Here is a 72,089-nt window from a genome sequence, read left to right on the forward strand (position 1 = left end):
AGAGATGCCACGGAACCTAGTGGCACCAAGGGACCTCCTATCCTCACCATACTTGGAGGACCGGGCAAGAGTCCACGAGGAAAAGCAAAAGCTCATGCCAGGTTCGTGGGAGTGGCGAGAAGCCCCAACAAGATAGCCAAGCGAGGCGGTGATCTCCTTCTCGGATGAAGACTTGGAAGGACTAAACTTCCCGCATGAAGATGCCCTGGTAGTACAGTGGAGGTAGCCAATCGCATACACAGTGTCTGATAGACACGGGCGTCCGTTGACGTACTCTCCTTGGACGCCTATCGACATCGGGTTCGGGGACGACCAGCTCAAACCGAGCCCACTTATCTCCATGGATTCTCGGGTGCCACCGCCTCCATCAGTACCATAGAGCTACCCGTCACCTTCGGGTACACCCTCAACAAGTAACCATCATGGTAAATTTCATGGTAGTCAAGTCCGTGGTGTCCTTCAACGGCCTCTTAGGGCGACCATCAATGACGCCCTTAGAGGAGTCATATCACCACTTCACCGAAGATGAAGTTCCCCACCGAGAACGGGGTAGGCGAAGTCCGAGGAGATCGAGAAGAAGGCAAGGGAGTGCTACGCCACCTTCATGAAAAAGAATAATGGCAACACCCGTGGAGTGGCACTCGCCTAGAGAGCATGATCGGTGACCGGAGAGATGAGTGACGAGAGAGAAGGGGAAGGCCGGTGGAAGACCTCATCCCATGGCCACTCGGCCCAGGATGACCCCTCCAAGGTCGTTCGAGGTCGGCTCACCGCTAAGCAAGGAAGAAAGAAGAACTTGGACACCTCCTCCAAGCAAACATAGATGTCTTCGCATGGTCAACCTCCGACATGCCAGAATACCACGTTCCATAGCGGAACACCGACTACATGTCGACCCAACCAGAAGCCCGTTCAACGAAGCGGCGTAACTTCGCCCTCGACCGACAAGCGCAATCAAGGAGGAGGTCGAGAAGCTAAGCCGATCGGGGTTCATCGAGAAAGGAGAAGTTCCCAACCTGGCTCGCCAACGTGGTCATGGTACCAAAGCCAAATAGGAAGTGGAGGATGTGTGTCGACTACACCGACCTAAACAAGGCACGCCCAAAAGATGAGTATCCACTTGCCCGGATCGACCCTCGATCGACGCCACCGCCGGCCATGAGATCTTCGAGTTTCATGGACGCCTACTCCGGATACAACCAGATCCTCATGTATGAGGATGACGAGTCTTACACCGCATTCCGGACGGACAAAGAGAACTACCGCTACAACGTCATGCCGTTCGGGTTAAAGAATGCAAGGGCCACCTATCGGAGAATGGTCAACAAGATGTTCGAGGAGCAGATCGGGCGCAACATGGAAGTATATGTGGATGACATGCTCGTGAAAAGCGCCCACACCAACCAGCCCGACCGACCTAGAGGAAGCATTCACAAGCGAGGAGGAACCGGATGAAGCTAAACCGCAAAGTGCGCCTTCGGTGTAACGTCGGGAAAATTCCTGGGGTTCATGGTCTCGGTCCGTGGAATAGAAGCCAACCCATCCAAGATCAAGGCCATCCAAGAGATGGCACCTCCTCGAACGATCGGGAGGTGCGAGAGGTTGAATGGAAGGGTTGCCGCCCTTTCCAGGTTCGTGTCATCGACGGTGATAAGTGCTTACCATTCTTCAAAACATTGAAGAACCTCCGAAGTCCTAAGAACTTCACATGGACGGAAGAGTGCCAAAAGGCGTTCGGAGAATTGAAGGAGTACCTAGAGAGCCCACCCTTGCTTGGGCGACCGGAACCTAACGAAGAGTTGCGGCTCTACCTGGCCGCCACCCCTGTCGCGGTCAGCGCAAGATCTCTGAAGGAAGAAGACAAAGTCCAGAGGCCGATCTACTACGTCGGCCATGTCCGATCGATGCGAGACCAGGTACACAAGGATCGAGAAGGTAGCCTATGCATTGGTAATGGCGGCCAAGAAGCGACGACCATACTTCCAAGCCCATACCATCACGATCCTCACGACCTACCCTTGAAGAAGATATTGCACAAGCGGATGTCTCCGACGATTGATAGCATGGGCGGTGGAGTTAAGTGAGCATGACATCGAGTTCCAACCCAGGACTGCCATCAAAGGCCAAGCCTTGGCGGACTTTGTCGTTGAATGCACCTTACCGAGACGAGAACCGAGAAAAAAATAAAATTTCATGAATGGATGCCTTAGTCACAAAGGCTGCTGCCCAAAAGCAAAGAAGAAAAGAGAGAAGAAAGAAAAATAAAAAGGGGGTCTTTGGCCATGGCCAAGGACCACAATCGACAAACCATGGTAGAAGTTCAAGGTTCGAGGTTCGAGGTTCGAGGTTCGAGGTCAAGAAGTTCGAGATGGTTCGAGTTCTAAGGATCGAGAATGCAAGCGTTGATGCACTTGTCGGGCTAGCCAATGATGAACTCGAAACCTGGCCAATGCGAGTATGCGTGGAAATATTACATGAGCTAACATGCGGAGAAGAAAGTTAATGAAATTGAGGAGGGGCCTAGCTAGATGGACCCTATACTCAACTACCTACAGGAAGACGTCTTACCAGAAGACAAGGCCGAGGCAAGGAAGATCGGGATGAGAGCTGCAAAGTACACCGTCCTAGACGGCAGTCGCCCATAAGGGGCAACAACACCACTACTCCGGTGCCTAGGACCCAAGGGGCGAGTATGCCCTAGCCAAGTCCATGAAGGGATATGTGGAAGCCACATGGGGGACGAGCCCTAGCCTACAAAATCCTCCGCCAAGGGCTATACGCCACGAATGCAAGAGGAGGCCATCCAATATGCCAAGAAGTGCGAGCAATGTCGGTTGTTCGCCCCAGTACCCCATCTACCCGCCACCAAGCCGACATCAATCCTCAACCCCATACCTTTTGCCATGTGGGGACTCGACATCTTAGGCAACTTCACCGCAGACAGAAAGAGAAAGTACGGTCGTCGCGATCGACTACTTCACCAAGTGGGTTGAAGCTAAACCCTTGGCCAAGATAACGAAGCAGAGATGGAGAAGTTCGTCGCTGACGGCGTCATCTACGAGTTCGGGTACCACGAATCCTCGTCTCGGACAATGGAAGACAATTCAACAACCCCAAATTCCAAGCATTCATCACACTACAACATCGACTATCGGCCCGTGTCGGTAGCATACCCCTGAGCCAATGGTCGAGGTGGAGGTCACCAATGTAACGCTCACCGGAAGGAGTCAAGAAAAGGCCGGAAGGAGCCAAAGGCAAGTGGGTAGAAGAGCTACCCACGTCCCGTGGGCATACCGAACTACGAGACGGACGCCCACAGGAGAGAGCCCATTCCGCCTAGCATATGGCACTGAAGCCATGGTGCAACGTACTGTCAGGTTCTATAATGCCAGGGTCAAGGAAAGGCTATTCCACCAGGGAGATTTAGTACTACGGAGGGCAAGTGCATCACATCCACGAAGCGGGAAGTGTCACCCCGGGAAGGACCCTACATAGTCTCCAGCGGATACGCCCGGGACCTACCGCTTGAAGACTCCGGGGGCAAGAAGGTAGACCGTACTGAACTCACTATACTTGAAGAAGTACTATCGCAGAAATAACAACGGCGGAGTTTGACACCACCAACGATAGAGAGAGATGGCATTACGTTCAAGGATGAATTGAAAAAAAAATTCGGGAATGCTCGGCTTCTTCTACTACTCAAGCGAGGCTTCGTGCCTAAGGCGGTATGCCAACACCGAGGCTTCGTGCTTAAGGCGGTATGCCAACACTAAGGCTTCGTGCCTAAGGCGGTATGCCAACATCGAGGCCTCGTGCCTAAGGCGGTATGCCAACACCGAGGCTTCGTGCCTAAGGCGATATGCCAACATCGAGGCTTCGTGCCTAAGGCGGTATGCCAACATCGAGGCTTCGTGCCTAAGGCGGTATGCCAACACCGAGGCTTCGTGCCTAAGGCGGTATGCCAACATCGAGGCTTCGTGCCTAAGGCGGTATGCCAACATCGAGGCTTCGTGCCTAAGGCGATATGCCAACATTGAGGCCTCGTGCCTAAGGCGGTATGCCAACACCGAGGCTTCGTGCCTAAGGCGATATGCCAACACCGAGGCTTCGTGCCTAAGGCGACATGCCAATATTGAGGCTTTATGCCTAAGGCGTTATGCCACCCCCGAGGCTTCATGCCACTCTCGAGGCTTTATGCCTAAGGCAACATGCCACCGCGAGGCTCTATGCCTAAGGCGTCATGCCAACACCGAGGCTTCGAGGCCTAAGGCGTCATGCCACCACCGAGGCGTATGCCTAAGGCGTCATGCCAACACGAGGCTCTACGCCTAAGGCGTTAACCCACCAAGGTCCAAGGATCACCAAGGCACGACGCCACTACCAAAATCCCATGACTATCAAGGGTCGAGAGCATCAACGTGCAAGCGATCACCAGGAGACAATGCAATCAATATCAAAGCGACAGGATCAAATCATATCAACATCTACGAGAAAGAGTCAAGTACATACAAAAGTAAGCATCACAATCCAAAAGTTATCATCCAAAAAGTCAACATCTAGAAAGAACATCTATAAAAATCGGGGGCATCTAGTGGAGGAGCGACCTCCGATCCGAGAAGGAGACATCATATCACCTCAGTAGGATGAGCAACACTCTCCTCGGTAAGACCGCACCCCCTCCTCTGTCACCACAACATCATCCTCGGGAGAGACACGAGCCACTATAGCGGTCTCGGGTAGCGGCGTAGTGACCTCGAGAGAACCTTGAGAAGTCATAATCACGGGTCTTCTCCGGGATGCGAACCGCCAAGTCCGAAGAAGTCAAGACGCTAGGAATGAAAGCCAACTTACTCCTAAGGTCACCAATGAAATAGAAGCTCGGAGGCCCTACGACCCCTACTAAGGGGGAATCTCCAGAAACCTCCTCCTCCCCTTCACTAGCAATGAGGGGAAGGCAAAGAAGAAAAAGTATCGGCGGGGAAGAAGACTCCTCAAGGGATCCAACCACGACGATCGGACCAGGGTCATTAGGGGATGACATGGATAAATAATGAAGCGGACTAGCTACTTGGTCGAGCAACGATCTCCCAGACAAGAAGCCAACAAGAAAAATGAAATGAAGACCACCGCAAAGTATAAAAAGCAAATCCATCATAGACAAGAAGGAGAGTGGACAAACATGAGGGTCCATCACACCCACGCCGTGGCCACCATAGGCGCGGCCTCACACCCACAGGCACAGCCATCCCAGGCTCAGCCTCACACCCGCAGGCGGCGGCCACCCAGACGCTGCCTCACGCGCGCGCCTCAAGCCCCATAAGCGCGGCCACATCCACAGCGCGGCCACACCGCGCAGCGTGGCCACACAGCAGCGGCCTCACCGAGGCACGGCTTCACCACGGCCTCACCGAGGCGTAGCCACACCGCGGCGCGGCCTCACCTAGGCACCGCCCTATTTAAAAAAAAAAAAAAAAAAAAAAAAAGAGAGAGCAAAAGAAAGAAAGGGGACCGATTTACCTCGAGACAAAAAGGTGACCGCGCGGAAAGACAGAGCACACGGCGCAGCGTAGCCACACCACGAGGCACAATCAAGGGATAGAGGTCACAAGAGGCAAGGCACTCAAGCCAAGCACCACTCCAGCCTTCCAAGCAAACCAAGGCACCAAGATAACACAACCCAAACACAAGGACCCAAAATCAATCAAAGTAGACACTAGCGGAGGTGACCCAAAAACAAGCACATGGTGGGCACCAAAGAGAGGACAAAAGACAAAAGGGGAATTAAAGGAGAGCAAAAGGGAGACAAAAAGTAAGAAAGAGAAATGAGAAGTGAAAGAAGAAGGAGAGGAAAGAACATATACCTACAAAAAACAAAAAGAAAAAGTGTAGGAGGTAAGGTTTGAACCCCCAACCTCTCCTACCTCATTAGTGGATTTCTGAGGCAAACCCCACGGGGAAAGTCTATTCGCACGGACCCCTCACTATGCAAAGACACCTACTCTCTTGGACATCCTATCCCAAGAGAGGGGGCAAATGATACATCCAATATTCAGGGCCAATCAACGACCGCCACGTGTCACTGACGACCCGCCCCATAGCCAAGGGGAACGAACCGGAGTCCCAACACCACTCGGGCGGCCACTACTCGGCGCGGCCGCACATCCGGCGTGGCCTCACCCGGCGCGGCCTCCTCACCCGAGCGCGGCCTCCTCCCGACCTCACCCGAGCGCGGCCTCACCTAGCGCGGCCTCACCTGGGCCTGCCGGCCTCCTCACCCGCGGCCTCCTCACCACTGCGGCCTCCTCACAGACCTCACCCGAGCGCGGGCCTCACCAGCGCGGCCTCCTCACCCAGCGGCCTCCTCACCCCGCGGCCTCCTCACCAGTGCTTGGCCTCCTCACCTAGGCGCGGCCTCACCCAGTAGCCCGGCCTCCTCACCCCGCGGCCTCCTCACCACGCGGCCTCCTCACCAGCCTCACCCGAGCGCAGCCTCCTCACCCGCAGCCTCCCCTCACCCTTGCGGCCTCCTCACCCGCGCAGCCTCCTCACCCGCGGCCTCACCCGAGCAGCCTCCTCACCCGAGGCGCGGCCTCCTCACCCGAGCGGCCTCACCGAGCGCGGCCTCCTCACGAGCGCGGCCTCACCCGAGGCGGCCTCCTCACCCATGACCTCACCAGGCGCGGCTTCCTCACCCGGGCGCGGCCTCCTCACCGGCGCGCCGGCCTCCTCAGGCGCAGCCTCACCGGCGCGCCTCCTCTCGAGAGACGCGGCCTCACCCGAGGGCGCGGCCACCACCTGGGCGCGGCTTGCACCCAGGCACCAGGCAGACATCGTGGGCACCTGAGGTGGGGGCCACCCATCTACGACCCCGATCGTATCGCTAAGACTCATGTCACTACCAGGATTCTAGACCCTTAGAGGTCACGTCATCCAGGTAGTTCAAGCACCAAGGCGTTATCACCACACGGCGGATATCTATCCACCAAGGATCTGATGCCACCAGGACACTCCCTCCGCGGGAGATGGCCAATCGAGGATAGAACCCAGTTACCCAGGGCCTCTATCCACTCAACGGCTGTCGTCAATCAACGAGGACTCTCCACACCGCCATATGCTACTATAAAAGGCAAAGGTACACAACCCCATAGGGGACGCTAAACTCATCTTGAATAATCACTTTTCATCTGTTTTGCGTCGGAGATCTAACTTTGGCATCGGAGAGCCCTAGGCCACGGACCACCGGTTCTCTCGATCGACCCCGATTTCACTTGCGGTGCGCACTCGCGGACCGCTCGACGATTTCTTAGCAGCAGGGTGAAGCAGTCATTTCATATGCCCTTGAGTCTAGGTGCAAAGGCAGCTTGCCCTATGCGCCCAGATAACATTCTTTTTCTTAAAATAAAATTAAAAGGAGAATGTCTTTTATGTCGCAGCATGGTACATGGACCTGCCACTTAAGGGTAGAGTGGTCATTACGTCTACCCCCATTGCCTAAACGTAGCCTGCGCAACGAAGCAAAAAATATTTTCTCAAAATTAAGATAAGGGAGAAAGTTTCCTACAAGTTGAATACAAGAGTCCACAAAAAAAGGTATAATAGAGATCATTTTAAGTGACGAGGGAAGGCAGACACAGACAGAAGTGACAGAAGTGCTTCCGTACCCTACCCTATTTGACAACTTTTTCCCAATAAAATACTGAAAGTAAGGGCTAATGAGTAATGACTGAGGACCAAAATTAGATCTTTGCTGGGGTCAGACTTGAAATGTTGTCAGAGGGTTTTAGTTTCATCCAAATTCTGTGAAAGTCTCTGCTTCAATTATCTGAATTCTGAAACGGTGATGACGTCCTTACATTCATGGATTGCAACAACAATGATAACAAATTCTGTTCTCACTTTCTCCTCCTCAGCGTCATCTTCTTCTTCTTCCAATCGTTCAAAATACCATTCGAATCCTTCATCATCTTCTCCCACTCGTCTCATCTGTCGATGCGAAAACCTCAACAGTGACCTCAAATTTTTCCTCCATGATGCCCTCGATGATTCCGGAATCGATACCAAACATGCCAGGGTGAGCTTTTTTTTTTTTTTTTTTTTTTTTCCTATTCTCTCACTCTCTGTTTCTCTGTGTGAGAATTGTTTGATTGATGATTTGGTGGGTTTGATTAGCAGAAGGCGAGAGAGGGCTTCTGCTCTCAGATTCAGAGGTTATCGAATGTGGAGAGGGAGACAAGCATTTGCATCAATAGAAGGGTTGATTTGGCGAAAACAGCTCTACTCATTGCTGCCGAAGATGATTCCATCGTATCCCACTCTTCGGTGCCTCTGCCAGTTGATTCCTTTATTGAAAGATTGGACAATCTTTCAATGGGTTATTGCTCGCTTAACGGCTCGTCCTTTCGATTGCCGCAGGAGGAATTCCTTGCCTGTCTTGAGAGATATTTGTATGTTCAGAAGGTATTACTGGGCTTTTACAATGATCTCCTTTCTTTTGTTCTAATAATAAATTATGCATGTTGCCCCTTATGCTATGATTGTGATTTATGTACTCAGTTCTGCTTGAAACAAATTGAGAACAGGCCCTTATGCTATGATAGTGATTTATGTACTCAGTTCTGCTTGAAACAAAACATATTTGAGAACAGGAATTATCAATGACATTGTATCTGTATCAGCTTAGTGGCATAGTTTGAGATATAACTATTACTTATGAATAGTAATATAATTGATTTTGTGGAACTGTGAAACTGTAGAAGTTTTTAACTAACTGATTTACAGAAGAACAGGGCAATTGAGGTTCTGTTTGTGTGTGAATGCAATGATGTAAAATTAGCTGTTAGTAACAGCTGCATAGACTGTATCACTTGTCTGGATTAGATGATATTCAGGAGTGAAAATTTTTGTTGAGACAGAATACTAATATCTTCAACATAGACGTGAGCAGCTGAAAGCTAGGTGTTTATTCAATCCTATGGACTTCAAGATATAAGAGAGGCTTCCAAACATTGAACCACATGATGCAGGAATAATATATTCTGACACCATACACCATGTGAGAACCCATAAGTAAGTTACCACAGTAATTTCTAACAGGTAGGTGCTACATAAGAAATCTCCTCTCTTGTGTCCAAAATGAATCGCCTTATTTCATACCTGAAGTCAGCCATAGTACATGCCACTGACATACATTGATAATAAACATATATAGTAAGAGAGAGGAGAGGAAAAAGTGAGGGGGGGGGGTTACATTTGTGCTTTAACTAAAAAGTTTCTCTTTACTTTCCTTTCATTGAACATCTCTTGGATAATGGTCTGCTAAAGCATCATTGAAAAATCCTGGTGTAAGTGCCTCAAAAGTGTGAATGTGCAGGACTTCTGTTAAATTTAGTTTTTCTTCGGGTTTCTCCCCCCCCCCCTCCCCCTCCCCCTCCCCCTCCTTTCCCCTCTTTGACCCAGAGAATCATTCATGAAGCCATCTGCATATCTTTTTCTTTTCTTCCTAGCAATTTATAGTTTTCTAATTCATTTAAGGTCTCTACCGTGTACTTTTTTGCTGACAAATTTAAGAATGATGAGGAGGAAATTTCTTTAACCAAGTTTGTAAACAAAGACAGATTACTTGACAAGGAAGAAATGTCACAGAATTTAGTGTACTTATCAAAACAACATTGGTTTTTATTGTTTGAGTTGCATTTTCAAGGAACCTTAAGACTTTTTTCCTTCTCTCTACTAGTACTTAACTTTCCTTGTACTGGTTGGGCATGTATTTTAGTCAATAGGTGGTAAGTATGAAGGCTTAAGCTATTACTTGATTTACTTTACGAAGGCCTTAAGATTTGATTATTTTTATTTGCTTTTTAATTGACAATTTGAGAAGATAATTTAGGGAGTTCAAAAACCATATAAACTTTAACTTACCATCTGTGTGTCAACTTTGGCTTTCAAATCCTATCTGCCATAATTGCGAACTACTTTACTTATTTTAATGTGGTTCAATTTTTCAGGAATTTCGAAGAACAAATATCAAAAACCAGGCAGAGCCACGGGCTTTATATCTCCACTCAGTGTAGTTTTCCACCTGTTCTTTTGTGTTAACCTTTTATTGTGGAAATATCAGCATTACAGTGTGGTGTGGTCTTCACTTAGTCTTAATTTTTTGAACAGGTTTTGACCCATCGTTCAGGTTCAGCTGTTATGCTTTCACTTATTTATTCAGAACTGATAAAAATGCTACGGTTGTGGGGATTTCTGAATTTTGATGTAGAGATTTTCTTCCCTCATGATGTTGTCAGTCTTCCCAAAGGTTACTGTAAACAGAAAAGCAAAGCATCTGATCAGCCACATATAATGACAACACAGTCCCTCTTGGTGGCGGTAAGTATGGATCATTTTTATGTTCTTTTTTGTTGTAAGGCTCGGTTATCTTGATTGCTCCATCTTCCTCATTGTGCATAGGTGTAAGTGCTAGGTGATACTAAATGCCCTAATGAATCTTTCTGGTTCTATGTTCTTATATAGTTTATTATATACCAGAAAAAGACTGGTATTGCTCTCTGCAGAATGGTTTGCCTCATTTTTCTGAACAGTCTAGTGGAATTCTTTCCCAGTTATTGTATTTTCTAGTGGTTGATTAATGTAGTCCTAGATTGGTAGATAATCCAACTAGGAGCCAATAACCAGGATGTGCTATGAACTGGTAATCGGGAAGGCCAAAATTGGGATTTTTGGTCAAATTAGGGTTAGGCTTTAATGGAACCTAGGGTTTGATGGTGGTAGGGTTAGGCTAAGTTGCTGTAGGGGAGTCTATCAGTGAGATTACGTTAAGTTTTAATGGTGGAAAGTGTGTTGGAATGAATTGGCAGCAGGTTAGGTTTAGGGTTTTGGGTTTTTTTTTTAAAAAAAAGAAGAAGATGAGGGAATCTAGGGCTTGGGTGTATGGAGGATTAGAAGAAGAATGGCTAAAGCTAGCGATGATTCAAACTTACTGTTGTTGAAGAGTTTCCTTGGCAGCAGCTTGTTTGAATGTAGATCCTTGAATAGAAATTAAAACTTGAAGTAGAACTTGAATGAGAGCTTCAAGAAATCGAATAGGGGAGAACTGGGGTTGTTGAAGAATTCGATAGAAAGGGGATGGAGAAGAGAGATGTTGCAATCTTCTTGGGAGGAAGAAGAGAGAAGGGGACAAAAGAGAAGAGAAGAAATCAGGTTTGGGATACCAATCCCGTATGCATTGCTCAACAGCACTAAAACTCTTAGAAAAAACTCATATTCTTTATTCAAATCATCTCTAATTGATGGGGGATGTATTACATATATATATAGACCTTCTAAAATTCCTAATTTGACTCATAAAAGGACTCCTAATCACTCTAATACACTCAATAAAGTAAATAAACTCAACAAAATTCTATCTAGCTATTAAGTATCCTAATCAAATTCAAACACTCAATTTAACTCCTAATCCCGTGTACTAACACTATCCCCACTTTATAGGCTTATAAATTAGGCCCATTACATCAATAATCCCAAAAATAAGAAGCCTAAGGTCTATAGAACCCAACCATGGGCCAAAATAAAGTCTTCTGAGGCCCAATTGACCCAATTGGACAATCTTAACTGCATCAGTGATTGTTATTATAAAGTTGTAGCTTATGTGATTTTGCCCTCTAATAGGCCTCTCTTGGATCATTAGTCAGGAGTCTAGATTTGGAAACTTATAGGGGGAAAAGAAAACTAGTGCATGATCTTTGGTTTTACATTGAATTCCTTGCCATTTAACCTTAATAACCCAGGCATACCATCTGATATGGTTAAATCCAGCCTGTAATCAAACAAAAGACTGTGTCAAGTTCCAAATGGGAAATTAAGGATATAGCCTCCATTGCTGCAAAGAAAGTAGTGAACCAAAAATAATTTCCCCCGACCTTGTCATATGTTACACAGTAGTGGAGTTAACCAACAAGAAAAGAAAAATTTTCTGAACTTCAGGAGTACTTCAAATGCTACGTGTTTAAGCAGTTTGAGGTGAATTTTCAACTGTATGAAACTCTCTATTCGATCCAGTCCATCACAGGAGCCATGCCGAGCGGAAGTTTCATAGCATCAATTGCAACAGACCATATGGAAAGGAAACATGCATTGAAAATATTTCAAGATGTAGAAATTTCTTGCAATATTTTTAAGAACTTAGGATTTAGGAAGTAATTGAACTTAAACCCATCTCTCAAAGTACCTCCAATGCCTGAAGGTCTGGGATTTACCCAGGAAAAGAGGACGAACGTGGGCCAATCACCTGAAAATGGGAATATGTTTTAGTAATGTTGTGATGTGGCTGTGATGACTGTTGTGTATAGTGTGTACAGTTGAACTGCACATCCAAATTACTCACTGGACAATTGAATAAGATTTGGCAAACTGTTCCAGTGTTCCCCTCTTTTAGGATATTAAAAAGCTGGCAATAAATAAAAAAAAAGGTTGATGCGAAACCCGGTCACAAAGTTGGAAATGGTGTAAGGATATCGAATCAAGAGAGGAGAGGAGAAAGTAGGAGGTGAGAAGAGAAGATGTGCAACCGAATGTTGGGGAGAGAAGATTCCTCTCTCCTATTTGATTTACTGACATGAAGTGAGAATTACATACACCTCCCTAGGGAGATAAAAGGTAAAAACGTAAAATTACAACATAAGACAATAAGATACTAAACTAGTACCCAAACTACCCTTATTACATAAACTCTAACACACCCCCTCAAGCTGGAGAATAAATGTCATACATTCCCAGCTTTTGCATAAAAGGGCATTAAACAGATTAGGGATGAGCCCCTTGGTAAAGATGCCAGCCAATTGATCATCTGTCTTAACAAAAAGAGTACAGATGTGTCCAGAGTCAATCTTCTCCTTGATAAAATGTCGGTCCACTCAATGTGTTTGTGTTGTCATGTTGCACAGGGTTGTGTGGTATACTTATGGCAGCCTTGTTATCACAATAGAGTCTCATACGTGCCTCAATATCAAATCCCAACTCTTGGACCAGCCATCTCAACCATAGGAGTTCACACACTCCATGAACCATAGCCCTGAACTCTACTTCTACACCGGATCAGGCCACAACAGGTTGTTTTTTGCTTCTCCATGTGACCGAGTTACCTCCCACAAATGTACAATATCTTAATGTAGGTCGTCTGGCATAGTTGTCACGGCGTTTAGGCGACACGAGGCAGTGGAATTCAAGGCGACTAAGGCGTCCAAGGCGCCGCCTAGGTGCCTAAGTCGACCAAGGCACCTAGACGCCTAGGCGACACCTTGACAACTATACCGTCTGTCAGAAACTGAACCAGCCCAATCCGCATCAATGTAGCCCTCATCCTCGGATGGTTGTGCCTGGCATATAATAGTCCTTTTCCTGGGGTAGACTTCAAGTACCTGAGGATTACGATACAAAACATCCAAGTGCCTACTCTTAGGGCATGCATAAACTGACACACTACCCCAACTGCATACGTGATATCTAGGCGAGCCAAAGAGAGATAGATCAGCTTCCCGACCAACCTTTGGTATTTTCCTGCATCAACAAGAGAAGGACCACAATCTTCTCCTAACTTGTGGTTTTATTCAATAGGAGAACTTGTTGGTTTGCAACCTAACATCCCTGTTTCTTTCAATAAGTCCAGAACAAATTTCCTTTGACTTATATTGATTCCCTTTTGTGATCTTAATACTTCAATTCCCAAGAAATACTTAAAGGGTCCTAATCTTTAATCTCAAACTGTTGGGCCAAGTAGGTCTTCAATCTAGCTATCTCAACCCTGTCATCTCCAGTCACCACAATGTCATCAACATAAACAATAAGGACTGTGATGGTACCATTACCTCGTCGAGTAAATAGAGTGTGGTCAGCTTGGCTCTAGGAATACCCATTCTTCAAAATGGTCTGTCTAAACCTGTAAAACCAAGCCTTTGGGGATTGTTTGCGACCATATAGTGCCTTCTTGAGGAGACACACTTTCCCTCCAGCTAAGGGAAACTTGAAGCCGGGTAGAGTCTGCATGTACACTTCCTCCAACTGATACAAATGGCCAATCTTTATTAGCCACCAAAGATAAGAGAACTCTTATTGAGTTGTGCTTAGCCATAGGAGCAAATATCTCCTAATAATCAATCTCATACACCTGACTGTATCCCTTGGCCATCAACCTGACCTTGTATCTCTCTACTGTTCCATCTGATCGGTACTTGACTATGTAGACCCATCTGCATCCAACTAGAACTCTCCCCCTGGGAAGATCAACCAGTGCAGATCTTTTTAAGTGCCAACATTTCCTCAGACATGGCTTGCTTCCACTTGGGGTCAGACCTGGCCTCACTGACATTCTTGGGAATGGAAATGGAGGAAAGGGCAACAATAAAAGCAATATTTGTGGAAGATAGAGCACCATAGGAGACAAATTGGGCTAAAGAATTAGTACAAACTCTCTTTCCCTTTCGAATAGCAATGGGAAGATCTAACTCAGAGGGAAGAGAAGGGGTGTTGCCTGACTAAGGAGGGTGGAGCTCAGGATGTGGATCCAAAGAGGACTCTTGATAGGTCTTCTTCCTCCAGTTTTGTTCTTGAACTGGGGGGGTTGACTTTTTACCCTTTTGGAACTTTATTTTTTAGCTATTTTTATTAGATTCAAATAGGGGGTATTTGCCTATTTATGAATAATTACTTAAATGATATTTGGCATAAATAAGCGTCGCCCTTGACAACTATAATTCTTAGTACACTGTACATACACTAAACTTGGGTCAATAACCACAAGTACCATTTTGAGTTTTTTTTTTTTTTTTTTTGTGAAAATAGTTCATGCATTATGTTTAGAATGTCAAAATAGGCTGTATAAAATAAAAAAAAAAAAGCATTTCTGGCCCTCGAAATCACCAAATTCGAGTTGGCTGAGAAAAAATCCCTGGTTTCGACCAATTTTGACCAAATCTCGATTTCTGGCTGGTTGAAACCAGTGTCGAAACAGAGTTTTAGAACCTTGGTCCTCACCCAACAACAAGTGCCGAGTTCCAACTGCTTCTAGCAATAGCCGTTGACCATTACGTTCTCCTCCTTACTTCTTCTTTCTTTTTTCTTTTGTTTTTTCTCTGCTACTTCCCGATGTGTATCTCCACATCGATCTAACATCTCCTCTTTGAAACCCCTTCTTGGCTCTCGATACTTTTTCCCGATGTGTACCTACATGGCATTTCCTCCCTAAAATCCATCTCGCATCTCCTCCCATAGTTGTCAAGGCGGCAAGGCGATCTAAGGCGGTGAAGGGGTGTCTAAGCGCATAGGCAAAAAGGCGCCCACCTAGGCGACCAAGGCTCCCAAGTGTTATTTTTTATTTCCCCTCTTTTCTAATATTATTTAGTATGCTACAATGTGTACCTTATATCATCAAAAATCAACATTAAGCCATATCAAGTCATCAAAAATCAACATTATGTCACATCAAGTCATCAAAATTCAATATTGAGTCAAATCAAGTCATCAAAAATCAACATAATAATTGAAGACAGCAGAACTGAAGAAGCAAGCTATTGGAAGTTTGAAACAATCGAAACATACATTTGGTTTATATATTCTTGGAATTGTTCATTTTCAATCATACCTAGTCTCACATGGTTTTTACTATTCTTAGAAAATATGATCTTATCAATAAGTAATTAACATGCTCTCAATTTAGAGAAATGTTTTTGTTCTCTAAGAAATTTGATTGATCAAATGATTTTATTTTTACATGAGACTTTTTGTATTAGGTAGAGCACAAAACCAGCTTTCCAACGAATCCAAGATTGCCTAAATCTGATTTATATTGAAGGAGTTATGCTCCGGTCAAACCTTATTTGGTATGCGCTAATGCTGTCAAAACTGGCTCTGAATGAAAATATTTTTTTAAATATCAAAAGAAATGAATATTTTACCGCACTTTTGGTTTTTAGCAATGTTTTACCATATTAAGATTTATGGAATTTTTTAGATTTGAGAAAAACCCCAGCATTAGAAAATTGAAAATTTCACCTACCGCCAAAAATCGAGTTTTTGTTCTTGAAACTGGGGGTTGACTTTTTATCCTTTTGGAATTTAATTTTTTAACTATTTTTATTGGATTCAAATAAGGGGTTATGTGCTTATTTATAAATAATATCTTAAGTAAATGAAATAATCATTTACTTAAATGATATTTGGCATAAGTAAGTGCCAGGACCTGGTTTGATACCCCAATTAAACCAAGTGCAGCCGCCTAGGCACCTAGAAATCCGCCTGGACGCCTTGGCGACGCCTTGACAACACTCCTCCCTGAAACCCCTTCTTCTTCTTCTTCTTAGTTTTATTCCTTGCTACTTCTTCCCAATTTATACCTTCATGGCATTTCCTCCCTTAAATTCTCCCACTCACATCTCCTTCATGAAACCCCCTCTCTCTCTCTCCCATCTCCTTACTGACTCCCTCTCTATGCTTCTCCATCTTCTCCCTGAAACCATCTCATTGCTTCTCTCCCTCCCTCTCCCATCTCCTCCCTAAAACTCTATCTATCAAGAACCACCAATGACATTTCCTTCCTGAAACCCTCTCCCACATCTCTTCCCTAATGTTAACACAATTCCTCTGATTGTAGAGTTTGTGTTGGGTTAGTTTGAAATTAATAGGTTGTCCCTCTCTAGTCTGTAGCACCTTCTCTGTGGTATACTATGTTTATTGGTTTGTAGAGAAGATCTCAAATGAAGAGTTCACTAGTCTTCATTGCAATGCTTTTACGGAAGAATGTATGTTATTTCTTTTCCAACTATTTTCTCTGCTGTTACTCAAAACATCTTTGGTCATAATGTTTCTTTCTATTTTGAAGGAACTCATTTTGACATCATTGAGGTAAGCATAGTATACTACATAGTTTCATATTTACATGCTTTAGTTTTGTTTTTTAATTATGTGTGATTATGGTCTTAGTTTGTTACTATTAACAGGAGAAGAATTGGAGCTCAATGCTTGGATGTGTTAATGAACACCCAAGCCCATCTATTTATAATAAAAGAAGGGAGAAATAATTACATCACTACCCCCACACCATCGACTCTATTAATTAGAGTCGGTTGGGAGGGGAGGAACTTCCCAAAACACCCCTACGGTTCTTATTTTAACACTCCCCCTCAAGTTGGAGCATAAATATCAGGCATGCCCAACTTGACTAAAATAGGATGACAAACTTTGCCACTTAATCCCTTGGTGAATACATCAGTCAATTGATCAGCAGACTTCACAAAGGAAACACATATCAGGCCTTCTTCTAGCTTCAACTTGATAAAATGCCTATCAACCTCCACATGTTTGGTACGATCATGCTGAACAGGATTGTGACCAATGCTAATAGCAGCCTTATTGTCACAATACAATATCATTGGAAGACGGACAGAAGCACCAAAATCTTGTAATAAAACTCTAAGCCACAGCAACTCACAGATTCCTTGTGCCATACCACGGGACTCTACTTCTACACTAGACCTTGCCACCGCATTCTGCTTTTTGCTATGCCAAGTGACAAGGTTTCCACCTACAAAGGAGCAATAGCCAGATATGGACTTTCTATCAGAAGATCCAGCCCAATCAGCATTAGTATACGCTTCAACTTGCAGATGACCATGAGGAGATAAAAGAATTCCTTTTCTCGGGGCTGACTTCAAATAGCGAAGGATACGGAGAACAATGTCCATATGAGAGTAATAAGGATCATGTATGAACTGATGTACCAAACTCACGACCATAGCTATATCTAGCCGTGTATGAGAGGTAAATTAGTTTTCCCACCAGCCGCTGATTGTGACCTTTGTCAGCCAGTTCACCCTCTTTTTCTACGAGCCTCGTAGTAGCTTCCATTGGGGTATCTGAAGGATGACACCCTAACAACCTGGTCTCGGACAATAGATCTAGGATATACTTCCTTTGAGAGAGAAAGATGCCCTTTGAAGATCGAGCAACTTCTATCCCTAGAAAGTACCTCAGCTTTCTCAGATCCTTTCTTTCAAATTCATAGCTAAGGGAAGTCTTCAATTTGTTGACTTCATCACCATCATTCCCGGTTACGACAATATCATCAACATAGACTATGAGAATGGTTACTTTATCACTACTCCTTTTTAGAAACAGAGTATGATCAGCATTACTCTGCTTATATCCCACAAAAATCATAGCCTTAAGAAACCTACCAAACCAAGCACGAGGTGACTGCTTCAATCCATATAAAGTACGCTTCAATTTGCAAACCTTGCCGCTGGTTGTGTCACATGAGAAACCAAGTGGAATATCCATATAGACCTCCACCTCAAGCTCTCCATGGAGAAACCAGGTGGCATTCTTCACATCCAACTGTTGCAGATTCCATCCCAGATTTACTGCACATGATAATAATACTCAGACAGTGTTTAGTTTTGCAACAGGTGCAAAGGTCTCCTGATAGTCAATTCCATACGTCTGAGCAAACCCCTTGGCCACAAGCCGTGCCTTATATCTATCCAAAGTGTCATGTACCTTATGTTTGACCACAAACACCCATTTTCATCCAACTGATCTTTTCCCTGGAGGAAGAACCACAAGATCCTATGTTTTGTAAGGCTCTTATTTCTTCCATCATTGCTGCCTTCCACTTTCCATCTGTAAAAGCTTCTTGCTAGTTCTGAGGAATACAAACAGAAGAAATAGAAGAAACAAATGTACGAAAGGATGGAGAAAGGGAATTATAAGAGACAACATGAGATATGGGATGTTGAGTACAAGTCCTAGTACCTTGGCGAAGAGCAATAGGCAACTCAGGAGAAAGGGTCTTACCCGCAATGAAAGTAGGTTATGGATCCAGAGTCGGCAACTAGATGGGTACTGGTGCTGCAGTGGATTGAAGCTGGTTGCTTCTGGAACATCTTCTCTGATAGGTTTTGAGGTTAGAATCATTAATTCTCCTATGAAATTCACCAATGGTTTTTTGGACTGGAGTGAGCTCCCCCCTGAACAGGAACTTCATCATCACAAGTATCCAAAGTCTCCCCCTGTAAGGATCCTCTCCGGTAGAAGGTAAGTGAGGAACAAGAGTAGTAGATTCAGGCTGGGTATACATAAGGGCCTCAGACCCTTAAAAGTCAACACATCTTCACTAGAACTCTCCCCCTAAAGAGGTGTGGATGAATAATAGGAAAGGGCTTCGTGGAAAATAACATCCATACTCACCAGTGTACGTCAGGTGGGTGGATCGTAATACTTGTAACCCTTCTGGGTGGGAGAGTAACCCAAAAAATGCGACGGAGGCCACGGGGTTCAAGTTTACCAGGGGACCGAGTATCCCGAGCATAACAAACATAGTCAAAAACTTTAGGGGGAACCGCAAAGGAGGAGGAGCCAAGCAACACCTCAGCTGGGCTACGGGATGCTAGGACCCTAGTGGGCATCCGATTAATGAGGTAGGCGGCAGTGAGGACAGCATCTCCCCAATATTGGGGAGGACATGCCGAGCAAACATTAGGGCCCAAGCCACTTCCAACAAGTGGCAGTTCTTTCTTTTAGCCACTCCATTCTGGGTTGGGGTATCGACACAACTGGTTTGGTGGACAATCCCATCATCAGCAAGGTACCTTTGGAATTGACCTTCCATATATTCCTTGCCATTGTCACTTCTCAAAATTTTGAGGTTGGCCTGAAACTAGGTCTGAACCATTTTATGAAAGTGCTAAAAACAAGAAAAAAAAACTTCACTTTTAGTGTGTAGCAGATATACCCACATATTTCTAGAGTGACAATCAATAAAGAAACAAACCAACGATGGCCAAAAAGAGAGGGTTTGCAACTAGGACCCCACACATCAATATGAATCATATGAAAAAGAGAAGGATTTCTTTTATTTGAAACGGAATAAGTTGAACGTGTCTGTTTGGCCAGAACACATGCCTCACAAAAAAAGACATTATTACATTGTTTTACTAATGCTAGTAATAAATGAGATAAGGTTCCTAAAGGTGGGTGGCCTAATCGATAATGCCGTTGTTGTAATTCAGAGGAGACCAATGAGTTCAGATGAATTTGAGATGGTAGCGTGTAGAGAAGGACAATCATTGTCAAGCAGATACAATCCACCATGCACTTTACCACATCCAATCTTCACCCATGTTACCAGTTCTTAAAAAACACAGTGGGAAGGAAAAAAGTCACTTTACAAATCATATCGCGAGTAAGACTACTAATTGAAAGAAGATTAGTTGTGAAATTAGGTATATGCAAAACAGAAGATAAAGTGATGGAAGGAGAACAACTGATAGATCCCTTTCCAAAGATAGAGGAGAGGGAATCATCATCCACACAAACTATCTTTCCTAGAAGTGGGAGAATATCGGTGAAAGAGGCTGGAGGATCCAGTCATATGATCAGTGACACCGGAGTCTATTATTCAAGGACTGAAGACTACCGATGCACAATGACCAGCAAACGAAATACCGAAATGGGCAAACTAAAACCTGAAGTGGTAGAAGGATTGGCAGGAGTTGATGTAGTAGATGCAGCAGAAGCTTGTAACATACGACGGAATGCTTGTAGTTCCTCCTGGGAGAGACCAGTGTCAGTAGTGGGACCTGTGGTAACAGTCTCAGTATGATTAGCTTTGTTCTTGGATTTCCCACGAGTAGCACGCTTGGCCTCAAAATCAGCAGGTTTACCATGAAGCTTCCAACAAGTGGCTCAACCTATAATATTACTACCCAAAGCTCAATTTCAGTCCATTAGACTACCACCAGCACCTTATTGGCCTCCCAAGCTTGCGCATGGGCCTTCGTACGGGATGAATGTCTAATCCAACTACAACATTCTGCCATTGATTTTAGCAAATCCTATACAAGTCTGATTTGTAAAATTTAAGTGTTTTGAATCTGGATTACTATTCTATTTCCTGTTTTCTGTTACTGGTTATTCAACTTTTCAAGCTCTTAACTGAATTCTGATTAGTCCTGCAATTCTGCAGAAACTTAGTGTTCTACTCCCAGTAAATGATTTCATTTCTGGGAATCTGACCATCAGATGACCACCTAATTTTGTAGACCTGTTCTACTTTTAGAAACTCCAATTGACCAGGAATTCAGCCATATTAGACTCATCTTTTCTGAGATATCTAAAATCTCTCAAATCTGGTTTAGTGTTCCTGCTCCCTGAGATTCTGGTTTATTGGGAGTTCTGAGCCCTAACCTTTAGGTGATTTAGAATACCCCATTAGATCCAATATCCTCTTTATCAGGGTCTTGCTTAAATTTAGTTTTATGCTGTAGTGCAGATCCTGAGAAATCTGAAGGAAGCATTCTGGCCATTCCAGTCTGATCATACCAGGAGCCTATTCTTGAGGGCTGCCCATGCTGCTAACTGCATTGATGGAGCAAGCATTGCAGAAGAAAGGTCTTTTGCCTCCTACAAGAGTATTATTTTTTCATAGACAAATTTTAATGTAGCGATGCTATGGTTTAACACCTCATATTTCTTAATCATTAGATTTTTTTTTCTTTAACTATTTTTATTGGCAGCGGTTTTGAGCTTGCATCTGCTAAAGCTGCTCGACATAGGTTAGATCGTGGAGTCTGGACTAGTGTACGTTACGGAGATATGCGCCGTGCATTATCAGGTATTCACTGTTTTAATCTTTTGTTCTTCCTGATGAGAAGATTCCATGTTATGTTAAAAGTTCGTTTTTTTTTACTATCCATTATTTGCTTAAATATCCTATTGTTGCAGCCAAATATTAGATGGCAAAGATTGAGAATACGGGTTTGGAAAGTTGAGATTGACACAATAGACATTTAGTTCGTTAACAAAGACAAACGCACACACACAATGAGATCAAGGTCAAGCGTCACCCACATTCTACAAGAACAGCCATGTGGTCCATATGGTTATTTGTCATCCTTATGATGATGTGGGGCCTAGTGGGAGGTTCCCTATGATGTAACCTTGATAGGTTTGAGGAGGATAAGAAATATATGGGGGACTATTAAGTTGTTCGGGTATCATAGGTTTCAGTTTCCATTGTTAATTCTCTTCGTCAGTCAACCTACCTATTTTATTAATTTTGGGTCTTTGCACTGAAAACAGGGTGGAATTGAGTATCTTTTGCTTGATAAATAGTTATTTTGGTTAAGTTTGTTAAGGTTTAAATTTTTTAGTTGTTTGTTTAGAGCTTTGTTGCACTTGTTTTGACTCCTCAAACCTCATAATTTCTATTTTGAAGCCTTAGAAGTCAAAGATGGGTTTTGTATTTCAGGGTGGACATTTGTTGCTTCTTCCATGTCTATATTTCTCTCAGAACACTAGATGGTTTGATGCGTCCAAACCATAAATGTGATCCCTAGAGCAGTAGATCCCTAGTGTGGAACTAGATGTGTTATGTCTTTATCTTATCTTTTACTCCTTGCTCTATAGAACTTTAGCTGGAACAGCCCTAAATCAAGACATAGAAACTATCCTTCAACTGGGGCTTAAGATGCATCATATGCTTGGGGAGAAACACTCCTTGAACCAAGAACCACTGTTGCAGACTTGCAATTATTGTTAGCTGAGTAATTGGTGAATGGACTTCACCAACAACTAGGCATAGAAATAGAGCATGTAGCTGCAAAAGCTTCAAAGAAGGGGGTGTTGAACTTTCTAATTCCGGCTCCATTTTTTCTTTAGAGTCAAACTTTTATTTGTAGAAGCTATCTTGTACTTCTTGCCATTTGTCCTTCCATGGATTGTACCTGACAAGGAAGCACATTTTTTCTGACATATACATATATATATATATATATATAAAGAATATAAAGACACAGAGAGAAGCATAATAAAATCATAGAAACCTTACGAACCCATAATACAGATCCCTGACACAAGTGAGTAGACTGCCACGATGTTGTCTACATATTTTCTCAACTCGAACTCCAATGATATTATCTTAGGTGAATTTGATATGTAATCAATAAACATTTTAATGAGACCAAAGTCGAAGGGTTTGATATTATTTTGGATGCACTTAAGTTCTATACTTGAAATTGCCTCAATTTTTTGACAATTTGAGATCTGTCCAAAGTTCTTTATGGTAACATTCAAAAAACTGTTTCTAATGTTTTTGTGTTTTGTTGGAACAGAAATGGAACAAAACCTGCATGTGTCGTCAGGTCCATTTTTTTGTTTTTGTGGTTTTGGATTGGACTGGTAAAAAAACAGTTTTGGCACAGATTTGAGAAACATAAAAAAGTCATACAAAAAAACACAGAAACAGGAAGCTGGGACAAAGAAGCGCATGAAACGTTCGTCACCACCACCATAGTTATTAAGGCGTCGCCCAAGGCGTCCTGGCGGCTTTGAAGAGTCAAGGCGTTTGGGCGCCTTGGTGGAAAGGCGCTACTTCATTATTTAATTATATTTTTTACATTTTATTCTATTTTCTATGTTCTTATTGGTTGTGTATATGATTTTCTTACATTGCGATACACCGAATCATTTAAAAACAAAACAAAATTAAAATATGTAAAGTTTTATTCTATTTCTTATATTTTCATAGGCTTGTATACATTATTTCTGTATATTGTGTTACATGGAATCACCTAAGCCAAACAAAAACGAAAAAAAAAAAACGAAAGTCCTCCTCACTCCTCACCGTCTCACCCATAACCGAAAGAGAAGAAAGAAAACCTGCGAAAGAGAAAAGGAGAAAAAGGAGCAGCGGCGAGGGCGACTGTCGCGACTCCCTCAGACATCACTCCTCCCTCTCAGTCCCCATTTTCGACCGGCGTCCGGTGAGGCGACGACATCTCCAACCTTGTAAGTATTTTGCTTTTTCTTTTTTTCTTTTTTCCTTCAAAAATCTGAACGCCTTCTAACATCTTCACTCTCCACTCTCCACCGACATCTCTCCACCGACATCTCCATCTCCAGCCTCAACCTCCACCGGCGTCCGGCGACATCTCCAGCCTTGAAGGTAAGTATTGTGCTTTATTTTTTTCTTTTCCCTTCTAAACCTCTATCTTCTAAAGTCTAAACCCTTTCTCTAACCATCTCCAGCGTCCACCCCCACCGGCGACATCTCCATTACCCTGTCAACAGTCTCCACCCCCACTGGCGACATCTCCAGCTTCCACAGGAAGTGTTGTGACTTTTTTTTTTTCTTCTAAAGTCTAAACCCTTCTTCTAACCTTCTCTATGTTTCTTCCTTTTGCAGCGGTGACCTTTTACAGCTTCCGGCACCGCTGTCTTCCTTTACTCTGGCATTCCGGCAGCATCTTCCGGCCAGCAGCAAGTGTCCTTTTTTTTCGGTTTCAGTTCTTCTCTTCTTCCGGCCAGCAGCACTTCTTCACTTCTTCAGGCCACTGGCCGGTGGCTTTGGCAGCTGCATTTTTTCCTTGTATTCTTCTAGCTTCTTCCTCTTCTTTGTTCCATGTCTGACCATCTTCTATTTTTTTTATTTTTCTTATTCTCCTATACCTTATTCTTCTGTGGCTGGCTTTTATTAGTGATGGCCATTGGCTTTGGCTCCTGCTGGAGTGGCTGTTGCTGTAATTTCTGCAATTCAATGTAAATTGTACATTCCTTAGTATAATTTATGAAATGCATGTGTTATTGTAAGTTATGCAATCTGTGTGGTTATGTAACTATTTATTCCGTGATTATGTGAGTTTATAATTCTAACATCATGTGAGTGAGTAATTATGTGATTCATTGATTTTGTAATTATGTGATTCACTGATTTTGTAATTCTATGATTATGCTATTTTGCAATTCCTTGATTATATACTTCAATTCTTTCATATTTATTTAGTATATAAGTAGAATTATATAAAAATTAATATGCTATTTGTGCCTAATAAAATGGTTATATGAAAAAAGAACACTAAAACGCCTTGTTCGCCAAGGCGATGCCTTACGGCCGCCCTATCGCCAAGGCGCTTAGGAAGGCCCTCAAACGCCATGGTCGCCTTGCCGCCTTGATAACTATGACCACCACCACCACCTCCACCGCTACCACCACCTCTTATGCAATTTCAACCACCACGACCACCTCCAGTAGAAGATTTACTTCTGTGAAGATGCATCCCCTACATGTTTATGTTTTTCTGTAACAGCAGAAATAGTTTTTTTCCAGGTTTACCATGCAACATTTGTTGGTACAGAATTACTCCAGAAGTCCAGAAATAGAAAAACTCTGAACCAGTTTTTTGGAATAGAAATACTGCCATACAAAGCCTAAACAACCCACTAAGAGAGAAAAGAAAGCATAAAAATTCAAGGTATCTCAGTACTCGATTAGGGAACTTAAATAAGCCAAAAAGATCGCTGTCTTACAAACCCATAATACAGATCCCCAACACAAGTGAGTAGACTGCCACGATGTTGTTCTTAGCTCAAACTCCAATCTTATATCTTAGGTGAATTTGATATGTAATAAATAAACTTTTCAATGAGACCAAAGTCGAGGGGTTCGATCTTATTTTGGATGCACATAAGTTCTAAACTTGAAATTACCTCAGTTTTTTTGTCGATTTGAGATCTGGCTAAAAAACCCACTAAGAGAGTAGAGAAAGCATAAAATTCAAGGTATCTTTGTACTTGATTAGGGAACTTAAATAATCCAATAAGATCAGTGTCAAAAATGAGTAGGCTACCATTTGTTGTCTATTATCTTCTCAACTCAATTCCAATCATATGATCAGCTCATTAGACATGTAATTGGTGAACTTATCAATGATACCAAAATTAAGGGGTTTGCTCTTGTTATGGAACCAAAATTTTTGGCTGCAATTAATGTGATGAACTTGAATCTGCATTCAGTTTCTTGTCAATTTGGGATCTAAATAAGTTGTAATATTGGGTGTCATATGGGTGTAAGTGTAAATCTGTCCTGGGGGGGCATTATTGTACTTGATCTTGTATGTTACTTATTATAAATAGAATAGGGCTTTCATTGTGGCAGTCTCATCATTCCTCTCAATCATCATAGTATCAGAGCTGAGATCCATCTCGGGATCCCAACCCTAGCAGCCGCTACTCTCCTTCTCCTCTTTTTCCCCTCAGCTTCCACCTTTCGCTTCCTTTTTTCTGTTCTCCTTTTTCTCTTCTCAGGAACTCTCTTCTTCTCACCTTTGGAGGGTCTATCCTAGGCCACCGAGGGTCATCCCCTCCTCAAGTGGGTTCTCAGATCTCTCTCGAATAAATGATCTAAGAGCTCACCTATGTTTCAATCGATTTTTTTTTAGGGTTTTGAGTTGAGATCGACTTTTACAGGGTTTTAACATTTGAGTGCCTTGGGGTCAAGCTTAGTCCTAGCAGATTCATTGACATGGACATAGCAGATACACCCAACTACCTTAGGAGGAAGAGGGAAGACAGATGTTTGAGGAAGAAGAGTTACCAGAGGGGATTTGGAGCCAAGAAGCAGAGTTGGCATCCGTTGATAAGAAAGGTAGCAACAAGAAGAGCATCAGACCAAAAAGTCTTGAGAACATGCATGCCAAAAAGAAGACTCCTAGTGACCTCTAACAGATTGCGGTTTTTCCTCTCAGCCACTCCATGCTGTTGAGGTGTATCAACACATGCAATTTGGTGGATAATACCATTATCAATTAAAATTGTTGGAGCCCCCTATACATGTACTTCCCCCCCCCCCTCCTTTATCAGAACAGACTATCTGGATGCGGGTACCAAATTGAGTAAAAATTAACTGATAGAAGTTCTTGAAAGCATCATAAACATCACTCTTTTGTTTCATTAAAAAGGTCCAAGTAGTCCGGGAATAGTCATCAACAAAGGAAACAAAATAGCGATATCCAGACAAAGAGGTAGTGGGAGCTGGTCCCCAAACATCAGAATGCACAATGTTAAAAGGAATAGTGAATCTATTACCATGATAGGGATAAGATGTACGATAATGTTTAGCAAAAATACATAGTTCACACTGAAAAACATGAGAAGAAGAAAAAGAAGTAAACAAATGAGGCAATTGTTTCCTCATAACAACAAAAGATGGGTGGCCTAAACGTTGATGCCAAAACATCACAGAATCCATAGTACTCCTGTCAGTCTGGCCACAAACATAAGACTGAGCAGCAGGCAAAACGGGTAAAACAGGTCTCTGGGGCTCAAGTAGGTAGAGTCCTTTCTCCTCACGTCCATTGGCAATAACCCTCTTCGTCACTAAATCCTGAAAGAGACAATGAGAAGGAAAGAAGGTGACACAACAGTTCAAGGATTTGGTTAGATGACTTACAGATAGCAGGTTAGTGCCAAAATTAGGAACATGAAAGACAAAATCAAGAGAAATAGAAGAAGTGACTTGAACATTACCCTTACCATAGATAGAGGAAAGAGAACCATTGGCAACTCTAACCTTATCTCTACCAGAGCATATAGAATAAGAGTTAACACTGAACCCGTCATATGATCTGTGGCACCAAAGTCAATGACCCAAGTGGGAGCAGTAGAGGGGGTAGATGTAGAGGCCTGCAAGGTTGAGGTTGAATCTGACTCTATAGGAGCAGTAGAAGAATGGCCAAGTCGGGACATCATTCAACGTAGTGTTGCAATATCCTCTCTGGAGAGGGAATCAAGATTAGGATGTAGTCCAGGTGACTCAGTATTAGCTGTTACAGAGTGGGCTCTAGCTCCCCATATCCTACCACCTCGGGTGCCAGATGATCCACCATGCGCACTAGGAGGCTGCCCATGAAGGGCCTAACACCTGTCCTTAGTGTGCCCTAACTTTCCACAATGGTCACATTTAAATCTGTCTCAGTGATCTCCACGGTTTCGCCCTTGGCCTCTCCCTCCACCTCTCTGGTCTCGGTGGGAACTAGAAACGAGAGCAGATCTCTCCAATGAGGGTGCAATGTCCATGGATCCTCTTCTAATTTCCTCACTTTGCTAGTAGCTACACACTTCATCAGTTCATCTAAAGATGGAAGAGGGGACCTCCCTAAGATCTGTAAGCGAAGAGGTTCATTCTCCTGGTTAAGTCCACCATGCAGAATAAGGATCCTTTCCTTTTCTTGTTTCCTGTAGACCTTGGCCTAATCTTCAGAATTGAACAGCTGGAGATTGTTGTAGTGATCATATTCCTCCCACAAGCTAATAATAGTGTTATAGTAGTCAGATATGCTCCAATCACCTTGTTTCATATGGATGATTTTTTAGAGAATTTGATACACCTTTGCCGAATCACCAACTCTATCAAAAACTCTGGAGACACTGTCCCAAATATCCTTTGCAGTTTCCTTACTCATAAATCTCCTACCTATCTCAGGTTTCATGAAGAATATCAGCCAGGTCATAACAGTGTAGTTCGCAGTCTCCCACTTTAGATAGTCTGAATCAGTAGGAGCAGGTGCCTTGATGGTGCCAGTAATATACCCCAACTTTCCCCTACTGCGTAGAGACAACTTCACCAAACGAGACCAATCCAAGTAGTTGGTATTGTCAAGCTTCACAATGGAAAGTTGGGTGTTGGGGTCTCAAAAATTGTCATAATGGGAAAAGTACCACTTAAGCCACCACTAGAAGCTCCCAAAGATCCACTGATACTAGAGTCATTCCCAGATGTGGTAGACATAATGCCAAACACTTCAAAGAAACTCAATATAGAGTCTTGCACAAATGGGGAGTAACCTCAAACCAACCACAAGGAGAAAACAAAGGCAGACACCAAACCAGCAAGCAAATGAACAATAATTTCTTAGAGAAAGCTAAGTCAAAGGGCACCCTCTACATCTTAGCTTCATTCCATAACACTAATAATACTTCAGGCCATAAAACTCTTCAAACAACAGCAGCTATTCAACACATTACAAGGCTGCAAAGGAAGGAACAAGGGAGCAAACCAGAAGCTGGCGGTACCAGGAAGGATGCACTGAAATGAGTTGCACTCTTCAACCCTTAACATCACCAACCGAGACCCTGGGGGTTTGAAAGAAGACCCCTGGGCAATTCTAACAGTGTGGTCCCACTCCAAATGGTGATGGGATGAGGGAGAACCGAAGTGAACAAGGCAGGGCTGGCGGAAATTGTAGCAGAACAGTTGGAGCTTCAATGAGCTTCAATCTTCTTCAAAAAATCCCAGAAAACTACTCCATTAGGGTTTAGTTTAGAAGCTAAACCTCCATTGAATCTTCTATGTAAAGTATCTTATATTGTATAGCCTCTAGTGGAACCCTCTATCTTTCTAGGGTTCCAAAGAGAGGTGTAGAAAAGGAAGATGAGCTTGGTGGACTCTCAAACCAGCTCTGATACCAAGTTAGAAATTATGTATGGATTGATTCTAGCAAGTAAGAAGATGTGAAGGATTGGAAAGGAAGAAGAAGAAGAGATGAAAGGGAAATCGTGGGTGCTTGGAAAATAGTCTCCTAACACACCTATTGACTTCATTAACAACTATTTAGGAATTACAAAGGTCTCCCTGGGGATGTAAAAGGTAAAAGACACAATTCTATGACTAATAATAAGGACAATGACTAATGTACCCCTAACACAAAAACTCTCACAGGATTGCTGAGTGGATGTGTAAGGATTCAGCTGGCAACAGATTAGGGTTTCGGGTTTCAGGTTTTTGAAAAGATGGAAGTGGACTAGGGTTTATAGTGGGAATCAAGGGTGGGGCTTTGGATCGAGTTCTTCAAGGGTGGAGATGAGCACTCGGCCAAAGTATGGAAGACTTTTGATGGTTGGATTTGTCTAGGTAGAATTTAGGGTTTTGGGGATTTAATGGAGATGAGGGAAATTAGGGTTTCAATGATGAGATGGGGCAGAAGCTAAGGTCGAGTGGAAGGGGTACTGTGAGGATGCTGTAGTTCAAAATTGGATGAATTCTGATGGTGGGATATGGCTGTGAATGAATTAGGATTAGGGAAATTGAAGAAAATAAAAGGGGTATGTTAGGGTTGGACTGTAGAGGGTTTAGAAGAAGAAGATTGGGATTGGGGAGGCTTCAAACTTACTTGAAGATGCAGTGTAAGATAGGCAGCAGTAGAAGCTTGGATAAAAATCCAGTCTTGAAGAAGAAAACTTGAGAGAAAGCTTGTTTGAACCACCCGCGCTTCACACCACAAGGGGTCGATTGGATCACACACCAATCCCACCTTGCTTTGATCACACACAAAGCAGTCTTCCAAGGAAGAGAAGCAGCAGCTTGCAAACAGAGTTTAATTTTTTAAAAGTGGAGAATGAGAGAGCTCCACGAATTTCATTAATTAAATAGGCTTAACAGCCTTTACTCCTATTCAGCCTAGGAGTCTAAAAGACCCCTAGCCGGCTAACTAAACCCACATTCCTTTCTAAATCGTGGGAGTGTGGTGTGGACCCAAAAAAAAGAAAATTGCATAATAAAATAAAGGCGACTCAAGTCACTTAAATTGAAACTGGTTCAACCAGTTTGGGCTGGTTCAATTTAAAAACAGAAAAACACTTAAAAAAATAAGTATGGATCCATCACTAACACTACTGACTATACTACTTGGACAGAAGCTTCTTATTCTTCTTCTTCTTGCGGCTGTGGTGTTGTAGCTCTGCATCACCCCTACATCAACTTAGTCTAACCCTACCATCAAACCCTAGGTCCCATCGAACCCTAATCCTAATTTCACAATTGTCACCTATTTTGACCTAATCGAACTACATGTTCAGTTCAGAACTTGGTAATTGGCTCCTAGTTGGTCTTCTACCAATCTAGGACTATTATGGTGAAGCATTACATTTGGTGGGTGGTTAAACCTTACCGTAGGCCTTTGGTAGTGAAGCCAAGGTCATCCCTTTTCCCCTTATCTCTTATCTTCTTTTATTTTCTTCTTTCCTGTTCGTTCTTCAACTGATACTGTCCAGCAATATCCAGCAATAATCCTTACTGTTGTGGGTTTTATAACCAGGTAATAAATATCTACTATTCTCACCAACCGTAATCTATTCTGAAGTTTTTCTGTTCTGTTATTCTCTACAATAACCTGTTTGACTGTTTTCCCAGTCTGATTTTCATCTTTAATTTCTGGAGAACTGACCCTTAGATTGAGTTGAGGTTTTGATATGTTGTCCCTGCTCTTCCCTGTTACCTTCAATCCAAAATTTGGAATCTATCAGACTGCTGGATTGGAGGCTGAATTAGTTTTCCTTCACTTTCTAATTCTGTTTTCTTAACTTTCTAATTTCTGTTCCTACCTGTTTCTCTCCATCCAACCAGTGGACCATCATTTGATTGTGTTATTGGCGCCATCAATTAATCAGATAATGCTGTTCCTATATTCTGCTCACATAGTCTGTTCAGTTCGGTTCACTACGATCCTGTCTTGTGGGTTTGTTGTCTAGTAATCTGTCATATAGGTAATCGGTCTACATCATTTGGTATCAGTGCCATGGCTGGCAGTGACCCACAAGTCTTCAAGCCCCTTAGTGACAGTGAAAAGCTTAACCACTTGTTAGAGATGATGATAAAATTCATCCAATGAGCTGTAAACATGGAGCAACAGCAAAGGGAGCTCACTCATACTGTTTCAAGACCTCACGAAAATGTTCCTGTCATTAGTGATCCTAGGCCTTCGAGGGCCAGCTCAGCGTTTAGGCGACAAGGCCGCCTAGGTGTTGCTTAGGTGCTTTAGTATTTTTTAATGTATTCTTGTAAGATTTGTCATCATCTCAATCTTAAAATGTCCAGAAAGACTTTGGAATCCTTACTTATTATACATGAATTTTTCACTCTAGTTCCTTTTGGTTATAATAAAATAGAATATTAATATATTATGATAAGATAAACAAGTATCTTATTAAATAAAGGGGGGATCGAGAGCATTTTCAATGCACTTCCCAGAGGTCAAACACTTGACGTCCTTGCTTTGTACCATGTTTGCTACCGTTTCACCTAAAAGCTCGAACTGGGGTAGAGGGAATAGCAGAGCAAAATCCACTTGTCCTCCTGGATATGTGCTCTATGCACGACGTCAAAAAATTTGCAACTGTGGCTGCCTGTTCTCGATGAGGCTGCGATAGTGTTGAAGGGAGTGGCAGCTGTGCTGCTTCAAAAGCCAACAGTGAGCATCAACGAAGATTTCTTGTCCTTCAACTCTTCCACCATAATCTTCTCCCAGGATTTCAATTAAAAATTCTACAATAGGGTTGCAACTTATTCAAGATGTTTCTTCTCTTTAACTGGATCCCAGTTTTATTTGATGCTTCAGATATTTGATATATTCATCTGAATCAGGAAGTCAAATTACACTGCATGTTTTATGAAGCTTCAACTATAACCAAGAGCCTCACAAGGGTACAGTTGTTAACTTGAAATTGATAAAATTGAATTGACTTAAGGAAAAGCAAAATTGATATTCACAAAACATCTTTTAATGAATAACAAAGTAATTTATTGAACATGGAAAAAATTGAGGAAGGTACATAGTCAAATAAAAGAAGCTACAACAAAATAGAAGCAATTTAATATTTTTTTTTGTAAAAAAAAAAAACTAAATTAGAAATTATATTCGAAAATTCTGAAAGATAAAATAATCTTATTGTGTGCCAGTGGTTCCAACTTCCAAAATTATTCAATATCTTCCATGGAAACCCATAGTGTGAAGTAAAACCTTGGAACTTGGAAGGATTCAAAATTATGGTGCTGTTGTATTGTTACACTAGCATTTTTTTGCACTTTATCAATGTCAAAGATTTAACTATATTCAATATAAATGTTTTTAGTGATGAATCTCTTGCAAACATGGTTTTTGTGTCTCTACATTACTGCCTCAAAAGAAGAACCTCTCTTCTCAAACCTGTCTTTAGATTCATGTCATCATTTCAATATATTGAAGGAACTTTACTGCTGGTTCTCATGTAGTAATTATTTTCTTTGTCCTCATTGATAGCCTGTGAACGTCTGATCTTGCTGGACTTCGATTCTGATGAATTGAGAGATTACAGCATTTTACTTTATCATTGTGGATTGTATAAGGAATCTCTACAGTACCTACAAAAGTATCAATCCCTGAAGGTAAATTATTTACACCTTTTGTGGGCTGTGGATGTTTTTGAGCCTAGATGAACTTAGAATTCGTAATACTTGAGTTTGCACTATTGCAGAATTCTTCCATACAAAAACAATCTTCCGACGCTGTAAGCAACCTGGAGAACTATGCTGTGGAGAAACTGATGGTTCGTCTCAAACTCATTTCCCTGGAGGAAGGTTGGAACAAACCTCCTTATGTTAATAAAGGTATCTTCAGTAAAAACTCTGAACCATGGTAGTGTACATCCCAATCGCCTTCAATCAGTTTTTCAGTGAACCCAGTGCCTGCACACATTAGATCACTGATGCGTTATATAGGTTTTAACTCTGATCCTCAATGCATGTTTAAAGTGTAAGTTGTTCTACTTGTGCATTACTTATTTTTTGTAATAAAGCTTGAATCAGAATAGATGTGCGTTGCATTGCTCTCTTACTACATAGTGGTACCTTTGGGGCTTAGCTAGAACTGTAACAAGAAGAGAGTTTAGCGGGTGGGGGATCAAATGGATGCAATTGGAATATGCTTAACCTCATCTCGAACAATCTCCCAGATGCTTTGCTCTCCTTCAATCGATACCAAAGCAGTATGATCTGTAAGCAGAGTACAATGCTATATTTACTGTCGAAGAAGAATCGCCTATCTCGTTCTCCAACAATATATTTATGGATTGCATGGGTCAGGTTCAGGAGAGCTGGACGGTTTCACAAATATCAAACCATACCATATTGGTTTATTTGAAAGAAGAAAAACCATATTAGTTAGGATAAAGTATATCTGGTTGGACTGACTAGATTAGGTTATCTGGTTGACCCAACATTTTCCACCGCAGGGCAGGGCATATTGGATGGGGAACTAAATTTTGTGAACAACTATATCACAAGGATCCTGCTAACATATAAGATTTCAGTTCAATTGGAGTTTGCCAATAAAGCTTTGAAAATCCTAGGTTATGGATGGGTACACAGTAGTGGTTGGAGTGCCAAAACACGGGGGAGTATAATGAATTTGAGTCTGAAATTTGACAAGTGATCTATCAAACTGTTCACATTGTATATTTTGCCGTCAGAATTACCATATCATTTGACATGTGATAGAATTAAGTGAGCCATTAGGACAAGCTTTCTAATATAGACCGTGGAGTGGTTATTCATCAAAGCCAACTCAACCCTTCTTGCCCTTTCTAAGCCCCGAACTACTAAGCATGCAAGTCATCCAACCTCACAATCCCCTTTGAAGCCTCTACTATTGTCAATGATGTTGTGCATTTACCTTCTTAGCTTGTGAACTGCTCTTCCACTATGTTTCTAAGGATGCTGACAGCATTGGTGACTCCCTCGCTAGGAAGTCCTTGTCTTTGACGTGTTAGACAAGTTGTCCTCTATCCACTCCTTGGCTTCATGAACTACGTTTCAGAAGCTTTGTGTTTGCGTCATTCGTCTGAATATCTTTCTTGCCAAAATAAATAAATACCAAGCATACAAGGGATTTACTGATTCCATACTATGACCAAGCCAGGAAGACACGGCAAGACCATGAGACATACATATACAAAGGCCAATACGGGTCATGGCAAACCCTAACCAATTAAGAAAGGAGTGGAGAACAAGGTTTTAGGAATCAGAATTGGGTGTGGGATTGGTCTTGAAAGAGTTGCATACGGAAAGAAATATTACACATTATATTTAGTTATACGAGGAAAGAAATCAATAATGTATCTTTACACTCTCCCTCAAACTGATATTGGGTGCACAACATAAGTTTGGTTATAAGAAAAATCCGATGGCGAGATGAAGACATAGGTTTGGTAAAAATATATACAATCTAATGAACAAAAGCTTGTGTAGGGAAGAGAAATGAGATCATTAAGATATTTTATAAAAATAAAGTGATAATTGTGCTATGTGCACTCATGAAACATGGGATTGGAAGCAATTCGAATGGTGCTTGTATTATCAATGTAGAGAAACCCGTGAGACCGAACAATCTCACTATAAACTGATGACATGAACGATATTCAGCCTCAGCAGAAGACTTGAAAGGATCAGAGACATACAGTTGGGGGTTCAAATCCATCGATATAACCCACATACCTTTCACTTTCACTAAAAACTAAAATTAAAAATCACCAAATACAATAGTTTGTGTCATCAAATTTAACAGACATCTCAGATTTCTCCATTATGAACAAAGAAAATAATACCAAAATCAAATAAACCCTTGTACCAGCCAATAGAATGCGAAATCAACGGAACGACGACTACAACAACAAATGAGCAATGGTGGATCAGCAATCAAAGATGGGTGATGGTGATTTGGATGAACAATATGGGTGACAGAGATGATCAATGTGTCCAACACCAACTGATCCTAATCGAGTTCTTTCAGACTCGGCCAAAATTAAGCTGGACCAACCGAGTCACCATGTGTGTGTGAGAAACAAGTTGTAGTACAAATCTCCATTTTGGGAGAGTAGAGACTTTAAAAAGTTGGGCCCTATGGACCTTGGACCTAACTAAGCCTAGTATATATGAATTGCTTCATGGGCTTTGGAATTTGGCTTGAATTACCCAAAAAAAAATAGAATTTGCCTTCATCCACAGTGAACCAAGAATCTCTTCACCTATATATTTATTGTTGTTTGGTAGGACTCTTTGGGCACTCAAGGGCAGTTTCGGGACTTTTCACAATAAGGGAGAGATTATAACCATCGATTGATAGAGAATATCTTCATCGTGGGTGAAGAGAAAATTCCCCCACCCAAAAATAGTACATAGATATGTGAGCTGCAGAATGACAAGCTGAGTCCTACATGACCTACGCCATTAGGACTTGGACCACTTGGTTGATCCCTTATTTTTATTAGGGTTGTAAATGGATAACCGAAAATTCGAATTCGATCCGCATCCGTATCCGTTTAGGGGCATCCATATTCGATTAGAGATATTCGGAAAAAAATTCGAATAATCCGATAAAAATCCGAATCCGAATACTTAATTATAAAAAATTAAGTAAATAACGATCTTGAGGGTTTTTGAAGATTCAACAGGTTCTAGAATATGAGGAGAAGAGAATCATGATCTAAAACTATGGATTGAGAGTGAATTGTATCCACTAGGGGGAGTAAGGTTCGGGTTACACAAGGCAGAGGTGTAAACGGATGGTCGAAAATCCGAATTCGATCCGCATCCGAATCTGTTTAGAGGTATCCGTATTCGACCAGGAAATATCCGAAACCGATTACATCCGATCCATATCCTAGCCGAATCCGATCCGTTTACAGGCCTAATTTTTATCTTGTTTTCTTTTTTCCTAATCTGAAACCAATTTGTTTCTTTTCTTTGGGAGTGTCCGATGGGGTTTGGGAGAATGTTTTCTGGCACGCAAGGGCAACTTCCACGCACAACAGGGGCCAGAATGACCGCCATGCCCCCATGTATGATGGAAATTCCACCCCCTTTTGTGCCATTGCGTGCGCTCACATTGGCCTGTGCGTTCCACCTAGAAAACAGTCATTTTAAGTCGTTATGTGTTTTGTTTTTTAAAAGCACTTATGCTCTTATATTAGGAGCTAGATTGGTAGTAGGTTAAGGATCGTGATCTTTGGCTGCCACCTGCCCGTGCGGCCAGCATGCAGCCTTACATAGGTAGGGGCGAAATAACCACCATACCCCACACGGGCAAGGTGCTCGGGCAGTGAGTAGGATGATCATTTTGCCTCTGTCTGTGTGAGGCTACACGCCAGCCGCATGGGCAGATGGCAGGAGAGGATCCAAATTTTTAGGTTGAATGGTTGATGATAATATACTTAGTTTTTGTACCATGTGCATATTTGGCTAAGCTTTTTGGGGCTTCTAGTTCTTAGCTTTTAAAATCTAGCTTTGAGGGGGATTGTGGACCTTAAAAGGGCACAACCAAAGCTAAAAGCTTGAAAGGCCCCATAAGAAAGAGGGTGGGGGTCATAAAGATTTTCGAAGGGCCGTACCCAGTGCATAAGGCTCCCGCATTTACCAGGGTCTGAGAGAGGTAGATGGTAGGCAGCCTTACCCCCCTTCATGAAGAGCTTGATTTTTAGGACTTGAACCTGCACCACTGCCCTGGCAGTAACAAGGCCTTGCCATCGCACCAAGCGACGACCATCTTTCGTAAAGATTTTCAACGAAATGTTTTATCTGAATCAAAATGTTCTCATTGGACATACCCTTTTAAGCCCTATAATCCTCAAAAGTTAATTTCTAGAGACTTAAAAATAAAAGCTTTAATAGGCTTAACCTAACATGCACCACATATATACATAAGTGCGGCTAAACGATATCCTACATTAGAGGGAAGTAAGGTCATTTTATATGAAAAGAAGAGAAATAGACACATACAGATGCTAACATACCCTACCCAGCGGCTCAAGAACTTTTTCCCATAAGTTTAAGTTGGATCTATAAGAATAATATTATCCAGCAATAATGGGCCTCAAGAAATTAGGCCCACTAAAGGCCCTTACCAAGGCGTGGCTGGCTTATAAGCATCAAGCTGTATCCACAATGTGCATCTCAAATATGAGAAACTGATGTGTGATGCGCCAGGGATTACAATTCTTAGATATGAGATTTGAGTTATTTGCAAACATGGTGATTGTTGTAAATGATTCGATGTAATTAAAATAAGGCTTAGGCCCTCTTTGATTAGATGTGAAGTTTAATTAAGGAAAATAAAATTATTAGTAGTATTGAGTGCTAGGTAAAAAGAAAAAAAAATCTAATAAAGCGTCTGGTTTGAAGTAAAGTTGATGTAAAATGATGTATGCTATCTTCCAGGGTAATGGCTCTATGTATTGAAAAAGGTTTCTATGAAGTGTCCATTAGGTTAGATTTCAAATTGGTTGTGAACATGTTAAATGGAAAGATTAAAAGTCCTTAGGCATTACGGTGGTTGAAGAGCAAAATCCACCATTTGAGTGTCTCTCTTTCTTCCGTGGAATATAAGCATGTGTGGAGAGAGGTAAATCAACCAACAGATTACATTGTCTCCTTACCTACGAGTATTGTGGAGACTATTCTCCAACTGGTTGACTTCCTAGAAGAACTTTGTAAATTGGCCAAAGAGAATGTTGATTTCTGTATCTACTATCGATTGTAACTTCCTTGTTTTTGGCATTTTGTTGAAGCGGACTCGGTCCCCTTTCTTTAGGGGCCTCCCATTTTCCTTAAAAATGTAAACGAATCGAATTCGGTTGGATAGTGGCATTATCATATTCGTATCTGATTATATTCGGAAGGATTCAGATAATATCTTATCGGTTTTCAGAAGGATTCAAATAGTTTCCGGATAGTGATTTTTTGAATATAGATTCTCCTAAAGGGATATGAACACGGATCGAATACGAATTTTTGACTATCTGTTGACATTTTTACCGTTTTTACGATGAAGGTTACGATTGAGACTTGAGAGTTCAACAACTACCATTTCTTCTACTTTTCTTAGTCTTTGATTTTCTTACGTTTTTTACTTTTGATTTTATCTTGTATTTATTTTAATAGATTTGTTGTAATTCCATGTATCACATTGCATAAAACAATGTATATAAACAAATAGAAAATCTAGAAAAAGAATCACATTATCTTGACTTATAAAATTATAAAAAAGAAGATAACAAAAATCCAATAAGGTAACTTAAAAGGATAGACGAACGCAGAGATATATTTCAGATATTTTCTTACCATCGGATTACTAAACGAATCGAATAATAATCAATCGGATAGGGGAATTATCATCTTCGTATCCGATTAGTTTCAAACGATTTCAAATTCTTCTAAACATATACGAAAGCGGATCAGATACGAATTTTCGAATATCCGTTGAGATCCACTCTAATTGTACATCCAAAAAATTGCTACCATTGTTGTTCCAAAGGGACGTTTCCGGCCGCCATCCGGGATGCTTGGGATGCCAAGCAACGAGCTTACTCCGTCTCCTAGTTTTAGTTTTGTAGGGTTGAGAGGGACACCATCCGTCCGGCATTGAGAACGCCGTCTCCGGCGTTCAAGACGCCCTAGCGGTCCCCCCCACAATCCCTCCTGACTCCTAATAAAACAGGCGTTTTAAAGAAAAAAAAAATACTAGAATTCAAGGCTTGTAATTCTGCAGGTCTTACTTAGTAAAAATTATATTTAGGTATTCAAAGCTCATGAAGCAATCCTGCTCTTCATAAATATAAGTTACTAGGAAGAGTTAGGCTCAAGATCCATTAAAGCCCAAACATCAAGGCCCGTACCATAAAACCACATGGTAATTAATTAAATAAACTAATTTATGCTCTTTTGCCAACTAATTAAAGTCAATCAACTAAACTCTTAGAGTCAACCCCACCCTAAACCATCTGAGGCCCACTTAGCTACATTTAATTTTAGGGAAGTCTCCACCGTTTCCCAATGGTTATAAATATCGGTATCGGCCGATCTTGTATTATTAGGTGAAACAGTTATTATCAGATGCAATTTTTTCCCAAAAAATAAATTTTTTTATTGAAATTGAGGGCAAAACCACTGATAAGGCCTGATACGTATTGACCAACCATACAAGGACCCTTGAACCGGGTTTAGATTAGCCGGATCAAAGACCCTCCTAGGGGTGTCAAAAACTAGCCCGATCTGACTGAAATCGAATTAATTAAACCAAAACTGATAAGAACTTATTGAATCATGTTTTGGGTTGGGTTTTATGACAACAAATACAAATTGGGCCGCATTGAAACTGATAAGACATCAAATTGAACTTAAAAACTGGACCAAAATCAAAATAACCCGATAAGAAACAGTAGCAGTTTGAAATTCATACAAAACACTTTTTTTTTCATATTTATGAATATATTTACATGGTAAATTGAAACCAAACCATTAGTAAATCTATTAAAAACCGAAAACCAAACTGAACCCAAATTGAAACCAAACCACCCTTAGACTCACTCATTTTCATACCAAAACCAGTGAAATCGAACCAAACCCGATCCAAAGACCCGGCCCAAATGGAATTTCTGATCTCCTGATCATTGATTTCAATTTTGTAACAAAAACCAAAAAGGCCAAGGGAAAAGTGCCCAAGTGGGAAACAGAAGAAAGTCCCCAATGTACATATACATCCATACTGCAGAGAGGCAGAGAGGCAGAGAGGCAGAAAGAGAGAGAGAGAGACTCAGAGTCAAGTCTTTCCCGGAAAACCCAGAAGGACCAAAACTGCAAAAAGACATATATTCCGGATCCGGAAAGGAGTGGAGAGGGTTGATCCATATGTCAAGACCCGACTTAAAAACATCCATTCATTTAATGACACGTGTTAACAACTGCAGCTAACAATAGCCGTTGTAGGTCTGACAATACTAGGGATATTAGAGTAGACCAGAGTCAGACCAGACCAGAGTGGTCAGACTAGAACGTATTCCTTCATTGCTTGCTTTGTGTCAGTATAAGACAAATTAATAATAACTTAACAATAAAGACTAAGAGAGAGAAAGCCAGTAGAGTAGAGAGATAGAGAGAGAAACCATAAAGGAAGTTGGCCTCCTCGAGCCTTGTGAATCCATGAAAGGTGACCATTGGCTCTCTCTCTCTCTCTCTCTCTCTCTCGTACTTTTGTTGCTTCCGAGTTCCGATACGACCGACACGACCAAAGCCCCACTAACAAGGAGAAAGAGAGAGTCTCACAACTCACAAGTTACAACTCACAACCCAACTAACAAATCTCTCTCTCTCTCTCAGAGTGAATGAATGCTTTTGGTCTCTGCAATCTGCAATCTGCAATCTGCAATCTGAGCAAGTTAAGAGAGAGAGAGAGAGAGATTCTGATAAACGACACTATCTTTGTAGTATTTAGACAACTATACCAAAATTGCTCACGTGAGATTCTATTTTAAGCCTTAGATTGGAATCTATGATGATACTAGAAATTAGATTCTAATCCAACGTTAGGAGGAGGCTTAGTTTTATAATAAAACCAAGAATCAGGTACATTGGGTTCTGGGAATGATTAATAAATTTTGAAATCAGAAAGAGTAAAGAAAGGGGACAGAGCGTCCCTTCTTCTGCAACCGCCGCTTTCTTTTTTCTTGCTTCCTTCTTCTCTCTCTTTACCCTCAAAGCTGCGCAAGCAAGAAAACATTTTCTCTCTCTCTCTCTCTTTCTCTCTTTCTCTCTTTTTTCCATTTTTTATTTCTATTGATTACTGTTGGAGGGGAGGAGTACAAGTGAGTGCCTCGGTAAAGCAATAAAATTATGATATATAGTATGACATGACACTTCTTTTATTTTTATTAATTTTTTTCTCTTTCTCACTCCTTTCCCCATTAAACTCGGCTTTTTTCATCTTTCGGCATTGCCCATGTGATGATTGTACCTCTTTCAATCCTTTTTCTGATACATAGAGAAGCTTTGAGCCTTGGAATTTTGATCTCACTTGTGGGGTCTACTTCATTGCATGGGCCCTATCCCTGCATATCCCCTTTACCTAACTATCACATTTTGATATATATTGTCATGGTAGGAATAATGCAATAATGGGGCTTAAAGCCTCAACCCCACCCCACTCCCCCAAATGCAACTAACTTTTATCAGGCCATTGTCTTGCTCTCAAAAGCCGGTTTGAAACTTCTAATGTATGTTTTTCTTTTTAGATGCATGATTTAGTTTTTGGGATTAATTTTCTTATTGATATCTTAATGTATTAATTTTTTTTTAGAGAAAAAGAACAATGTCTGGAAGTGTGTCCTACGTCAGTACTCGCATGAGTCTATCTCTTTTCTATCCATATAAAAATACTAATACCCCTTGTTTTGAGGAGAAGAATGATGAATATATGGGAGTGCTCGCATAGGCCAATGTTTTGGAAAACTACTTCCCATTTTTTTTATTTAATGCAAAAAAAATTTTATCGTAACCATAGTAGTCACTAAGTTGAAATTTTATGTTTCTTTACATTTCTAAGGTAATACACTTTTTTAAATTGGGATAAATCATGTCATTTCAGATATAGATTGCAATAATAATTTTTCATAAAAAAATATTTGTTATCATATATTAAATAAATAAATTTTGAAATAAGACAAAACGGCAACTAAACAAGATTACAATTTCTTGGTTGGTGACAATAAATTGCAACTTTTTATATAACACACTTATTCTTTTAGGTAAAAAATTCATTTTGTATGTGTAATCAAAACACATGCATGACAATTGAAAAGAAAAAAAAAATGGTAACTCTTGAAAATGAAATAATAGTAAGGGGAAAAAAGAACTCTATCTGGGGGGGTGGCTACCGTAGGCTACACTCCTAGACAGAAAACTATTTGCCAAATAATAAATACACTTACAAATTATCGTGAAAACTCATTTTTATTCCCAACTTAAAGAACTTTTTGAAATAAGATATAAGGCAATCAAAAGAAGATTACATATCCGTAATACACCCATATAGTCCCTTGGGGTATGTTTGATTGGCAAGAAAAGAAAAATACATAAATTTCATTAATATCATCATTACTTTTATCTTAGTATGTTTTTCTATTCATTTTTTATCAACCAAACGTATCCTTATTAATTTCTCTCCACATCTCACGTAAAATATAACTCCTCAAGGAAGACAGAAGTAGTCACGTAGGTTTAGAAAGTTTCCTAGATATGCATGACTAATTTTGTCGCATGGAAGGGTTATTTGACATTCTAACTATTACATTATAGCAAATGGTGAGATTATGTATGTGTTAAAATTTCAGAATTAAATTTAATCATTTACTCTCTCTTGTAATGGCATAACATCACATGTATGTCCATGCATCCCCTCAATTGTCCGCGCACCATCTTGTGGCAAAAACAAGTAATCAAATTTTTGACTTCTTTAACTTTGCCATATGGCAAAAACAGGTGCTTATCGAGAATAACTTTTTAACATCTATAAAAATAAATTGGAATCCTCGACTACAGAGAGGGTTCCCGATGCCTCACCCATGTGAGGGGAATCTCCCATACTACATCAAATTGGATTGTGGGAATAGTTTCATAAAAAAGAGATCCCCATGGTCAAGGAGGAGAGAGAGAATGCTAAGTATGTCGGAGGGTATGGAAAAGCATCCCCACATTGACGGCGTGGGGATCTTTTTCCCCATCAAGTAATAGCATTAATAAAAGTAGGAATTCATTAATGGCCCGATTGATAATATTCCTGGTTCTTGATTCCATTGATTCTTGTTTTGCAGAGGGTCGATCTCATTCCCTCTTTAGACCTTGGCTACCTACTGACAGTGTAGCACCAACAACCCTAGCTAGGGGTGTCAAAAGTTGGTCCGAACGATTAGTAAACGTGTTTTGCTCTATCACTGTCCTATTAATTATTGAGAGATCCCAGTGCAAGGTAGTACTCTGACGGTCGCTCGACCAAGACCGAATATTGTGATTGACCGACAACAGATCGATTATAACCTGATGAGCAAGTTTAAGCTTGATTATAGCTCGTTTATGGATAATTTGTAGACTGATTAGTCACATAGCCAGTTTAAAGCCTGATTACCTTCAGCTCCATTATGGTCTGGTAATCGATCAACCGAATAGAAACATGTCCATGCCTTGGCCTAAAAGGCCTGATTACTTAAATGGCAATAATGATGTGGATCCTTAAATTGGTGGAGACCTATTTGATTTTGACCAAAACCAACCACACTTGAACCATTGACACTCCATTCGTTGCACTTATTCGCAATGCAACTATAGAATGAGCTAAAGATGCAACCTCTCAACAAAAAATAATATAACAAAAAGATAATTTGCACCACCTTAAAATCTTAAGAAAAGACTTTCTTATCCTTTAACCTAATCTAGTCTGAATTACTTAAAGTACTGTTGCATGGTAATTTGGTAAATTCCTTGCCATTAAAAGTACCTCTCTCTCTATCTCTCCTCTCTCCATCTATTACGATTGTTGCCAAATCGATTGGTGTTGATAGTGCCAAAAAGAATTTGTAAGATGATTGGAGGAAAAATGTCTAAAATTGTTACCAAGAAGTGTGGTTAGCTGTTGGTGGTTGAAGGATCTCAAGCCAACCCTAGCTTTTCAAGCCCTTAGACTTCAATTATCTTAGCACGGTGGTTAAATGCAACCAAAACCTTCAACTAACCCTAAGAAGCCGCATGGTTGGTGGTTCACAAAGCTTAAAAAGTTAAAGTTGCCTGTTTGGTTACAGGTCAGGAGTAGTCTTTCCTTGGTGCGTGCAATCAAAGATAATAGAACTCTTTTTTTTTATTAATCTGAATATTCTCTGGGACTCGTATTAGCCCTTAGAATTTGATTAGAAATCAAATAGAACCAATGAAAGAAGAAACAAGGGGTTACATACCGGCCTTACCCCAATCAAAGTACATAAAGACTCACAAACACTCATTGATCAAACTCACTCCCTTACAAACCCCCCCCCCCCCAACCAAAGGATTACTTTTTCAGAATCGGAATCCCAATAGAATCCTCACATATGATGTGATTGAGCCCAAGCGAAAGATAATAAAACTCTAAACCAAATTAAACCTTTTAACTATATGTGCTTATCTTATCTCCAAACACTGTCCCAGCTCTCCATGATAGCTCTCCTTCTCCTTGAACCGGTTTAGGTTTAACTCCAACACCAACCGGGAGCTAGAAGAAAGTCCAAGAGTAATGGGTAGCCAATCAAAGCATGCAAAGGGGGAAGTAAGAGACAGTTTTGTTCACTGTTTCACACTCATATCCATTCAAGAAATTGATTTGACAGCCATTGGGGAGAGGGGAAAGTGGGGACCAAAGTGGAGAAGGACATCTGTGAATAAGAACCAACGAAAGTCACTATTACCACCCCTTTCTTGCGTGTTCAATCCACACCTCCCTTTTTCCTGATGGAGGAAGGAAACAATGGAGCCCAAGCCACCCCACGCCATATGCTTAGAGTCTTCCCTACAGTGCGTGATGGTTCCATCAATGAGATTATGATGATCCATCAATTAGATTATCAGCTTGACTTCATCATACTAATAGACAACTTTGTACAATGACTACTACTCTTGATGATGAAGATGGGTTGATAATGTAGTGGGGTCCACACTACCTTTAATTATCATGTACTTTCTATGAATTTACAACCATTGGATTTTGATCAAATGATGTGGGGTTGTTTGGTTGTAGGTAAAGAAAGAGGAGAGTGGTCACAGTTCACTAAGGACACACCTGATTGTGACTTTTGACAATAGGGTTTTGCTTAGAAACTAGAGGTGTGCTTCCAATCACAAGACAGATGCTGGTATTTTTTTTTTTTTTTTGTTTTTTTCTTTGGTAGTCTATTGTTCTTCTTTTAAAAGAAGAAGAATCTAAGCATGGAACCCATATGAGATTTTTGGGTCAGGTTGGGAATTCATGTGGTGATAGCTCTATCAGCTAATTAAGGATTTGGTTAAGGTCATTTCAGGTTTGGTATAAAAGTTTAATCAAAGAGATTTATGTGAACTGAACACAAGATCTGATTCTAATACAAATCAAATCTACTCACCAAATATTGTTTCTTTCATGATTTTGTTTTCCACCCAATGATATGTATGAAAAGAAAGAAATGTAGTTAGATAGGATAGGTACGATTAGATTGTCCCCACATCTAAAATCCTACCAGGACCCAATTATTGTGAGAAAACCATGGTTTGCATGCATCTAATTGTCCATAACTTAATCCCAATACATCTTCAAAGCCAGACCAAATTTGCGAAAATTTGGTCATGTTCACTTAGTAAGTCTTAAGTTTAGAGACACTCATCCAAGAGATAGCTTTGTATTGCATCAGTCTAAAATGACACATGATTTAGACCTGGTGCGCACGTTCCTGGGGGATTAGTAGGACCGAAGGTCCCTACACCCTCATTACATACTAAGGACTATGCTCTATCAAATATTGTTGCCAATTGTTACTTCTATATAGACTGCGTGAGTTGGGTTTTTATGTACTAACGATCTGATCTGGACATTTTCAGATCGTTACATTCCCATAGAGTGCGTGAATTGGATTTTTTTGTACTAACGATCTGATCTGGTCATTTCTAGATCATTACATTCTTGTAAAGTGCATGGATGGTGTATTTAAAGTTGTTGCTTGTACTTCCTTTTTGTTCTTTGGTCACTCTCCAAACATTATATACTTGTGTATATGCATACCCAGGTCATTCCGGTCTTTTCCAAAAATACTATATCTTTCCCTGGTATGCCATAAGAGTATATAATACTGTCCAATTTTCTATGATTCAGTCCTGGTACACCATTACTATGCCAAATTTCTCCCAGACCCCCAAAATATGTCGTTGTGGCGCTAGATTTTCTAAAATTCTATTAATTAATCGTAGTCTAAAAAATGAATCCCTTTTGAATATTTTACAAGTTGCACAGACCCCCTTGTAAATACATGCACACAGGTCTTATAGGAACACATATGATCTAGGAAGATCGGTCTCTAGCCAGGCGAATTGGATACCTAATACCTTCCCATGTCCGTAACTTGACACTTGCTTCAGCCTCTAGGCTGAATAGAAACCTTGTCCATCCGAGTTATTTGCTCTCCCTAGGAGGAAGAAATCTATAGGTACTAGACCCTTATTTTGGTGGCAATTCCAAAACCTCATAAGAAAGATAAACATTCTTTTCACCCCTTGCGCCTTCTCCTTGGAGAGCGATGATCGGGTTAGACCATGGGTCCTGGCATCTGCATCCACACCAATCAAGAGGAGGTCTCAGTTTCAAGACCCTTTGTTATCTCATCTAGTAATACCCCCCCCCCCCTATCCCCCTTTGTACTACCAAAAAAAAACCAAGACAATGTTTAAAATGAAATCAAGATCATCATAGTGTGAGTACCCCCCCCCCCCCCAACTACGTGGAGAGGTAGTGGTAACACACTCCTTATAACATGCAGAAAAAAATAAAAATGAGAATAAAATACAGTAAAATAAGAAGAGAGGAAATGACTAATAAACCTAATAGAGAATATCACGAAGTAGAGGAGTGGAGGCGTAGAGGGTACCCACAACTCGGGTAGAGGGCTGGTTTAACTCCTAGAAATCCTAAACTCAAGTTGCTGTCTAGGATTTGTATTAACACTCTCCATGTTGGAACTCTCCAATGGCTCTTCTCACTTGCCAAAACTTTTTTGGAAACGTGGGGGAGGGATCTATTTTAAGACCTAAAAATCTCCTCAAGCCTTATGGCAACGTGGGAGATCAAATCTCACCCAAAATCCGTTGATTTTGGGTGAGAGTTAGGCAATTCAAAATCTATGGCTCACAAACGAATATAACCCTTTGATCAATCAAAATCCATGGGGTAACATGAATTTTCAGTTCCTGGGGGCTTGGGGGGCCTCTTGGGATCCAAGAAATGAACCTAGGTAGGCTCCAAGGGATCATCCCCAAGGCGTTATGGTGGCAAAATCCATGAAAAAGAAGAATCCAAATTTTTGGAAAATCCAAGAATTTGATGTTTAATGGTCTCGGTTCAACGTCTAAAGCATGAAATTTGACGTCAAACGTGAATCGAAGAAGACTCACTCAACATCAAGCCAGGATCGTTTAACATCAAGCTGAGACAAATACAATTCCAACTTGTGATGGGATCTCTTCGATGTCGAATCGAATCCATCTTCATTCAAACTTAAATTTTTTGTCATGAAGCTCTTAAGCTGATTTGTTCTGTTTTGGATCGGACCGAGCCGACCAAGTCCAGATTTGCTCAAAACATTGAATACCAATACCTTAGGCTCCAAAAGTCAAATTGGGTCATTCCAAAGACATTTTAACACATTCTTCAAATACGTTGATTTGATATGAAATTCAAGAACTGTTTTGGCAAATAGGGATGGTCTCCAATGTGGGTCTTAATTGTTAAAATGAAATCTTCTACCAATAAAAGGGGAAATGAGTTCATTTTCACACAATGTTTTGATATTATAATATACAAAAATAATATTATTTAGACATTTAGGCGGATTTCAGGGCCAATTAACCACATTTTAACCTCATTTACCGCTTCAATATATTTTTATTATTTTACGTATCTGATTTTCAAGATCATCGGGATTCTAAGCCTAAAGATTGAACTTTCCGTAGTGTAAAATCTAACATGATGCAGAGAAGAATGAAAATCGCAAACACAATCACACAATGCGCATAGAGATTTACGTGGTTCCACAAGATTGTCTATGTCCACGGTGAGATGAGATCTGTTTCACTATCAATGGAGAATAAGGTTACAGTCGCTCGTTCCTCATACCTCTCTCAGATTTTCAATACAGAGAAAGAACTCTCGCTACAAATTTATAGCGAAAACCCTATACAGGAAATTTACCAAAATACCCATAGCACAAGCATTCGTCATTGTCGTGAACACCCTTCCCTTCGAGGTGACAAAATAAGATGTCTACATGAACAGTGGTAGGTTTTCGAATTTTTATCTTCTCTTGTTATTGTACGGTGCAGTAATGCATCGTGCGACGGCTGCAAAGGCCATGTGCACCATGTGGGGCCCTCTGTGCCACATGACCTCTGCAACGCCGCACAATGCAGTACTACACCGTGCAATAACAGGAGGTGATAAAGATATGTACGTCTTCACCCAATGACCTATCCACGAATTCCATCATAGGGCTGGCTCGCTGGAGGGAATAATCCAACTTAGTGCAAGAGCTTCAAGCAAGCGTATATCAAATATCTAGCAAGATCCCAATGAAGCTGATTATTTTTCAAAATCGAAGGCAACATACTAGCACCAATTGCTCTGTGCCGGAATCTTTCCCCGACCAACATGGTCAGTGACTGCTCCACCAGCTCCAGTTCCGGTGAGTTCTCCGCCATATCTCCTCAGTCTACGGTGCCTCTCTCTCAGTGTTGGTGCCGACAAACCCTCTCCATACCAACACCACTTGTGGAGTTAACTACACTAGCGCCGAGCAAGAAGAAGATGAAGCACCACACACACTGTCTTGATTAATTTCCCTTTCTACTATCTAACCCGACGAATATTTTATATGAAATAACATCTTTTGCCCCTATATCTAAATTGAAATTGAACACCTATTTTGCTGAGGAGGTTGATGAAGCATTAAATCTACCCAAAAAAAAAAAAATGATGAAGCATTAAATATAATAGTGATAATAATAGCAATCTTTTTTTTTTTTTAATTTAAAAAAGAGTATTACAAATAACAAAGATACCTCATAATGGAAGGTCGTTCTAGATAATTTTTAATGAAAGGGAGAAAGAACCCTACTTAGGCGTGTGTGGTGTAGCGTCCACATACAAGGGTGGGCAAAGTGACCACCGCAGCCCCATGGAAAGGCAGAATAGACGGTTAAAGTAACGGGAAAAATCTTATTATAATCAAAGTGATGAACTAAGAAATTGTAATCTCACATTTTTGCCCTTCTAAAAGAACACACTTTTTTTTAATGAAAGTGGATCATATCATTTCACATAAATATTGTATTAAATATAAAGTTAAAGGAAAAGGGTTTCCTACACTATCTGATTGCAATTTTAGGCTAATGAGGTTACCCCTTTTTGAATCTGACAATAGGAAGAGAGGCATTTAGGACATCACACTCTTACATGAACAGTGATATGTCAGTCGCTAGCTATGTAATTTCATTTTTAAGTCAACGATTTAGTAATGCGCAAATCTTTTTTCTTAAATTAAATAATTAATTTTTTAAAATTTTTTTTATTTCTACATAAATTATATATTAAATAACTTTTAAGAATAAAACAAAGAACAATTAAAAGAATGTTACAACTTACAACTTCTTAGTTCACCATTTTGGTGGCAAGAAATTGTACCCAAAAATAATAATATAAAAATCTAAGTAGCATACAATGATGTCATTACTCGATCTTTTGTCTTTATGATCATACCAGATGGTGATAGCTTTGTGTAATATTGCATGTTACACAGAGAATACCCCCTTTTATTAATTAAAAAAATTATTGATTAAGCCCTAAATTTTCAAATTTAAAAAGAAAAATAAAATGGAAATTTCTTTGGCATATGTAAAACTTGATAGAGGAATGGAAAATTAAGTTATGGAATACAAAAATCCACTTGTCATGCCTCCTCAGTTACTGAGATTTTCGCACTTTCATTTTCATTTTGGGGTATTTTTTTTTTTGTTAACCTCCCCTTCCCTTTGCTCTATTCTATTGCATTTTTTTGAATTCTACATGTGTACGTATTCATATATTAGTTGGATATACCCATTAAAACCTGCTAGTTAGTGTTAAACATCATTTCCCATTCTCTTTAAAGGGTCAAAATGATACACTAACCCTTAGGCAGCATTTGGTATGCATTCTTGGAATGCATTTTAATTCAATTTTGCATTCCCAGATGATAAGAAAAGTTATTTTTATCATCCAAGAATGCGAAATTGACCTGGAATGTATTCCAAGAATGCATACCAAATACGTCTTAGTTTACTTCTTGAATTTTATTCTTTTGAGAAAGATTTTGTTAGGAATCCTAAATGTTAGCGGATCAGGTTTCACCTGATCCATACGCCCACCTGGGGCAACCGTGGATCCATATAGAGTCCGTTTAGAGTTACTTGGAGAAGGGGTCACTTCTAGTCCCCTATTCGTACTCAAACACAAAAAGGAAGTGGAAATAGGTTGTGGATATAAGAGACCAACAACCACTTCCCTTATGCGTGCGCACAAACTCTCTCTCTCCCTAAAAAACTCTCTCAAGTCTTCTTCTTCCCCTCCCCGATTGTGTGTGCATCTCAAGAGCTTCCATCACCTCTCTGAGATTTAGACTGTGGAAGATCGCATCCGTTGCAATCACCTATCAAGTAGACTGTACGTGCTCTCTCCGCTCGTGACGCGATCGTTTGGCTTGTAATCAATAACGACTCGATCCATCTCCGCTTTGTTTCACCATCACTTTAGGTAACGTTTTAACGATGTTCATTTTAATACGTTGTAAGAATAATATATGTATTAACATATTATAGTCTGTTAATACAGAACAACAACAATAATAAAAACAACAACTTAATAGGATCCGCTACATGAATCTTAGCCTTTCAATCAACTAGATTCGATATCATACTTGAAACAAGACATATGTTCTACATCTCTGTTTGTATACTTGAAAGTGCCATTTGGATGAGGCCCCCAATAGAAACAGTCCTGACCCCTTTCAATCAAGTCTTCTTCTTCCTCAACAGAAGAATCAAGAGGCCTTAGATAATAGTTTCAAGGGCGAATGTATAAATTGTAGCTTAAAACATGTGAATGGAGTTGTTAGCCGAATTCCAACCACAACAACATGATCTCTCAAGGACCTACATGTATCATTTTCAAGTCAAAATAGAATAGAAAGAAACTATCAATTTGTTTGTGTTTATAACATGTTATAAGATACAATATAACAACATTTATTTTGGTTGTGTCAAAGTCACGTTTAGTTAAGTTTTTAATCTCATTATTATATATGTTTATCAAAAAAAAAAAAGAGTCATATTATATAAATAAGATTGTACATAAATTAACGAATTTGATTAAAAAAACCCACTAAAAGTTCATGATTTTGGATTCGAATTTTGAAGCTCTCGAGAGTGAAATCTTGTATACAAGAATCTACCAATGTGGAGAATTCCAAAGTCTAACTGATGTTTGTCCATATTTTATAAATACATTATTCAAATCCAACCAAATATATCATACTAGGGTAAACCTTGGTGTAACCAAGCATGCTGATAATAATTCATCGTCATCATGTGTGGCATACATTGGAAAAAACTATTTTTCATATAAGATAAACGTCATGATGAAGGTTATATGGGGCACTGTTCTCTGTGCTACAATACAGGCTGCGCCCAGGCACATGGGGGTGGGTGCAATGACCACCTTGCCCCCTGCACAGGCTGCCCATGTGTCTAGGCGCAGCCTGCGCTACGGCACAGAGAACATTCTCCCATTTTTTTTTGTAGGATTGAGTTTTTTATTTGGCTGGGTCTATCTCTCTCCTCCTCTTATGAAATGACATGAGGAGAAGGAGACACGGGAGGTGCTAGTGTACACTATCCAATCTGGCGTTGTTCTTTTCATTTTTTATTGTTGTTATTAGAAACTTCTCATTGCACGATGCAGGAGTGTCAAACGGTCGGTTTGGTTCGATTTTGGTCTCGATATGAGTGAGATTAAAACCAAACCGTTAAGAAACTTCGGTTTTCAGCGGCTTCAGTTTCGATTTCGGTTTGGTGTAGTTTCAATTTATTTCCATTTTCAGTATCGGTTTAGATCGGTTTGTTTTTGGGTTTAAACCACAATGAAATCTTATATTCATAACTCGTAGTGAGGAAATATTCGATAAAAACACTTTAATTCACCTTCCCCAAATCAAACAAGTAAACAACCATGAATAGAAAAAATTGCTTTGATCTGTTTATGTTGTAATCCAACTAAATATGAATAAATTGTAAGGGGAAGATAACTAATATTGAAATCAATGAATAACTAGTTACTAAGAAGATAAATAGTATTGAAATGACAAAATGAACCCTACTATCAAATCATTTATTTGACTATCCAACTAATTTTATATAATGAATAAAAAAATCAATGGAAACATTGTTACAAATCAATTTCCCTATTTTTAACCTAAAACTCATTGATTTGTAATAATTTCCCTTACAACTAGAAAATTTCCTACTAATATTGAAATCAATAGATAATCAATCCACCTATTTATAACCTTATACTCAGTGATTTTTTTATCGGTTTCATTCGATTCGATTTTCTGTTTGAATATCGGTCAGTTTGGTGCGATCCCATTTTCAGCAGGCCCCATCATACCCCAATCCAAACCAATCCGATAAGAATCGATTTAGTTCAGTCTAGAATTTTTTTTTAATTGGTTTCGATCAATCTTATCGATTTGGTCTAGGTTTTGACACCCTTAAATTACTATGAAGATTCAAACCCACAAATTTACCCTTGGTTACAAGCTTGGAGTAACCAACCATTGATACATTATGCAAGACCCTTTATATAATGGGTGCAACTTGTTGTCCTCAAAGCAATGAACCAAAAAGTTGTAACCTACTTTTAAATGCCCTTTGTATTATTCTCAAGGAGTTCTCTGTACTGCAGCGCAATCTGTGCCCAGGCACATGGGGGTGGGCGCAATGATCACCCTGCCCCCCCTATACAGGCTGCCCATATGCCTGGGTGCAAGCTGCGCTGCAATACAGAGAACATTCTCTCTATTCTCAAATATTATTTAATGCACGGTAAAAAGAGGTTTTCAGAAAATAAAAAATTATTTATTACAATATTTATGTGAATTGACAAGATTTATCCTCACGAAAAAAGAGAAAAAAAGTAAAATTATATATTTTTTTCTACCAACCTTACAGCAAGATTTTCATTTATATGATTCACTATTGTATATAATCTTTGGGCTAGAGATTGCTACTTGGTTGTGGCTCTTGCACTAGTGCAAGGGCAATGAGAATAGAACACAAAGACATCAACATGAGTAAGAAATTTTTATTTCATGGGAGAATGGCAGTAATTTTATGCACTCCTACGTCTAGGTATAGGAACCACACAATCAAGCAGCATTTTTCTATGCTGCCTAGTTACCAATGAATTCATCGGCCCATACTAGTGCAGGGGCTATACGGCCATACAGCAAGAGAGAGAGAGAGAGGGATATATCTCTTGCCTGTTTTTTTTTAATATTCACAATCATAAGCACATAGATCTAGACGTTGGAATGCTTCCATCATGTACAATACAAATCGGGTCGCATAGGATAGTGGGACCTACTAAGGCAATGACATGACGCATGGAGACTGGGTCGTCATGGTCGGTGATTTTTTGTTATTGCGTATTTCCGAAGCCGTGTGCACGTGATACGTTGAAAACCAACTTTTTTTTTTTTTTTTCTTTTAAGACTTTTTGAAAAAAAAAATTTGTCTAAGTAAGTAAGTAGCCCAAGTACCATGGATTGAGAGATAAAAACAAAAGAGAGAAAAAATAAAAAATAAAAAAAAAGGAGAAAAGGAGAGAAAGAAAGCAAAGAGCTCGGCAGCTCGGTGCTCAAGAAGTAACCATCATAAAGACAAGCCAACCTAAATTTACGGAATGTGGCGTGATGGTAAGAGGCCGTACAATGGGAGTGGGGTCACAATTTTGTGTGGGGCTCACTCAATTCATTACCTCAAGTCCTCAACCCTTTCTTAACGCCAAAACCAATAATTTTTCTCCTCCCCTCTTCCCGTATCCAATTATCATACCTCCCAATCAACTTTTCTTCAGTCAAATTTTTTTTTTTTTTTATTTATTTATAAATTCTCTCTCTTCTCCTGATTAGAGAGAATATTTGCTGAGCGTGTTTTTGGGTTCTCTCTGGCATGACCTGTAAGCATATCATTTTTTCTTCACTAATACCATTTTAAATTGATTTTAGAAGGGAGGGAGATTGGATTATTATGATTTGATCCAATAACTGTTATAGACAGTGGACTAGATACCATGCACAGGATCACCCACCTCACATATCTCGAGGTTGATTCTTTGTGGTGATCGAAGACTTATGAAAGATCCTAGAGAGATGAAGAGCTTGTTCAAGTGGATCCTTTTCCTATGATGGAATGCTACTCCACTTGGTCCACTATCCACACACACATCATTAATGTCATGTTTGTTTGATAAGAAATGATTTAATAAAAAAAAGGAAGGGGGGGGTGTGGAATTGCTGTATGAGCCACTAGAGCCTGCATGTGTGCTGGCCAATGGGAGTACATGCAAGCATCGTTTTGGACAAGATTTTCATCTTTTCATGGGATAATGCGGTGCTTTCACATGTTTTTGTGTCCTGATGTAGGATCCACGTGGGTCACACGTCCAAGTAACATTCTCCCCTTCCCCCCCTCCCTAAAAAAAATGAGAGAAATTATTATGCATTGAGGAATTTGTCTCCCACCAATAAAAGGGCGAGAAATGGAATCATCCAATAGTAATGGTTTTAATGAGAAAAGAAAATATGAGATTTAAGGGTGGGAAGTAAGATGGTATGCACATAAATCTACAGAATGGCTTGTGCAACTTATGTCTCATTTATTTGGATCTTTTGTATGTAAATCTAAATATTTACCTCTGTTGCTAGTAAGGTGGCTGAATAAACACTAGTAGATTAAATAATCAGGTCTTGTGATACTAATTTAGACTTGTTTTTATTTAGTTAATGGTATTTTTCTTTCTCATTTATGTAACTTTAAGATTGACCTTTTGGGATTGGTATGTGGTTTGTATGATATCACTATAAAAAAAAAAAAAGTTAAGAATAATGGAATTTATTAATTTTTCCAAAATTATAAATTTTGTAATATATATATATATATAGAGAGAGAGAGAGAGAGAGAGAGAGAGAGATCTTTTGTCAAATCAAACACAGCCCAAATGTTCAAATTCAAATGATATGTATCAAACACAGCCCAAATGTTCAATTTCAAATGATATGCAACCATGTGATCTACTTGAGGGTGTTTGGTTGCAAGAATGGCCAATGGCATATAACCTGTTACACCCACACCCAAAATATAGTTTAGACATTTTACCAAGGGCAATGTCACGAAAGCATTGGCCAACACCTGTGACCTCAGACTTAAAATATTACTAGAAGTATCCCATTGAAGACCTGGAAGTGTGGGTCAAAGCCTCGCAACTTTTTTTGAAGTTTAGGCATTGACAGCAATACCGAAGTCACGAACGGACTCACTCTTATTGAATCCGCTCGAAGATCCGTCTATGCTGTTACCTGCTCTTTTGATTTATTTTCCTGTGGGACCCACATGCCCGTGTCCCGGACATAGTAATTGAACCTTTAGACCATGTGAACCCCTATCCCTACCATTTATTGGTCAGGTGGGACCCACAAAGCCTAACTTAATTAAATAATCGATTTTAATAACCTAATTAAAACCAAACAAGACTTAAGGGCTAATGGGTCTAAATGAGGTTTGGACCCAACCCAAACAGACCCAATTAACTACATGGACCTAAGGGCCATGACTTGGACCAAACCTAGCCTAAGACCTAACCCAAAAACCCATTTAAAGCCTAAGGACTAAACTACATTCTAAAGACCCCTAACCAAACATAACCTAAGGTCCCTTCTACCCCTTAAAGATAAGAGAGTCCCTCCCATTCACTTCTCTCTCCCCCTCCCAAACAAATCGTGAAGGAGAAGAGACAAGAGAAGGGGAAGGAGGAGGAAGGAAAGGGAAAAGTAGAGGTGGAAGAGGAATGAGAGGGGAAGGGAAGAAAATGGGAGCTATGCCAACCTGGCTGGCTGCCCCACATCTCCTTCTCATGCAGTCCGGACGAAGGGAGAAGAAGAAAGTGAAGGAGAAGAGATGGAAAGGAAGGGAGGAGGCCAAGGGGGCTCACCTAGCCTTGGATTCCACTTCTCCATTGGAGGATCTCACCGAGGTAAGACCTGAAACTGGTTCTCCTCCATTTTTCCTTTTGTTTTGGTAAATTCCTTGAGATTGGACTGACCTAAAGTTCCATTTGGGACTCAAGGTGGACCTCGGTCCCTAATTGGAGCTCTAATGGAGCTGACCTAGGTTTGGTTTGAGCTCCCATGAACTGTTGTTGCTGCCATTGCTGTTGAGCCTTGGTTTTGAACTTTGAAACCCAACCCTTGGACCCCAATTGAAACCAATCCTTGTGGATCTTGGATCCATGAAGTTAAACCTAGGTTCTAGTGACCCTAGGAAGATTTAGACACCCCTCCTCTATCCCTGAGAGCTTCAGACACTCCAAGCTTCAAGTTGGAGCAGAAGCCCTTTGAAATCTCAGACTAGATTGCCGGCGGACGAACGATCGGATCCACCAATCGTGGTACCGTCCGTCAGTCCGCCTGATGCAAACCCTGCGAAATGGCCTGAGTGGACGAAGGCACGGATTCACTCTGTTTGCCTCCGTCCGAGACCTATTGCTCTCGGGTCTGTGTCATAAATTGAACGGATGCAGGGGCAGACCCAAGAAGCACATCCGCCCATTGATCCGCTCCCTTTTAGTTGTGCCCCAGGTGTCGAACAGATGCACCATCGGATCCAAGTAAGAGGTTTCGCTCGTGGGTCCGCTCACTCTGTCTTTACATTTTGGCCTGAACGGAGTCAGGGGTGGATTCACCTCTGCTGAAATAGTCCGTGGGTCTACTCGTGCTGTCTTGGTTGAAACTTGATTTTAACCTTGGAGGCTTAGCTTGGGAGCCTACTATACCTGCGTTAATGATTTCTTTTGTATGTTTAGGCTGGTGCACCAATGAGATTCATGTGAACCATGCCGGATGACACCCGATGCCGGGGGAGATTCATGCCAATCACGCCAGGCGACACCCGTGTTAGGTGAGTGGGTTCTGGGTGATTTGTTGGGCTTGAATATATATTTAATGTGACATCTTAAGCATGCTATTATATATTTATAAGCATTGTGCACATTGCATTATTAGCCAAATGTGATCTGTTATGAATTGTGATAGTATGCTCACCCTTGTATTGGGCTACGGTGCCGGGTGTGCCGGTACCGGACCCCAATATATTTAAATTATGAAAACTGTTATGTGTCATCCTGATCTGTATGTGTCGTGTCGTGCTAGTATCCGGGTACTAGATGGAATGGGACGTTGATGTACCTGAAATACCTCTCGGGGCGATAGGACTTGCATATAGTATATCTGTTGCTAGGATGCTTGTTCCCTTATGCTACGACCTTTGCCAACAGGGGTTTATGTGTTGGATACTCTGAGCACCTATGGTCTATGGAGGTGGGAGAGGCCAGGACAGGGGTAGTGATGGCTATCGGGGTTTGCCACTGGGTGGTTATAATGGCTTCTACCGGCGTAGGTCCCTTTGTGATAATTGAGGTTTCACCGAGGCGATAGGATAAGTGATTCTTAGTGTCTCTCGAGTTATCACAGTAGCATATAATTGATCAATAGAATTGTGTGTTAGGTGAAAAATGAATGTAACATTAGCATGCATCATTCTGTTTGATATTGATTGTATGGTGTATGTGCATTCCCCTTTACTCTCTCACTAGCTAGTGTAGCTAACCCCGTGGTACAACCTCTTTTAGTTGTTATGCAGGAGGCACTACTTTGATGTGCACCGTTGGATGCGAATCAAGTGGAGTCAGTGTCCGTGACTTGGATGTAGATGTACACCCAAGAAATTGTGTCCTTGGGTAATTATTTATTATTTAATTTTTATATTCATTCCACAATCATGTACAAACTATATGTGTAATTACTAGGAGAGATTGAATGGTTACGGACATTGGTATTTCAGTATGTGTTATCATTAGAGAACCAATGCTCTATAATTTCACATATTTTATTTTGATTTCGCTTCCGCTAATTCTGTGATTGGAACGATTAAGTCCATTTGGTACGTTCCTTTCTGTCGTCATAATGTGATGACAAGGTGGACTGTGGGCCTGTGGCTTGGGACACTGTATCTTTGATCCTGATAGGTGTTGGGATGATGTGTGATTGTCCCAGTTATACCCCTATGTGAAAAAATATCTTACATCGGGATATGGGCGTGACAGAGTGGTATCAGAGTGATGACGCTCTGCACCAACCACAGTCTAGACGTAACCTTTTGATTTACTCTCCATAAATTAGGTTCTAAATTAAAAATCTCAAGAATATAAATGGTTGTGTGCAAACATAAGGAGAAGACTGACTGTGGTAAAAACAAGAATCTAGTGATAATAATAGACAACACTGAACTTAGAATTTGAAACATAAGCTGTTAAGCTACAACTGTGTAATTGCTTGGTTAAATCTTAAATAGATACTAGAAGGGTATATATATGTTATAATATATAAACAATAATAAATTAACTTAACCAACCACAATGATCTCAAAGAGGGAATTAATTATATATATTTGAATATGTGTGTATATATATATATATATATATATATATATATATATATAATGCTAAATACAACTATTCCAATGATTCCAAATCTTCCTGGGGCAGTTATGCCTTCCATAATTTGACATTTGTGATTCTATCTCGTGTAACCTAGATTTTCGAATCCAACCTTGAAAGTATCGTATTCCTGTTTGGGCATACCTGTGCCCTCTTCAACCCAAATTAACAGATTTCGTCGGTTCCAACTTAAAACACCTAATTTCAATCACACAAGATCAATATGTACATCTATTAATTTTGAAAGTTTCCAGAGTTTTCACACTAGCTGATTTAAAGGAAAGAAAAGAGAAATGCAAAGTAAAATAAATAGTTCCATAAACTACCCATTAAGAGGAAGACACTAAAAGAACTGATAGGACAACTTTAGAGAATTGCTGGAGGAAAGAGCTAAGCTAGCCATCTGCACCGTCGCCACTACCGCGATCGAGGAAGGCATTGATGTCGTCTACACCTCGCTCTATGGCCCCAAGACACCAAGCTTGGGCATTGAGTTGCTTCCCGATCCTGTTGAAGCCATCTGTTACCCGCACGCCCAGCCGCTTGATGGTCATTGATAAGTCACTATCTCCCCTTGTGACCCTTGAGGTACCTACTGCAAATAGTCTAGGACCCCTGAGCTCAGAATCGCTATCACTGTCGTCTCCCTCATCATCTTTGATCCCTTTTTCCTTTTCATACTGAACTTGCTACCCTGCACTGTCATAAACATGATATAAGTTCATCTTTTGCAGTGCGTCAAACCCAAGAGGCCCCTCAGAGCTTGAATTTTTGGGCTCATAGTCCAGATCAACCTCAAAGCACAAGAAAATCCAAGTAAGCAGCCGACCATAAGGCAGAGTGTGGTTGTGATCTGGATTCATTACAGTGCGGGCCATGTGTTTCATGATCACGTAGGGAAGGCAAGTGGGCTGACCAGTGTATAGGGAGTGAGCTAGGACTGCGAACATCATAGACGGATGTGTGTTGCATGCTCTAGAAGGAACCAGATTTGTCTTGGCAATGATGATGAGAACCTGTTGAGAGGGAGGAAAATTGGAGAGGTCTTCATTCTCCTAGTATTTGTTATTTGTCAAGATCTTGAATAACTTCTTACTCTCCTCTGGGTGTAAGCATTTGTCTGGGCGACTGCTCGAAAAATAGTAAACTCTTTTCCCCTCTGATGAGACATCGAGAATAATTCCCAACTCCTCTGTGGTAAAGCTAATGGTAACCCCCTTCACAAGAGTAGTCAGCCTGAGGTCACCGTCATCCCCCTCGAACAACAGCAAGTTAGAGTAAAACTCTCTAACCAAAACAAGGTAATAAAACTCGGACAAAATTAGCATATTGGTCCACTCTAATCTTTTGAACCTAGCCTCCACTTTGTATGTCAACAGTTCCTCTACTGTTATGTCCCTTTCCACAAGAATCCTTATGTTGAAGAGATGCCCCCGGGAAACCCCCTCGGTCCCTTTAAAAGTAAATTGAGGTACGTTGTAGGTGGTAGGGATAGTAGGCACAATGGCAGTGTCTCTTTTCCTTTTTGGAGCCATGAAGTCACCTACACATGTAAAGCATCATAAAAGGAAATAGCAAAGGTGAGCCAAATTGGAGAATGGCATATGACTAGTAGTTGGAATTAAAGAAATGAAATGTTTAAGTGATAGAGGAATGGTTTGAGGGGAAGACTATGCATGACAATGAGGGTTCAAAAGAAATAACGATGTATGAATTATATGATATGGATATCATGGAGAAGTGTTAGGAATAAAAGGGAAGAAACAAGATAAATTCACACATGAAGATTTTGTGAAATCCATAGTGTGTGGATGTGAAGAAGTGAGGTTGATGAAAATAATGCATGCTTTTGATTATCTTATATTCTAACCAATGCCAAGCAAGCAAATGGTTGAATGAACCGGCCCAACAAGAGACAAGGACAAATTTACTTGAGGAAAAAAGGGGGGATAAATACCCAAGAATTAGTGGCCACAATAAGAATGAGTATGGACTTGAGGATAAGACAATGGGATAATATCTATGACATGTAGAGACATGCAATGGAATAAACATGGACTTAACAGGTTTTCCCCAAAGCGGAAAGGAATTGAAGAGATATCCCATCAAGATTTAGAACCAATCCCAGTAGATTAACTAAACATATTATACAACTACTAAAATGCTTGCATAGACTAATGAATCTATAAAGGGTGCACTGAACAACTAAAAGAAAAAAAAAAGCCGACCCTATAGTGTCATTGATCATTAGAACATGATTCAATCCAAAAAGCCATAGCCTAGACGAATTTTGGCATGAACTTGGTGTATGTGACCATGAGAATGCAAACAGAATCAAGACATGATCATACTTGGAATGAATTATCATATCTAAGGAGAAATGAAAGAGAAGATGAAGAGACACAAGTAGAATCCTACAATGAGGAGAAATAGAATAGAAAGGAGAAGAGGGAAGGGAAATTTTACCTTGATCAAGTGAGAAGAAATCTTTGAGGCTTGAAGTTGTAAGAGATTTACTCAGAGAAGCCTGTAGAGCCTTTCTCCCTCCCTACGATTATGCTATTCTTTTGGAGCCAAATGAGTTTTGAAACTCATGGTTCTGTTTTTGTTAAAATTCCTCAAACGGACGAACAAACGGAATCACTTATCGTGACTCCGCTCACCAATCCGCCCCCCATGAAATTTGAAAATTTGGCATTTTAAAACTGACCGGATCAACGAACGGATCCACCGCTATGAGTCCGTCCGTAAATCCAATAGATTCATATTCTCTCAGCCGTTTGGGATTCTAAGAACGGACGAACGAACAGATTCACATTCCGCATCCGCCCGTTGGTCCGCTCTCCCTATCTTGCGGGGGAATCATGAACGGAACCAGAGCACTGATACCGCTCGTGAGTCCGCTCGCTGTTCTTTTAGAATTTGGACTCTATGCTTTTGAGACTTCCTGACCACACCTCTATGTGTTGATTGTGTGCCTATATCCTAGATTGGACAACCCTGTGTGTGGCCCATTTGTGGGGGTCACCTAAGTTTAGTTAATACCTTTAATTAAAATGGGGCTAAAACTTGTGCCCGACTGGGCCAACCAATAGGAAAAGGTAGGCCTTGATGGCCGTCGTGACTCCCCTCTTACCAAAAAAGGGAGGAGAGTTACTCTTGTAGATAAGGATCCTTAGACCCTGCGAACTTAGGGACCCAACATCTCATGGATAGGAAGCCTAAACCGGTGGGTAGGTATTAGAAGGGAAGATAATGGGATAGCTCGGACTGGTTTATTTGAAAGAACCATAAAGACCATGTATATTTGGAGGTCATCCATGACACCTTAAGTTAGTGATGACTCTATTTGTACTTTACTTGGTTCACCCAAATCTTGTTTAGACTCATAGAGGAAGTCCTACACCGTTAATTGACCTTCAAAAAGACTTAGCAAACCGCACCCGAGGACTTTTGTTCTTGTGGATTGACCTAGATGACAGATATGTCCATAGGGACATGAATGTAATTCTTAAAATCTTGCCTATGTATTGGTGTGATATATATGTATGTATATATATATATACCCCTTAGGACCTTAGACTTGCGTGAATAGAATGACTCTCTAGTATTACCAGTATGATTTTACCTTGGTCTTATTGTGATCGCTTAGTCGAGCCTTGACCCTTAGTCATGCTGATCATAGGGTAGTAGTTAATGAATTTAACAATGACAGGATAAGGTTAATTATTTAAAAAAAAAAAAAAAACCCTTACTAGAACGAATTGACTTAGACCTAACCATTGGAGGTTGTTTGGCTCTTGAGAGAGAACCATGAAGGACTTTTCCCTGTGAAGTAATTGTGAGATGGGGTTTAAAGGTTTTGAAGGCTGAAACTGAAGGATGTAACAAGACCTTCTCCAATGACAGATATGAATGGGATAATGGATCACCAAATGCGTTCCCTCCATATTGGGAGTGAACAATAGGAGATTCCATCAATATTCCAAATCATTCTAAAGTTGGATGAGGTAGTGAGATAGCCAGAAGTGACAGCATTCAGAGTGTGAACCATATGTTGGGGACTGAATAGGTGGGATCCGGTAACCCAAGTGTGACCAGAGTTGTGAAGGTCAAAGTAGTGCCCTACACACTAGACTAAACCACCAGGAATAGAAAGTTCCCTAGGTTCCCAGATCATATGATACCCTTTTGACCTACTGGTATATTGTGACCATCGGCTCTAAAATCAATTGGGGCCAAGGTTATTGTGAACCACACCTCTGTAGTGATGTGACCTTATAAAAAGAATGGAATGGTAGAATCTGACTTGCTATATCATGTAGGCACTGCCTTGTCTTGATCCGACCTTTTGACCCAGCCCATGTACTGGGTGATAAGAGATGTTGTTCAACAAACCCTCACCCAGGAGACTGGGATTGTCTCAAATTTTGGGGATGAAATTTTTAATATGGTTGGGGGGATGTTACACTCGCACCCCAAATATACCCCTACACCCCGGGGCAGTTCAAATCTTTTACTAAGGGCAATGCCATGAAGGCATTGGCCAACACTTATGACCTCAAACTTAAAATATTACTAGAAGTATCCCCTCGAAGACCTGGAAGTGTGGGTCAAAGCCCTGCAACTTTCCTTGAAGTTTGGGCCTTGATAGCAACACTGGAGTCACGGACGGACTCACTCATACTGAATCTGCTCGAGGATCCGCCCATGCTGTTACTTGCCCTTTTGGTTTATTTTCTTGTGGGACCCACATGCCCGTGTCTCGAATACTGTAATTGGACCCTTGGACCATGTGGACCCCTACCCCTACCATTTATTGCTCAGGTGGGCCCCACAAGGCCTAACTTAATTAAATAATGGGTTTTAATAACCTAACTAAAACCAAACAAGCCTTAAGAGCTAATAGGTCTAATGAGGTTTGGACCCAACCCAAACAGACCCAATTAACTACATGGACCTAAGGGCCATGACTTGGACCAAACCTGGCCTAAGACCTAACCCAAAAACCCATTTAAAGCCTAAGGAATAAACTACATTCTAAAGACCCCTAACCAAACATACACTAAGGTCCCTTCTACCCCTTAAAGATAAGAGAATCCCTCCCATTCACTTATCTCTCTCCCTCCCAAATAAATTGTGAAGGAGAAGAGACAAGAGAAGGGGAAGGAGGAGGAAGGAAAGGGAAGAAGTAGATGTGGAAGAGGAATGAGAGGGGAAGGGAAGAAGATGGGAGCTATGCCAACCTAGCTGGCTGCCCCACATCTCCTTCCCTAGCTGTCCGGACGAAGGGAGAAGAAGAAAGTGAAGGAGAAGAGATGGAAAGGAAGGGAGGAGGCCAAGGGGGCTCACCTAGCCTTGAATTCCACTTCTCCATTGGGGGATCTCACCAAGGTAAGACCTGAAATTGGTTCTCCTCCATTTTCCCCTTTGTTTTGGTAAATTCCTTGAGCTTAAACTGACCTAGAGTTCCATTTGGGACTCAAGGTGGAGCTCAGTCCCTAGTAGGAGCTCTAATGGAGTTGACCTAGGTCTGGTTTGAACTCTCATGAGCTGCTGTTGTTGCCATTGATGTTGAGCATTGATTTTGGACTTTGAAACCCAACCCTTGGACCCCAATTGAGACCAATCCTTGTGGATCTTGGATCCATGAAGTTAAACCTAGGTTCTAGTGACCCTATGAAGACTTAGACACCCCTCCTCTATCCCTGAGAGCTTGGGACACTCCAAGCTTCAAACTGGAGCAAAAGCACTTTGAAATCTTGGACTAGATTGCCGATGGACGAACGATCGGATCCACTAATCGTGGTACCGTCTATCAATCCGCCTAGTACAAACCCTGCGAAATGGCCTAAGCGGACGAAGGCACGGATTCACTCTGTTTGCCTCCGCCCGAGACCTGTTGCTTTCGGGTCTGTCTCAAAAATTGAACGGATGCAAGGGCGGACCCAAGAAGCACATTTGCCCGCTGATCCGCTCCCTTTTAGTTGTGCCCCAGGTGTCGAACGGATCCACCACCGGATCCAAGTAAGTGGTTCCGTTAGTGGGTCCGCTCACTCTGTCTTTACCTTTTGGCCTGAACAGAGTCAGGGGTGGATTCACCTCTGCTAAAACTGTCTGTGAGTCCGCTCGTGCTGTCTTGGTTGAAACTTGATTTTAACCTTGGAGGCCTAGCATGAGACCCTCTTGTACTTGTTTTAATGATTTCTTTTGTATGTTTAGGCTGGTGCATCGGTGAGATTCATGTGAACTAGGCCGGATGACACCCGATGCCCGGGGAGATTCATACCAATCACGTCGGGCGACACCCGTGTTAGGTGAGTGGTTCTGGGTGATTTGTTGGGCTTGAATATATATTTAATGTGACATCTTAAGCATGTTATTATATATTTATAAGCATTGTGCGCATTACATTATTATTCAAATGTGATCTGTTATGAATTGTGATAGTATGCTCACCCTTGTATCGGGCTACGATGCCAGGTGTGTCGATACCGGACCCCAATTTATTTAAATTATGAAAACTGCTATATGTCATCCTGATCTGTATGTGCTATGCCGTGCTAGTACCTGGGTACTAGATGGAATGGGACGTTGATGCACCCGAAATACCTCTTGGAACGATAGGACTTGCATATAGTATATCTGCGGCTCGGATGCTTGTTCCCTTATGCTACAACCCTTGCCAACAGGGGTTTATGTATTGGATAGTCTGAGCACCTGTGGTCTGTGGAGGTGGGAGAGGCCAGGACAGGGGTAGTGATGGCTATCAGGGTTTGCCACTGGGTGATCATAATGGCTTCTACCGGCGTAGGTCCCCTTGTGATAATTGAGGTTTCACTGGGGCGATAGGAGAAGTGACCCTCAGTGTCTCCCGAGTTATCACAGTAGCATATACTTGACCAATAGAATTGTGTGCCAGGTGGAAAATGAATCTAATATTAGCATGCATCATTCTGTTTGATATTGATCGTATGGTGTATGTGCATTCCCCTTTACTGTCTCACTAGCTAGTGTAGCTAATCCTGTTGTACAACCTCTTTTTAGCAGTTATGCAGGAGGTAGTACTTTGATGCGCACCATTGGATGCGAATCAAGTGGAGTCAGTGGCCGTGACTTGGATGTAGATGTACACCCAAGAAATTGTGTCCTTGGGCAATTATTTATTATTTAATTTCTGTATTCATTTCACAATCACGTATAAACTATATGTTTAATTACTAGGAGAAATTGAATGGTTACGGACATTGGTATTGTACTATGTGTTATCATTAGAGAACCGATGCTCTATAATTTTACATATTTTATTTTGATTTCACTTCCGCTAACTCTGTGATTGGAACAATGAATTCCATTTGGTACATTCCTTTCTGTCGTCATAATGTGATGACAGGGTGGACTGTGGCTTGGGACACTGTATCTGTGATCCTAGTAGGTGTTAGGATAATGTGTGATTGTCCTAGTCATACCCTTATGTGAAAAAATATCTTACATCGGGATAGGGGCGTGACATAACCACCCTGTTAGCCTCCCCAATATTATGGGGTGCTTAGAAGAGAGGCACATCCATAGTTTATGAAAAGAGCAAAACCATCTTTTCATAGGAATAAAATTATCTCAGATATGCATGTTGTAAATTCATCTATTCCCTTCTATAGTTTGGCAGGATTGGAGCTTTTTGCATTTAATTAAGTCTCTTAAAAGTGGGCATATTCATGGGTTGTTTCCTAGTATGTTTTTCCTAGCTTGGCTCTAGCCATATTTTTTGAAGTCAAGCCAATATCAAATTGTCAAGGTTTTATTTTAAAAAGAACAAAGTCTGATTAACAATGAACTTCGTTAGTGTTTTGCTGCTAGTCTCAAGCCTAGACAAAGGAGGAGGATTGGTGTGTTTGGTTGGAAACCAACATCAAAAAACTTTAGCCAAATCCTTTCTACATGGAAGATAGAATATTATATTTATATTTTTGACCTTATGTTAGGGTGTCCCTCGTAATCAATACACTATATTTTCACCGGGGGTGTAGGGAATAGTGAGCAAGGGTTAGCTAGGGTATCTCTATAAACAACACACCGCTTCTACGTTCAAATTCAGTGACAAGTAGGCAAGGGTTCTCCCACCATGGACGAGTACAAGTAAAGAAACTGTTCCAAAAGAGTAGGATTAGATTCGCATCTTCGAACATAAGATCTTTAACAGGTAAGAGTTTAGAATTGATAGATTTTATAAGGAGAAGAAGGATTAACATAACTACTATTCAAGAGATCAGATGGAAGGGTGAATAAGCTAAGGAATTGGATGACTTAAACTTTGGTACATGAGCGATAAAAGTATAGAAGTGGAGTGGGTAGTAGTGGATAAAGATTTAAAAAATGACGTGGTGGATGTTAAAAGATTTGGTGATAGGATTGAATCCATTAAGCTTATATGCTAGAGAAAGAGTTTGTCAATACTGTTAGCACTTATACACACTAAGTAGGATTGCATGAAAGTAGTAAGATACATTTTTTGGAACACATGAATGGATTAGTGCAAAGTTTTAGTCAAGGAGAAACAATTATTATAGGGGGATATCTAAATGATCATGTTGGGAGAGATCGCAGAGGCTATGAAGGAGCAGATGGAGTATATTTGGTTTATAGAGAGGAATGAGGAAAGGACTTAATGTGGCTTATGATTATCATAGTAAACATATACATTGAAAAGAGAAAGGAACATTTAGAAAACCTCAAAATAGGGCATCATAGTAGCCAAATAGATCTTTCTAAGTAGAAGGACCGATAGGTTGTTATGTAGAGATTGTAAGGATATACCAGAGGAGAGCCAAACCACACAATATATGGTAATGGATATGTATCTCTTAACGCTGAATCATAAGAAACGTGAGATTATTTGCTCTAGGATAAGGTGGTGGATCTTAAAAGGAGAATACTTGAAATCATTTACTTATAAGTTGGTCAAGCAAAGAAAGTGGGACTTTGATGAAGATATTAATACAATATGGAACGAGATGTCCTAGGTGTATGAAGAAGTCTTTTGAAGATGTCCTAGGTGAACATAAAAGAAAATACCATTCACCATGGGAAACTTGGGGGTCTGTCCCCTCCCCTCGATTGTGCCTTATTGATAGTCCCTTCCCCTGCATATTGAATAATTATTCTCCTCTTCCCTAAAATCAAAAGATTCTATCAACCATACCCATTTTGGGAAAAAACATCGTTAAGTTTTAGAAATATAATAAAAAAGACTATATTACCCTCATCTATTCTCTTGAAACATTCAAGACAGAAGATCATCTCTCTCCTCATCGATCGTATCTACAGGAAAAGAAGGAATGAAACTCGAAAAGAGGATCTGAAACTGCCATTGCTTCTTCAACAAGTACCTGCGACTTTTTTGGCAAACGTACATTGACTTGCAACTATTCCGGCAAGTACCTGCAACTCATCTCTCTCTCTCATTTATATTCTTTAGGTTAGGGTTATTCTCTCACTCTTATCTCTCTTTGATTTCCATTCTTTACGTTAGGGTTATTCTCTAACTCCCATCTCTCTCTGATTTCTATTCTTTAGGTTAGGGTTATTCTCTCACTCTAATCTCTCTCTGATTTTAGTATCTGAGATTACTCACCTTCATTTTTTTTTTTGTGTGTATATTTGACAAGTAAATGTCTACCTCAAGTGTTAATTGCAGCAATCCTAACACACTCAAGTATAGATCCATGAGGTGTAAATGTAATCGGAAAGTGGTGATTTGGATCTCAAAGACTGATAATAATCCAAATAGACTCTTGTACAACTACTTAGAGTATAAGTCGTCGTTGAAAGAAGGTACATCTTGTGCCTCTCCACTCTCTCTCTCTCTCTCTCTTCTTGCACTCATAGTTTTGAAGCAGGCCACTAAAGTATCGCCAACTACTGCATATTTTGCCACCGCCATTGAGGGTAACGACAAACATGTAAGCCATTTTGTCAAATTTGGTGTTTATTTCGTAATTTTTTACTTTGTTCTTCTATATTCTAACTCTTAAATTATTTGTAGGATTTTCTCAATTCATTCTAATTTCCACTGCATATTTTGCAATGTCCGGTGAGGGCAACAACCCACATGTAAGCCATTTTGTCAAATTTAATCTTTATTTCATAAAATTTTGTACTTTGTTCTTAATTCTTCTAACCCTAAAATTATTTGTTGGGTTTCCTCCATTCATTCTTGTTTCCAAATTAAAGTGTTGGTTGGTATTCTCCTTTCATTCCAATGTAGGAAGCCCTTTCTTTGTGATTTGAGATGACATATCCTTCTCTCTTACTAAGATCTTACTGCTCACATGTATATCTTTCATCTCCCTTCTTTCGCTTTGAGCCCTCTATTTGTGATTTGAGAAGACATAGGTTCTTTATTCTCAGTTGAGATAATCTCTCAAGAATGGTGAGTGTATGGACTAGGTTTTTCTTTACTACGATAATCTCTCAAACATGGTGACTGTATGGGCTATGGGGCATATTAGATACGGAAGAGTCTCATGTCTTGTTGCATCGTTGTTGTAGTTAGAGAGGTAAAAGTTGCAACAAAATCGTGATTGATGAAAGTAGTACTGGTTTCGGTTAATAACAATTTGAAATAATATTGGGAGATGAAATATGCTTGAGTGTTTGGTGTTGTATAGACTTTGGATTTGATTATATTGAAATTCATAGACATGAATTTATTGGAGAGACAGATATGTTCAATTGTATAGATCCTACTATTGGAGTTCATAGACATGAATTCATTGCCAAGCTACACATGTTTAGTTATGCAAATCACATTATTGGAGTGCATAGAATTCAGTGGATTACAGTATTATTTTGATTATAAAGTTTTATGTATTATGTTAGATGAAAGACAAGTTCAGTTGTGTAGATCCCACTATCTTGAGTAATAACTCTTGCTAAATATCAAAGACATCTTCATGTTTAATGTTGGATGACAGGCTTGTATTATGTATTATGTTGAATAATCGACATGTATTGTATTATGTGTTATGTTGGATAGCAGATATGTTCATGAATTATCTGTTATGTTGGAGTTCACATACTATGATTTTTGGTTTTTTGTTCATCTATACACATTGAGAATGTGCTCATTATTTGTTCGATTATTTTCCCTTGTTAAACCAATGTCAGGCATAATTGAATTTTTTTGGTCTCCAGTAACGAGAGATGTGCAGTGGGGAGTGGAAATCAGATTTGTATCTGGCTTGATAAATGGTTGGGTCCATCTTCGATTGTTGAGCTGTCTCCCTTTGATCTAGCTAATTTCAATGGCTTCAGAGGCAAGGTCTCGGATTTTATTTATGAGGATCATTGGACTTTCCCCCAGGTGGATTCAGATTTTTTGAAGAATATTTTTTATTTGGCAAGGCAGATTAAAATTCCTTCTCCCCCGATGGATGATGTGTGTTTTTGAGCCCAAAACACTGTTGGTCTCTTCACTGTGAAGTTGGCTTGGGAGGTGATCCAATCGAGGAATCCAAAGGTTCCATGGTCATCTTTGGTTTGGAACAAATTTCTCCAACCTCCTCATTCAGTCTTTGGTTGGAGAGTGCACCACGTTAAACTCCCTACCGATGATCTAGTTAAGAAACATGGCATCCCTCTTTCTTCTAGATGTGGTCTTTGTTCTCGGGCTGGGGAGTCTTTATTCCACATTTCATGTGAGTGCCCCTTCTCACAATTTCTTTGGTCATCCTTTTTGACCTTATTCAATATTGGTTGGCAGCGACCATATCCTTTTCAGAGTTAGTTGAGTTCCTGGCGGAAGAGAAAGGCATCTTCAGTGTCCTTAAAAGAAGTGTGGATTTCAGGCCTTATTTGACTCCATACTTTATTTGGTTGGAAAGTAAAAATAGAAGGTTTGAAGAACGACATAATAACAGAAACCAGTTCGGTGATGGTTTGCCGGGGTTAAGTTAAATTTCCCCTACTTTTCTCTTGTTGTGTATTATCCATTTAAGACTTTGTTCTTGAGAGAAGTTTGAATATTATTATTAAAAGTCGTGGTCCTTCTCGGCTATTAGAGATTTTTTGGGCTTGCCCCCCCCCCCCCGGACGGTTGAAACTTAATACTGATGGGTGCTCCCTTGGAAATCTAGGTAGATCAGGAACAAGTGGAGTCTTCCGTAACAAAGATGCTCAGGTGATTTTGTCCTTCAGGGATTACTTGGGAATTGCTACAAATTTTGACATAGAATTCCATGCTCTTATTATGGGTTTGGAATATGCTAGAGACCAGGGTCTTTCAAATCTTTGGATCGAGTGTGGCTCTATGGTTATGTTTTTGCTGGTTTCTCAGAAAAAGTTCCTTGGTTTTTATGGCAGCGATGGTGTGGGCTCCAATCCTTCCTGGATTCGATTGAGTGAAAAATCTCTCATTGCTACCATGAAGCCAATCCCATTGCTGACTTCTTAGCTAAATCAGCTGCTTCTTGGGAAATTGGGGTTCTTTCATCTGTGGAGGACCTCACAGAGCCCGTGACTACCCAAAGAAAGAAAAATGGAGTGCATTGATCGCAGATGATGGGCAGGAGGGCATTTAGGCTGCTCGTGTGAACTTGGTGCAAATGCTAAATGCCCGTCTACAAAAGGAGCAGGGTGTTAGACGACATTCCATGTTGTACCTCATATTGAAATACTTCAATCGATGAACTCCTTTCCCTTTATTATTATTAGTAAGTAGGAAAGCTTGACTGAACTAACGCTTTCTATACTATATAAGAATTGCACCAGAAAGTGATATTTTTTCAAAGTTACCATCTCCTTGTCCTAGCAGTCCACTGACTAAGAAGGGGGACTGGAATTGAGTCCCGCTAACCGAAAGAGGCATTCTCAAAAGAAGAAGACCTAGTGGACTTACAGAGCCTCATGCCAGCGGGGGAAAGAAAAGAGGCCCACTACGAGAGGAGAGAATGATTCAGCTGCTAACAAGCACAGGTTTTTCATTAAATTAATGGTTATTCA

At 40.7% G+C, this 72,089-nt stretch overlaps 1 protein-coding gene across 1 annotated transcript; it reads left to right on the forward strand.

Moving 5' to 3' along the window:
* Window positions 1-7,784: 7,784 nt before the first annotated feature.
* On the forward strand, window positions 7,785-33,420 carry LOC122643996. Its single transcript, XM_043837585.1, has 8 exons — window positions 7,785-8,071; window positions 8,173-8,457; window positions 10,005-10,064; window positions 10,165-10,374; window positions 21,326-21,444; window positions 21,570-21,667; window positions 32,904-33,028; window positions 33,118-33,420. Exons 1-8 carry the CDS (start codon window positions 7,841-7,843, stop codon window positions 33,280-33,282), a joined length of 1,293 nt encoding a protein of 430 aa, XP_043693520.1. The 5' UTR covers window positions 7,785-7,840; the 3' UTR covers window positions 33,283-33,420.
* Window positions 33,421-72,089: the final 38,669 nt, after the last annotated feature.

This window comes from Telopea speciosissima, chromosome 10, assembly GCF_018873765.1.
Source record: "Telopea speciosissima isolate NSW1024214 ecotype Mountain lineage chromosome 10, Tspe_v1, whole genome shotgun sequence".
Lineage (NCBI taxonomy): Eukaryota > Viridiplantae > Streptophyta > Magnoliopsida > Proteales > Proteaceae > Telopea > Telopea speciosissima.

Coding starts and splice junctions, on each gene's coding strand:
- LOC122643996 (XM_043837585.1), top strand. CDS start 7,841: ATGACGTCCTTACATTCATGGATTGCAACAACAATGATAACAAATTCT. Junction 10,375..21,325: donor CACAGTCCCTCTTGGTGGCG/GTAAGTATGGAT, acceptor GCTGTAGTGCAG/ATCCTGAGAAATCTGAAGGA. Junction 21,445..21,569: donor GCAAGCATTGCAGAAGAAAG/GTCTTTTGCCTC, acceptor TTTTATTGGCAG/CGGTTTTGAGCTTGCATCTG.